At 35.2% G+C, this 60,948-nt stretch overlaps 3 protein-coding genes and 1 long non-coding RNA gene across 7 annotated transcripts; all 4 read right to left on the reverse strand.

Annotated features, from left to right (window-relative positions):
- Positions 1-20,827: 20,827 nt before the first annotated feature.
- LOC115990453 lies at positions 20,828-22,282 on the reverse strand. Its single transcript, XM_031114288.1, has 2 exons — positions 21,983-22,282; positions 20,828-21,817 (listed from the first exon to the last, which is right to left on the reverse strand). Exons 1-2 carry the CDS (start codon positions 22,280-22,282, stop codon positions 20,828-20,830), a joined length of 1,290 nt encoding a protein of 429 aa, XP_030970148.1.
- A 9,321-nt stretch (positions 22,283-31,603) lies between these two features.
- LOC115992897 lies at positions 31,604-34,105 on the reverse strand. Of its 2 annotated transcripts, XR_004092716.1 has the most exons (4): positions 33,950-34,105; positions 33,014-33,855; positions 32,294-32,936; positions 31,604-32,213 (listed from the first exon to the last, which is right to left on the reverse strand). It is a non-coding gene; the product is annotated as an uncharacterized LOC115992897 (long non-coding RNA). The 2 variants fall into 2 exon arrangements; XR_004092715.1 differs by lacking the exon at positions 33,950-34,105 and having other exon boundaries at positions 33,014-33,902.
- Positions 34,106-37,622: 3,517 nt separating this feature from the next.
- On the reverse strand, positions 37,623-40,384 carry LOC115991675 (E3 ubiquitin-protein ligase RMA1H1-like). Of its 3 annotated transcripts, none has more exons than XM_031115510.1 (2): positions 40,298-40,384; positions 37,623-38,503 (listed from the first exon to the last, which is right to left on the reverse strand). In XM_031115510.1, the coding sequence occupies exon 2, from the start codon at positions 38,474-38,476 to the stop codon at positions 37,748-37,750; it is 729 nt and encodes a 242-aa protein (XP_030971370.1). In that variant the 5' UTR covers positions 38,477-38,503; positions 40,298-40,384; the 3' UTR covers positions 37,623-37,747. The 3 variants fall into 3 exon arrangements, with proteins under 3 accessions (XP_030971370.1, XP_030971371.1, XP_030971369.1); XM_031115511.1 differs by lacking the exon at positions 40,298-40,384 and adding an exon at positions 40,137-40,290; XM_031115509.1 differs by lacking the exon at positions 40,298-40,384 and adding an exon at positions 39,872-40,114.
- An 18,284-nt stretch (positions 40,385-58,668) lies between these two features.
- LOC115990454 lies at positions 58,669-59,172 on the reverse strand. The gene has a single exon (XM_031114289.1). It carries the CDS (start codon positions 59,170-59,172, stop codon positions 58,669-58,671), a length of 504 nt encoding a protein of 167 aa, XP_030970149.1.
- Between the last annotated feature and the right edge of the window lie 1,776 nt (positions 59,173-60,948).

Genomic DNA, 60,948 nt, shown 5'->3' on the forward strand with positions numbered 1-60,948 from the left:
GTTGTTTCTGGATACCATATCTAATTTATGTCGTATTCTTATGTTTTCGAAGTACTTGTATATATTTGAATTTGTGATTTTATGCTTTCTAAATACTTGTATATATAATATTTGAAATATATTATATTGGTGGATACTATTTAAACTTCATTAATAGTAAAACTTGTTGATTGATGATAAAATTTCTAGGCGGTTCACAGATCAAATGATTTACATATTTGCTTTGTGTTATATATGGGTTCTAGTTCTATGTTTGAACTTATATTACTATGCACGTGCAACAAAAGGGTTCCATAAAAGTAGCATTACAGCCTTGGTGAGTTGGTCTCCTCTGAGTTGAGGTATCACTCAAACTGAATCCAAGCTTTTCAACCTCGAGCCCAGCCTTAGCTCAAACCAACTTGACTTACAACTCATACTTAGAAGCTCTTGGGCTTTTGTTATGCTGGGGTTAGCTTGTAATCTACTGATGGGTTACGTTAATGGGCTTGGGCTTAACTAAACTTGTTCATGGTGCTCATATCAAAGTTGGTAACTAACGTAAAGGTACTATCAAATATATTAGACCCCCAAAATTTTGAAATTGATTTCTATCATTAATTCGTGCAAAAATTTATATTTATTTAATTACAAGAATTCAATTTTTTTTTTTTTTATTTTACATACTCATTTTTTAAAATATCAAATTATCAATTTTATACTACATTTTATTAAAATATCAATTTTTCTTAATAGTTTCTCTTTTTTTTTTCATTCTCAAAATACGTAAAAAAATAGTAAGCAATTAAATGCAAAATAAATCGTGTCAATATAAATTTACATAGTTATTGTAGCAAATTTATAAATTTACACAATTATACGCGAATTTATGTGAGTCAATTTTAGGCAATAAAACAACATTTTTAATACTCCTAAACAAAAAGTGAAAAAAAAAAAAAAGTAATAAACAATAGTTTTCTATTTTAAATACTTACTTTTCAAAACACCACACATCATATTATCAATTTTATACTATATTTCATTAAAATATAATTTTTCTTGATTTTTTTTAATTGTTTGTATTTCTTCACACATAACAACCATCATCCACTCTCTTTCTTCATCCTCAAAATACGTCAAAAATGAATAAACAACTAAATGCAGAATGAATAGTGTTAGTATAAATTTATATGGTAAAGTCACTTCTAGGCAAAACTATGTAAATTCTACACTTTTTTCTATTATACATGGACTAATGTGAATGCTCTTACCATTACACCAAATTTTGACATCTGCAATGAATTTGAAAAAACCTAAAATTTAGTAACAAATACCAAATGGTTCAAAGATTGAAAAATATTATTGATATACTCATCTCCTTCCTCTAATCAATTACTTAGCAAATAAGTAAGTCACGGATCTTGCTTGGTTTTCCTCCCAAAATCAATTTTAACCACTCTAGCTACTTCCCTCATCTATCGGCAGGCGTGAGGAGAGTTTACATTCTTCTTTTCTTTTTCTTTTTTCATGTATTGTAAAATGATGTACTTGAAAAACTTGCTGGCTGTTTGATAGTCAATAAAAACAACATTTTTAATACTCCTAAACAAAAGGTGAAAAAAAGAAGAAAGTAATAAATGCTCCTTAAATTAAATTATGACTTTAGACACCCGCTATTTCAACATGTAGCTCTTAGCTCAAATTAGGCTTTAGATTTTTCACAAGCCCAAATAAAACAGACTAAAAAATGATTTGTTAGAAGAAAAGTCTGCCCAAACGGCTGGTAGTGGCATATCCTTTTCCTCATCATTCACCATAGAACCTAAATAAATTGTGCTTATATTATCATAACAAGAGAACCCAAAGTCAAGCAAGTCCTTGCTGTTTGGCTGTTGCTGGTGAAGAAAATTCATAGAGAATGACCGTTGGACATGGGTGGCCAAACCAAACCTTTTACGGTAGCAAGTTCAACCACGAGTCATCATTCAATTCAACAAGGCGTTGGGATCGAGCACAAATTCAATGGGCAATGGAGTCAATCATGCTTAGTGCTACTTTGCAAGAAAAAGCGCGAGTCGAGAAGGCAACAAACTATATATATCTATATATATATATATATATATGTTATTATTGTATTGGAGAGAGTGACGTTGAAGACCTTGGTGAAGACTGTTAATTCTCAAGTCATCGTAATTTGATTGCCTTTTCAGTGAATGGGTTTATTACAAAATCCAATTTTGGGGTTGTTTTGACTATAATAATTGTGTTTGTTTGTCTTTTAATCATTTGAAGTGATAAAGGTGCAATAATCTCCCTCTAATTATGGTTCATCCAACTAGGAAAAATTAATGGCAAAGAAAGCATAGACCAACAACTGTTTATAATCTACGCAAGGGTCCCATCTTCACTAGTTGTTCAAAACTCAAACATTGATTCCAAATGGTTAACAGAGATTATGTACAATTTTCACATACCTAACGTGCAATTTGGTCTAATTAAATTTTGATACGCAATTCTTCTTAATACGATCGTCAAAGGAGGACAGATGTTTTCTTTTCTTTTCTAACCAAGATTACAAATTTTTTTTCCAAGATATTTGTCATTTTCTATGAATTATAGAGGGACGGGACCCCATGTCTCCTTGGTTCCCTTGAAAATCAAAGACAACTATTTGTGTCACCATCTGAAGTTACCACTGCTGTATTCTTGTATGTTGTGTATATATATGTGTAGATCTTCAATAATGGGACTCCCAAGTCTCCTTGGCTCCCTTGAAAATCAAAGGCGTAAATATGTTATCCATTTCAATAATTTTAATGATACATATTTTTTCACAATTTATTTTTGCAAATAAATTTTTTTAAGGACTAGTGATAAACTATCATGGTATTAGAGCATATGAAACAAATTAAATTATCATGTTGTAATTGACATAGTTAAGAATATGTATGTGTGTGTTTTTCAAGAATTTTGTAATTTAGTAGCATAATATACGTGCATTCCTTTAATAAAAGAATCAGAACTCAAATCTCCACCTCTATTGTTATAACTATTTAAATTACACTGGGAGTTTTCGAAAAAATTACACCTGGAAGAATTTTTTTAAATTTTTTTTTAAAAAGTTGTCACCCTTTTTATTTTGTAAGAATTGTTCACAACTTGCATTGTTGACTTAGTTGTAATTGCTGGGGGCATATCCTATGACTTATCTCTTCCCTCTTTTCTTGGATACTGTCATCTTGGGTGTAGTTTACGTTGGAGGATGATCGTCTGCCCCAGTGCTCTCTCTCTCTCTCTTTGAAGTTTGAATAAAGATGCAACTTTCTCATAAAATAACAATGACAATAATTTTGCCGCACAAAAAAAAAAATGACAATAATTATGGTGTCCCTAAGAGAGACAGGGACATCGCATGTGAAGACAGTACCAATGACTTTAATCTTTATCTATTCAACTAGTGGAAAATCAGTACTTGTGTTTACCGACAATTCGGTTGGGGTGGCATTAAACAAAATCAAGTAAGAAAAATTCAAACTACAATATATATACATACATATCTTCATATCTTCATGCATTATTATTATTATTATTATTTTTTTTAAGTGAAGAAATCCAAAGTAAGTTATAATTTATATATAAATAGAAATTAAACTGAAATAGCAATGAAGAAGAAGAAAAAGAATTTTGTACTTCTCTTAGGGTATACATTAATTATGTTTCTAAAAAAAAGTATACATTAATGTACAAAGTTTAGCTACAAAATTGGTTGTAGTCTAAATTTACAACCTTACCCAATAAAATAAATATTACTACATATTTTGAAAATCCGTTGAATTGCATATTTTTTATACTCTTAACACACATAATAAATTTTGTATTAATCAGATATTATTTACTATATGATCTATAAGCTTATATTTTATGTATAATTTTAAATTACAAAAATTTGCAACTTAAACACTTTATTGATGACATAACTATTAGTTTTAATTTTATAGAAATTTTGCAAGTATGGAGGATATAAAAAAAAAAAATGTAATCTAATGGTGGATTTGTCAAAATTCACATCTAAATAAAGATATTGAGTATAATTATAGTCTGAGACTGCAACCAATTTTGTAATTAAATTTTGTCTTATATTAATTATTTATTTTAAGAAACTTTTATGAGAAATTAATAAAATTGCCAAAAAAATTTGTTACCTTTTTATTTTCTTATAAAAAAATTTTTACAAATGATTTACTAATGTATGTCCTTAAGAACATACTTTAATAAAACCCTTATAATTGTGATTGTGACCATTATAGCAAGTTCTAGAGAGGATACAAAAGTTTCAAAACATGATTTATATGTTTCTCCAATCTTATGATTTATATGCTTAGATATTTAGTTGAAAATTTCTTTGACATGTTCTTTAGTTGATTGTCTGTTTTAATTTTTTCTTTGATTTCAAAATCTGCTAATGATCATCAAAACCTTTTTTTCAAACACAAAACTGATCTCTATTTTTCTTTAGATACAGATCTGAATTTTTTATCAAACACAAAACTGATCTATATTTTCCTTAGATACAAACTTGAATTTTTAAAACACAAAACTGAATTATATTTTCCTTAGATACAAATCTGAATTTTTTCTGGTCATAAAATTGATCTGTATTTTTATTCTGAATTTTTTTCTAAAAAAAAGTTTTTTTTTTTTAATAAAAAATTGCAGATTTTGAAATTTCAAAGAAGGAATTAAGAGTTAAGTTAAAGTCTTTCTTTTTAATATGTGGTGCATGCATAGTAAGTTTGTCTCATGAATGTGAATCCTCTTTTAAAAGTCATTTTTTTACCCTTTACAAAAACAGATCTAATTTTTACAAATCAAATCTTTTTTTTATTTTATTTTACAAAAACAGATCTGATTTTTACAAATCAAATCTCTTTTTTATTTTATTTTTTAAACAGATTTGATTTTTCTTAATCAAATCTTTTTTTTTTTTTTTTTACAAAAATAGATCTGATTTTTACAAATCAAATCTTTTTTATTTTTTTTTATTTTACAATTATAGATCTGATTTTTTCAAATCAACTCTCTCTTCTTTTTTTTTCTTTTTTCTTTTTTTACAAAAACATATTTGATTTTTACAAATCAAAACTCATTTTTTTATCTTACAAAAACAGATCTGATTTTTCTTAATCAAATCTCATTTTTTTTACCCATTACAAAAGCAAATATGATTTTTTCAAATCAAGTCTCATTTTTTTTTTTTTTTTTTTTAAATTTTCAAAGATAGATTTGATTTTTCTTTTAAAAGAGGACATATCCATAAGACAAATTTGTTTAAATTAACTTTGTCAAGTGTGTTAGGACATATGTGATTCAATGTTAGGAACATATGTCACTATTTTATGTAATTGGCTAATCCTTTGACAAAACGTACTTTACTTGTGATTGGGTAGATCTAGGATGTGTTTAATACTTCAAGAAACAAGGTTTCAAGTTCAAGTGTTAAAACCATACAAGTCTGTCCAAGAATCAAGTCAGAAAGTGCAAGATTTTAAAACTCAACAGCTAGCATCTATTGAGGTTTAAAAGCTATTGAATCCCGTGACTTGACAGCTAGCTCGATAGATGACCATCTATCGAGGTTTATGAAATTCAGATTTTCTGTTATGTTTTTCATCCAATCCATGGGTATATGTTTGGGATTTCTTTTCTCACAACCTTAAACATATATAAGAATTATTTTAAGGACCGTACAATGTTACGCATAGTTGCACAAGAGCACAATTGCCCAAGTGTGAAGAAAAGTGTAACCGAAAACCTAGTCTACCTTAGTTCTTCATTCTCTTCAAGAAGTTGCTGTGTTTGTACACCGTAGGGTTTTGTGACCAAGCAACTTTATGATCTTCATCATTTGGATGAACTGAAGAACTTTGCAGCCAACATCCTTCTCAAGTTGGTGATCAAGTCACATACTAGGATCCGCACAATTAGTTGGTCACATACTGGGAGCCGTGCATTGAAAATGAGAGATTGTCACTACAGAACAAGTCCAATTGGGTATTAGGGTAAGGGTTCAACTGTAGGTTGGTAAAAGGTATTGGGATTCCTTTACTTGTAATCGTTTGTTTTGATAATAATGGATTTTCAAGATTGGTGACCTTAAAATCACCCAGTGGTGTTTTTGCCGTGTAGGTTTTCCCCATTCGTAAACAAATCACCGTGACAATTTAATTTCCGCTGCATACTTAGTTTAATTAGTGATTTGTTTGTGCTGCCACGTATATTGCATGTTAATTTGATTAATTAATAAATTTGGCTAATTAATCAATTAATTTACCACAAGGGGTTAATACGTGTTTGGCCTATCAAAGTGTATTATAACATATCATTCAACATCATACAAAAATGGTATATAATGGTCATTAGAGTCTAAAAGACCAGACTCTGTCTGGGCGGAATGGGTGCCTAACACCTTTCCATTCCGTAACCTAGCCCCCCAAACTTAGGATTTTGGTTAGTAGATTAGTGTTTTGTCTTTAATTTTGGTAGATTATAACTAAGACCAAAGCCTTGTAAGGTTAGCCTACCAAATTGAACTTTTTTTATTCAATCAATGACATTGACGTATTTTGAATATGTAATTGTATTTATTTTTTCTTATTTTTTTGTATAAAAAATAAGTGGTGACTCCACACCACTTACCCAAAAAGAGAGGTGTCTTAAAGCACCCGAATCTCTTTTTTGAGAGTACCTAAGTTCCTCAGTCTCTCACAGTGGCAACTCCGCTGGGGATGTCGAGAGCTAAGCCATGTTAGACTTTAAGTGACCAATTATATACCCCTGTGTTTTGTATGATGTTGTTGTGTGTTTGGTTGTCTATGTCTTAAGATGTTTGTGTGATATTTTTTGTGTTGCCATGTTGATTGTTAAAAGATTTCCCTAACTGTCATAATGTGTGTCATCAAAACAACAAATATGTATGAACCCATATCAGCATATGGTGGAAGTAACCATGGATCACCGGTCTTCATTAGATTTGGGTACGCAGTGACGAACTTACCAACTCATAGTTCGAAGTTACTGGATCATTTCTTGTTGACTATAAAGGATAGATCATGCCGTTTGGACCAACGTAATGTTCATTACATTACAAGTTGGGAGGTGTAACGTCTTAGTTATGGGAAACAATGAAACAACAAACCCAACCTACAATGTAATGACTTAGAACCTATCTTTAGGCCGGTCCATGTTAAAATTGCATTACATGTTGTGTGTGTTTGTTTGGTTGGTAGATTGATATAGATAGGAACCGAGCTTTGTTTAACCCAACCAAGCCTTCTCTTAGGGGAGAATTTGGTCAAGATCAGAGGGAATACTCCAAAGAGAACCCAAGACCAACATTCAAGCTAGTAGTTCCAGTTCCAAGTCCATCACGGTACTGAAGCCCATGGGCATAGAAGACACTCCACTGCTGTAACATCATATTCTCGTGTTTGACCTACAAGATAGTCCAAGCCACAAGAAGTCCAAAGACTCCATCACCAAAGTGGAAGGGGGAGAACATCCGAACAATAAAGAACCCATGAACACTCAAGAGCTACTAAACACCATGGTAACTAGTCAAATCCAATTAAGGGAGGACATGAACCTTATCGTGCAACAATTTCAGAACCTGAAGGGTGGTCAAGAGAAGAACAAGACTAATCATAATTCCCTAACCATAAAGGTTGAGAAGAAGATCAACAAAAGGATAAACTAGGTGGAAGAGATGATCAAAGGAGCTCGCAAGATGGAAGACCTCATGGACTACCAATCACTCACACTTTTCACCAATGTAAGATTGCCTTCTAAGTTCAAGATGCAGACCTTGGATAAGTTCGACGGGACTGGCTGCCCAAAGTCCCATTTAAAGATGTACATGAGGGCTATGCAGCCCCTAGGAGCAATTGAAGAGTTACTTGCTCAAATGTTTCAAAATACCTTGACTAAAGTTGCTCTCAAATGGTTCCTCAACCTAGATGATGCTAGAGCAAGGAGCTGGGAGGACATTTGCTGCAAGTTTGACAATCAATACAAGTATAACATAGAGGTGGATGTGACGAGGAGAGATTTGGAGACCACTAAGCAAGAGCCAAAAGAATCTTTCTCTACCTTCATTACCAAGTAGAGGTCCAAAGTTGCACAAATGATGAATAGGCCAAGTGAAGAAGAACAATTAACAATGTTTGTAAAATACTTATTGTTTGTGTACCATAAGTATTTGTTTGCTTAATATCACAAGGGCCACCTCCAAGGCCTAGAAGGAAATTTCATGAGTTATATATGCTTGTGAGTCAAGTGTTTGAAAAACTAAAATCAAAGGGGTTGCTAAAACCATTAGATCCAAGACCAATCCTAAACCCATTGCTTGCAAGATTTGATGTGAGTAAGAAATGAGCCTACCATTAAAGCCCTGGCCATGACACTAATAAGTGTTTTGATCTTCGTCATGCAATTCAAGATCTCATAGACAATAAGGTGATTGCACCACCTACAAGGCCAAGCATCACTAATAATCCCTTGCCCAACCACAATTTTGGGAGATGACCGAGGATTAATTGCTTAATGACTGAAAAGGAAGGTGAAGAGGACCTATCTAAGTTGATTTATGACTTACCCAAGTGCCCTCTAATGACATGGGAAAAGGTGATGGGTATGACATCCACTGCAGGGTATGATATATGGCATGAAGATGTTTCAAAAACTCCAAATTACCTAACATCCACAAATAGGAGGAGACACTTCAAACCCTAATCAAACTACCCAACATCCACAAATTTGGGGGAGGGGGGGGGGGGCGAGGAAGGGGAGACATTTTAAATCCCAAGCGAGTTACCAAGCACCCATATATAGGGGAGACACTTCAAACCCCAAACGAGTTACCAAGCACCCACATACGGGGGGAGACACTTTGAACCCCAGTCAAACGACCCAACACCCACATACGAGGGGAGACACTTCAAACCCCAAGATATCGATCTACATGACCCATGAAAAATTGCCCATATCACAATGTGGGGAGGCACTTCAAACCCCCACACTTGGAGATAGATAACCCAATAGAAGCCTTGAACAAATCTACCCAACAAACACCCACTGAAGAGGCTGAAGTCCTTAAGCAATTGCTGAAGACTTAAGCCAATATATCTTTATGGGGTTTACACATGGCCTCATAAAAGCATCGCCAGAATCTGGTAGACCTTCTCAATCAAATTCAAGTCCCTACAACTGCTACTCCTCAAGATTTGAATGCCATGATTGGGTCTATAAGTAGGGAACTCACTATTACCTACTCTAACAAAGATTTGATGAAAAAAGGGAAGCACCACAATGACCCACTGCATATTACTGTAGAAGCCAAAGGCAAAAGGATTCCAATGGTTCTAATTGATGATGGAAGTGCCTTAAATGTGTGTCCTTTAAAGACTACAAGTTGCTTAGGCCTAACTATTGAAGATTTTGTGTTGACTGATCAGCATGTGAGGGCATATGACAATAGTAGAAGAGAGGTCTTGGGAACCATGACATTAGATCTCATTATAGGGCCAATGATCAAGAATGTGAAATTTCAAGTCCTGAACATAGCCTCATGTTGGGCAACCATGGATCCATGATACAAAGGCCGTACCTTCATCCCTGTACCAAAAGCTTCGATTTCTGCATAAAGCATATATGGCTATGCTTTGACTATACCAAAGCCCATTTTTGGTATTGATTCTAAGAATGAGCCATTGACCCTGGATGACTTTGAAATTGAGAAGCCTAGTTTTGAAAGAAGAGAAGAAGAAGTGGAGAAAATCCCCATGGACTTTGCTCCCTACAAAAACAATAATGTGGTGGCAATGATGAGAAGAATGAATTATCTTCTGGGGATGAACTTAGGGAAGACTGTGAAGAATACAACTACTCAAGTCCCGATAATTCCTACTGCCACAACACATTTTGAGCTAGGTTATAAGGCCACTGATGATTACCTACTAGAGATGGAGGTGAGAAGAATGGCTCGTGCAAGGGCTAAGGCAAAGGGACTTCCTTGTCCCCCGAAATCCCTAAAGCCCTATACTCCCACATTGAACGGAAACTTTGTCAAAGTTGGAGATAGTCAACGCTATTGAGGTTTCCCTGAACCAAGATTCAATCTTGAGTCAAGAACAATGGTGCCTAGATTTGAGCTATTCTTTGATTGCAACAACAAGGTTCCATAATTGAAGAAGGAAGACACAAATGGGGTTCCAACTGATTGGGCTAATTACATGGACCCTGATGCAATGACCACACTTCTAGGAGATGCCATTTGCAATATAGATTAAGAAGAAGAGTACTGAGAGGCTTGCCAACATGCATTGAAGAGCCCGTATGAAGCAAGAACAAGTGATGAAGATGAGGAAGGGGGAGAAGCCCCTAGTACAGCAAGAGTGATAGTAGTAGTGATAGCAGTAGTAGTAACAATGGAGATAGCGACGATGATAGCAACAGTGATAGTGAAAGCAATAATAAAGAAGACTATGACAGCCAATATAGTGGCAATGATTGGAGTGAACGCCCTAGTGATAGAGAAGATGAAGATGTAGGACCTTTCTACGAAGACACTTTGATGATGATGGAGATATAGAGGATGATGCTGAAGCAAAACCTATAAATATGGAGAATGGTGCTAAAAGTGAAGAAAATGAGCTAGAAAATGTGCTGGAAGCTGTAGGAGATGAGGTGGAAGCATGGTAGAGAAATTCCTGAGCGAGGGTCAAGGAAGAAAGGCTAATGCCTTATCATGAATGTCTTCAAAAGTGGGCCTCAAAATTTGGTAAGATTCAATACCAGTATTTGTGAAGGATGCAAAATCAGATTGCAGGTGCTTTAGTAATAATAGCATTTATGATGGATGAACATATGGAGGATGAAGTTCAACCAATAGTGGTGGAGCAAAAAGAAGAGCCAACTTATTGCATGTCAATAGAAGAAAATGAGGAAAAGAATGGAGAAGGTGAATGGTATTTGGACATTCTACAATACATCAAGGATGGGACATACCCTAAGTCCGCAAACAAGAATGACTAATTGACCATCAGAAGGTTATCCACTAATTATATTATTTGTGGGGAGAAGCTTTACAAAAGAACATATGACGGAATTCATCTCCTTTGCGTGACCGCTAAGGAAGCACAGCAAATAATTGAAGAGGTTCATGAGTCAAGTTATGGGTCACACATGAATGCACACATACTATCATGAAAAATAATGAGACAAGTTTATTACTGGACAACTATGGAAGCAAACTGCGCAGCTCATGTTCGGAAGTGCCATCAATGCCAAGTCCATGGAGATTTGAAGCACATGCCACCTATTCCATTACATACCATGACTTCACCCTGGCCATTTTTTATATGGGGAATAGATATTATTGGTAAGATTCACCCAACAGCATCCAATGGCCATGAATTTATACTTGTTGCTATTGATTACTTCACTAAATGGTTGAAAGCTGCCTCATACAAGGTTTTGAACTCGAAGAAGGTTGCTCAATTTATTTAGACTAATATCATTTGTAGATATGGGGTACTGCAGGAAATTATCTCAGACAATGGGCTCCATTTCAAGAGAGAAACAGAGAAGCTACGTCGACAGTTCAATATTCAACACTATAAATCCTCACCCTACCGTCCTCAGACTAATGGAGCAATTGAGGTTGCAAACAAAAATATAGGGCAAAGTTATCAAAGGAGACTTAGGAAAGCTTTTTAAGAACTAGAGATTTGAAGTTGGGAGATTTAGTGCTGAAAGAGATTTGAGCCCTGGTTCAAGAGACAAAAGGGAAGTTCAAGCAAAATTGGGCAAGCCCATATATTATCAAGTAGATATACTTTGGGGGAGTAGTAAGGTTGATGGACCTAGATGCAAACTATCTTACTCAGCCAACTAATATAGATCAATTGAAGAAATGCCATGTCTAAGGTGGTAGTCTGAAAACACCACGTCTGAAATGGTTGAAATCTATGTTATTTCCCTTCCTAGGTTCAAAAAAAAAAAAAAAAAAGAGCTCGCTAGGCTGAAAACCTGAAAGGGTGGTCTAGGCAAAAATTAGGGAAAAAAAAAAAAAAAAAAAAAAAAAAAAGTAGGTTGAAAACCCGAAAGGGCGATCTAAGCAAAAGGAGAGTAAAAAAAAAAGGAAAGTAAGAGCTTACTAGGTTGAAAACCCGAAAGGGCAGCCTAGGAAAAATTTATGGCAAATAAAAATGAACTACATGATGACCTAATCCTTCTACCAAGGAGGTACGTAAGCAACCATATATTGATCTGGTCACAACTTCCCCAAACCCACCATTTACCCATTAAGAAAGAAAATTGTTTTCAACATCTAACCATTCCATTAAACCATGCCATTACACAGAAATCAAAACCCAAACCCTAAACCAAACCATAAAAAAAGAAAAATTTTAAAAATTTTTTTTGAAAAAAAACCAAACCCTAAACAGAACCCTTAACCTGAAAGTCCTAAATAATTCCTAAACCTAAGAGTTTCTCATCAACTTAGTTCTTCTATTCTCATCATGATTATTATGTATTTACTCACCCATGATTGATGAAGAAGGTGAAGGAAAAGGTGTGTCAAAAAGATTACCAAAATAAGTCTCAAAATTTTCTAATCCGCCTCTCCTGTTTCTAACCCAAATGCTCATGCAACAATGAATGCACAAGAAAATAAAATAAAATAAAAACAAACAGAATAATAAAAACAAAACAAGGGAAAAATGGAATGAAGTTACCAATGGAAGAATTTCCACCAGTTTTGCTTTGCTCCAAAAAGATTGCCTCTGAATATGCAACAACTCCTCGGCAACGGCGCCAAAATTGCTTGCTCACTCCCAAGTGCAAGAAATCATAGCAATATAATTCTCGAAGTACCGAGGTCAAACCACAAGGAGAAGGGTAAATTCAAAGACAATGTAATTAAAAAAAAAAGAATAAAAAGAATAAAAATTTTGGTGAAGATGAAGAAAAATTTTTGTCTAGTATTTGTAAACAAGAATAACAGTGATAACTGATTTAAGTCAATAATGTAAATACTAGGGCATCGGGGTGTTTCCCTATATTGATATGAAATTCTTTGTAATCTAAGAAATTATATATTTCATAATTGATTGTTCTTATACAATTAAAAACTTATGATTCGGTTGAACTGAGACAATTTAAGAACGCATGATAACCTAGATTAATAATGTGGTTAGAAAAGTTTTCAGAAAAACTCATTCACTTTAAAACCTGATTTCTATTTGAAACTATTAGAAATTCATCTAAAAAATAAGAAAAACATGATTGAACTTATTGAAAGCATGGAAGAACTAATACATCAAAAGAAATCTAATTGAACAATCAAATATGTTGTTGATAAAATCCTGGAAAGAATCACATTGAATATTCATACCATATAGAAGAAACATAACCCCTATCCCTAGCAAAGAGTTTAGGCTACCATTAGAAAAAGTAAAATACAAGTTTTTCTCTGCCAAATTCGTTCTACACAGCCTTCCTTCAAAACCCTAATGTCAAAGTGTCCAAAGAAAATAAAACTTTTACTATTTTAATTTTCTTCTAGATTTACAGTAGTAATTTGTGAGTTAATTTCGGCCTTCAAAACTTGTGAATTTCAAAAAACTCAAAACTAGAAAGTTGTAGATATTTACATTACTGTTCCAACACATCTAGCCTTGTGTCAATTGGATTTTTGAGGAGAGAGATACGCCCAAAATACTGATCAGTGCTCAAATCTGATTTTTAGTTTTCAGATTCTACCTCTTTGATTTCTTTCCTTATTTAAAGCTTCCAAACATGGTAGACGACCCAAGCACTCCAACTGTACCTCCTTAGACATTTAAGCATGGTCCTTTAGCTCCTCTTTAATTCAATTTTGGCCTCCATTCTCTCACAAACTCTTGTAAACTCATCTTTTTCACATGATTTCCTGAAAATAAAAAAATTACATGCAATAAATGACATCTTATTCAAGAAATTATGTAAAGATAAATAATAGGGACTAATGCAAAGCATGGATTATTATAAAAATTAAGCATAATAATAAGGAGATAATTCCCACATAAATATATAACAAGTATACATTTTAATGCATTATTAGTCAACCTAGAAACCGGAAATTCTCCCACTGTCTTAGAAAGGCAACTGTAGGCACTCTCGGCTGCAATCAAACGACTTACTCAGCAAAATGAAATCCTTGTGCAACAAAACCAAGTGTAGGAAGTACGAATTGAACAACTGCAAGAACATCAACCCTTATTGTATGATCAACGTAGGAATGTCCATGATGAATATCCAGTCCCTCGAAACATCACAAAAGGGAAGAGTAAAAAGAAGAGAAGTGGGGCTGACAACTACAACATGGCAAGGCGACGAATGACTGGCCAAAGAGAAGGAAAAAGGCCTTGATAGTCTACCAGCCGACCCAATCACTTCACCCCACTAAACACTCCCGTCAATTAGGTACTTACACATATCAAAAATGACTCAATGTTGGAATGGCCAAGAAGGATGAAAAGGGATCCGAGCAAGCGAGCGAAGCACAAATATTGTCATTACCACCATGATCATGGGCATGACACGAAGGAGTGTTACAACTTGAAACAACAAATAGAGATCCTCATGGGTTGGGGGAAGCTCCAACGTTTTGTTCAACGCTCTACGAACAAAAGCTACTACATCTGAGGAATGCCAAACACTTGAGGAACACCCATTGGCCGTTTATTCTCAATAACATTTTATTCGAACGATCAACCTTTAGCAATTTCTTTTAACATTTATTTCGCTATAGAAATGGACATGTAATTCATATTCTCATTCAATAAAAGCATTTCCTTTATTTGTTACTCCAAAGAATGAAAGAACATGAATGAAAAAATTTCCTTGTATTGACACAAGTAATCAATATCGCCTGCCCCTCTGACAAAGTCACCAAGGTGATGAACGATCAACTCAAGCAGTGATCCTCCAAGCCACCAAGGTGACGAACAATTCAAGGGATACTCCATAGACATTACCACCATGATCATGGGCATGACACGAAGGAGTGTTACAATTTCAAACAACAAATAGAGATCCTCATGGTTCAGGGAAGCTCCAACGTTTTGTTCAACGCTCTATGAACAAAAGCTACTCCATCTAAGGAGTGCCAAACACTTAAGGAACACCCATTGGCTGTTTATTTTCAATAACATTTTATTCGAACGATCAACCTTTAGAGAATTCTTTTAACATTTGTTTCGCTATAGAAATAGACATGTAATTGTGTTCTCATTCAATAAAAGCATTTCCTTTATTTGCTACTCCAAGGAATGAAAGAACATGAATGACAAAATTTCCTTGTATTGACACAAGTAATCAATATTGCCTACACCATTGACAAAGTCACCAATGTGACGAACGATCTGATCAAACAGTGATCCTCCAAGCCACTAAGGTGATGAACGATACAAAGGACCCTCCATAAACAATCAGCTTAAGCAGCAATCCTCCAAGTCACCAAGGTGTCAAACGACACAAGGGATCTTCCATAGACAATTAGCTCAAGCAGCAATCCTCCAAGTCACCAAGGTGATGAATGATACAAGGGATCATCCATAGATGATCAACTGCTTCCAAGTCACCAAGGTGACGAACGATCCCAGGGATCCTCCATAGACGATCGACTCAAGTAGCAATGGCAAACATGGAATGGGGGGCAACAAAAGAGGAATAGGGGCAACATACGAGGAATATTTGTATAACGCATCAACTCAAGACTATTCGTCCAACTAAATCCAGGTGATAAAATCATAGGTATATTAGCTTTTCAACACCCCAAGCAAACAGACTAAGAGTCACTAGGCGCCATCTATCGCCATAAGGCAAATCAACCTAAAATAGCTCTATTCTTGCTTATCCAGCATGGTGAATGATAAGTCGTCCATCCTTAGAGTAATGGATGAGCTCTCAACCTCACAAAAGTCTTTCTGCCTACAAATGGAAGGTCCAAAGCAAAGTTGCCCAAGGGTGGACACATGACGCAAAGTCACCCAATGGTGGATGCACGTCCAAAGTCGCCTACGATTGGACGATTTAAGGCAAAGTCGCCCAAGGGTGGACGCATGACCAAAGTCACCTACGGGTGGACGGTCTAATGCAAAGTCGCCCAAAGGTGGACGCACAACCAAAGTCACCTACAGGTGGACAATCCAACACAAAGTCCCCAAAGTTAGACACATCACCAAAGTTACCTACAGGTGGATGGTCTAATGTAAAGTCATCCCTAAGAGGGAAAGACAACAAGCAAAGTCACCTAAGGGTGGACGAACGATTCCTATGGAAGGATGGTCCAATGTAAAGTCATCCCCAAAAGGGAAGGACAAAAAAACTTAGTCTTCCTACCTACAAATTGGATGGAAGACCCAAGTGGTCCAACATAGTCCCAATTCAAACAAGTAGAAATCGAACTACCCCTAAGTGTTAAAAATGAATGAGCAACAAAGGACAAGTTAAGTGCATTATCTCGATTCGGATGACTACAAAGGGACAAGTCAAGCCCTAAGTCCCAAAAACTTGATGAGTGATGAAACCTGATGAGTGATAAGATAACCACTTATAAAGGAGACGCTTCAAGAAAAGACTCATCCAAAGTGAACTAAATCAAAGGAAACTCTACCAAAGATTACTCAAACCATTTAAAGAAATTCTCAGTTGCTCATTAAACTAAAAGGTTGAAGTGCTCCTAGGTCCACCACAACAAAGGAGAGAAATTGTTCAAGCAATGTAGATGGCAAGAAGGTCCCAAGTCCATCAAGACAAGGGAAAGCATCTTCCAGACACATCTACACTAAAAAGCCCACTTTAGACAACGAAATGCACCCCGCTTCCTCTCAAGGTGAACCCCACTTCTCAAGGTGGCCTCACTTCTCAAAGTGAACATCATCTCTCAAGGTGAACATTAACTCTCAAGGTGAACCCCACTTCTCAAGGTGGCCCTCTCTTCTCAAAGTGAACATCACCTCTAAAGGTGAACACCACTTCTCAAGGTGGCCCTCACTTTTCAAAGAGAGCATCACCTCTCAAGGTGAACCCCACTTCCCAGAGTGGCCCGCACTTCTCAAAGAGAGCATCACCTCTCAAGGTGAAGCCCACCTCTCAAGGTGGCCCTCACTTCTCAAAGTGAACATCGCCTCTCAACGTCAACCCTACCTCTCAAAGTGAACCACCTCTCGAGGTGGCCATCACTTCTCAAAGTGGACATCACTTCTCAAGGTGAACATCACCTCTCAAAGACAAGAAAGTACTCCTTAGACAATTTGTATTAATTTTCGCTCTTAGCTCCTTATTTTTGGATGGCTTATGATCTTGCTGAAACTTAGATAAGACAAGTTTAGAATTCACCAGATGAAGTCTTGTAGTAAACAATTTGAACTTTTCTGACCACCTTTAGTGTGATTTATACTCACTTGAATGAGGCAGGGCCAAATGCCCATAGTTTGGAAACTTTATTCATGATGACCTTATATTTTTTTGAAAAGGATTTCTTTCTTTTTGTTTTTGAAAAGGGCTGAATGATTTTTACTTGTTCCAGAGAGAGGGGATAAGGCATAGCTGATTACCCCAAGTTTAGAGATAAATGCATGACTTTGGAAAATCTTAACTTGATTAATTTTCTTTTCCCTTTATTTTTTGAAACCAGTGATGCGGGTTATTTAAAAAAAAAAAAAAAAAAAAACAAATGGACAATGCATGCCTAAATGCCCCAATTTGACAAACCATGCAAATTTTGGGAAACTTTATTGCACAACCATTTTTTTTTAAGTGAAAAACAGAGTCAAAACGGACTCGTGAAGTGCCTAAAAAAAAAAATTGCGTGATCAAGCCTTGGTTAAGCTAGGTGCCAATCGGCACTTTAGGGTGTTAACAGGCACACCCAATTCTGTCCCGATTCCTCGCGTTTTTCCCACGCATTTTCTATGTTTTTAAGTTTTTCAAAAAATATTTTCTCATTTGGGACTATAAAACACTTTCCTAGTCAACTACAAACTCTTGAAACCTATTTAAACCTGGTTAAGGACTGAGGTAGCTTATTTTAGCATCTAACCTGCAAACAAATCTCTGAATCAAAGTTATCAAGAAACAACTATCACATGCAAGAATTTTACATGGCTAACAATCAAAATTTTCCTCGTTCAACCATTTATGACATCAATAGATGGGTTCGTAGCTTTAATTTTAGCACCAAGACCAATTTTACTGCCTACAAGCTAGAGGGAATCAAGGCCTTAAGGAATGTCAAGATCAAGTGGGATTTCCTCCATGCTGCCGTGAAGTTCTGGGATACTGAAGACCATGTATTCTGGTTTAAAACTGCCAAACTTTGTCCCACAATTGAAGAATTTTCAGCCATTTGGGTTATAATCCCGGCAAAAAATCCATAGCAGTTTCTTGTGATTACAAACATAGGGAGATTTTATCTGGTGCTCTGGGACTTTCTACTTCAATTACTAGTAGCATGATTGAAGGCCACATGGTGAATCTTCATGCAGTTGTTTCAAGATAGATTAACAAACGTACTCATGGAATGACTGACAACATGCAGAAGAATTTTTGTTTAGCTCTTTGCTTCATGGGAGAATTTTTGCTTTGCTCTCGAAGGCCTAGTTTTGTGGATGCTTGAGCTATAGGCATTGTGAGTCAAGTTAAGGATGGTGATAATCCTGTTTCTCTCATCTTGGCAGAAACTTCTTTAGGATTGGATTTCATATTTCTTGATGGAGAGTCACAACGCTTTCTTGGGAGTCCCTTGACTTTGCAGATATGGTTGATGGAAAGACTGGACATGATTGCCAAGCCTACACAGCTAATTATGGTCCTAGCAATTTCCTCAGTATGACTGTCCTCAAAACCGAGTATCAAACTGAAAGCGACTAGGTGAAATTTCTAAACAAGAAATTCAATGTCTCAATTCAATGGAATTGTTATTGGTGGAAGTGTCCATCTCCATTATTGCGGTCCCCTGGATCTAATCACATCTTCATAGTTGGGTTAAGGAGGGCAAGTTTTTATAAGGTTGATAGACTTTTGAGACAATTCCAATATGAGCAGGGATCGCCTGGTGGAAAAGGCAGAAAACCTTTTACTCCTGTGGACACAAATCCTACTTCTACAAGGAACATGTTGTTAGGTTTGGAGATGGCTGAATAAGTGGATCAATCTTTTGTTAAGGTTCACTTTCACAGGATGACTACAGAATATTCTGACTGGTTAGTGAACAAAATTGCAGATAAGGAGGCTGACATGGTTACCATTAGAAAACAATTTCTCAGGGACAACCAAGAAAAACATGAGACTAACAACTATGAGTTTAGATGGAGAGACAAAGATGACAAAGTACCCAGCACAAATGGAACCAACGAACAACCAAATGAGAAAAGACTGAAGAAAAAATGATCTTCTTATATTTTTGGCTTTGAACATGTTTATTTTAAAAGTTGATGTGAAACTCTTAGATTTAGGAATTATTTAGGATTTTCAGGTTAAGGGTTCTATTTAGGGTTTAGGTTTTTAGGGTTTGGTTTTTTTATGGTTTGGTTTTGGGTTTAGGTTTTAATTTCTATGTAATGCTATGGTTTAAAGGAATGGTTAGTTGTTGAAAACAATTTTTTTTTTTTTAATGGGTAAATGGTGGGTTTGGGGAAGTTGGGACCAAACCAATATATGGTTGCCTATGTACCTCCTTGGTAGAAGGATCAGGTCATCGCGTAATTCATTTTTATTTGCCTAGGCTACCCTTTCGGGTTTTAAACCTAGCAGGCTCTCTCTCTCTCTCTCTCTCTCTCTCTCTCTCTCTCTCATTTTGCATAGATCACCCTTTCGGGTTTTCAACCTACCCCTTTTTTTCTTTTCTTTTTTTTGCCAAATTTAGGAAGGGAAAGAACATAATTTACAACCACTTTAGACGTGGTGTTTTCATACCACTACCTCAGACGTGGTATTTCTTCAATTGATCCATATTGGTTGGCTCAGTAAAAGGGTTTGCATCTAAGTCCATCAAACTTATTGCTCTACCAAATTATATTTACTTGATAATATATGGGCCTGCCCAATTTTACTTGAACTTCCCATTTGTCTCTTGAATCAAGGCTCGGATTTCTTTTAGCACTAAATCCCCCAACTTTAAATCTGTAGTTCTTACTTTCTTGTCAAAAGCTTTCCTAAGTCTCTTCTCATCCATCATGCATAATTGGTCATATCTACCTTGCAACCAATTTACTTTAGGGATTTCACTCTCCAATACTGTTCTTAATGAACGAACACCCATTTGAATAGGAAGGACTACTTCCGTCCTATACACCAAGGAATAAGGAGTGGCTTATGTGGAATACTGAATTAATGTCCTATACCCCCAAAGTGCATAAGGTAATTGCAGATGCCAATCCTTGTAGTTCTTCATGCTCTTTTTCAAAATTTGCCTTATATTTTTGTTTGCAGCCTCAACTGCTCCAATAGTCTAAGGACGGTAGGGTAAGGATTTATGGTGCTGAATATTGAACTGTCAAAGTAGCTTCTCTGTTTCTCCCTTGAAATGCAGCGCAATGTCTGAGATAATTTCATGCGTTACCCCATATCTACAATTGATATTAGTTTGAATAAATTGAGCAACTTTCTTCGAGTTCAAAACCTTGTATAAGGCAGCTTTTACTCATTTAGTGAAATAATCAATAGCAACAAGTATAAATTCATGACCATTGGATGCTGCTGGGTGAATCTTCCCAATAATATCTATTCCCCATGTAGAGAACAGTCAGGGTGAAGTCATGGTATGTAATGGCATAGGTGGTATGTGCTTCAGATCTCCATGGACTTGGCATTGATGGTACTTCCGAACATAAGCTGCATAGTCTGCTTCCATAGTAGTACAGTAATAACCTTGTCTCATTATTTTTCGTGACAACGTGTGTGCATTCATGTGTGACCCATAACTTGACTCATGAACCTCTTTAATTATTTGCTGTGCTTCTTTGGTGACCACACAAAGCAAATGAATTATGTCATATGATCTTCTGCAAAGCCTCTCACCATAAATAATATAATTAGTGGACAACCTTCTAATGGTCAATTGGTCACTCTTGTCTGCAGAATTTAGGTATGTCCCATCCTTGAGGTACTGTAGAATGTTTGAATACCATTCACCTTTTCCATTCATTGCCTCATCTTCTTCTATTGACATGCAATAAGCTGGCTCCTCTTTTTGTTGCACCACTATTGGTCGAGCTTCATCTTCCTTAGGTCCATCCATCATGGATGCCATTATTGCTAAAGTATCTGCAATTTGATTCTGCATTCTTGGCACATATTGGTGCTGTATCTTACTGAATTTCAAGGCCCACTTCTGGAGACATTCATGACAAGGTATCAATTTTTCCTCCTTGATCTTCCGTCCATTCTGAATCTGAGAAATTTTCAAGGCTGAATCACCATATACTTTCAACTCTTTCACTTCAAGACCTAAGGCCGCTTGTAATCCTATAATGCAAGCCTCATATTTAGTGGCATTATTAGTGGCAGGAAAGATGAGCCTACCAGAGAACAGGATGTGTGTCCCTGTTGGAGAAATTAAGAGAACTCCAATGCCACTCCTATTTTGATTAGTGGCTCCATCAAAATACATCTTCCATGATTCTAGCTCTATCCCCATGATATCCTCATCTGGAAAGTCTCTTTGGATTTCTTCAGCTTCTTCAAGTGAACAGTGGGCTAAGTGATCAGCAATTGCTCTTCCTTTTATAGACTTCTAATTCACATATTTAATATCAAATTCCAACAAAAGCAGAACCCATTTTGCTGTCTTCACATCTTGCACAAACTTTTCCATCAAGTATTTCAAAGGGTCCATTCTTCTAATCAACAAGACCTTGAAAGCAAGCATATAATGTCTAAGTTTACGGGTTGTTCATACAAGTGCTACACAAGTCTTCTCAAGTGGTGAATACTTCTCTTCATAAGCCAACATCTTCTTGCTAATGTAATAAATCGCATTCTCCTTCCTAGACTCCTCTAAGTATTGAGCAAGCAAAGCCCCCATTGCTATATCTGTAGTTGTGAAATACAACAATAATGGCTTTTTAGGTACTGGTGGGACCAGTATCGGTGGCTTCATCAGATAATTATTAATCTTCTCAAAAGCGTCTTGACATTGTTCATTCCATATTGTGGGAACTTCTTTCTTAAGCAGTCGGAACAGTGGCTCACATGTCATGGTGAGCTGGGCTATGAACCTGCTAATGTATTGTATCCTCCCTAAAAACCCTCAAATTTCCTTTTTAGTCCTTGAAGGCTTCATCTCTACAATTGCTTGATTTTGTCAGGATCGACTTCAATTCCCCTCTAACTTACCATAAACCCCAATAGCTTTTCTGATGTTACGCCAAAAGTGCACTTCTTTGGATTCAGTCGCAACTTATAGAATTAGATTCTTTCAAAGAACTGCCATAAAGCTGGTATGTATCCTTCACGGTCTTTAGACTTCACTATCATGTCACCCACATAAACTTCTACTTCTTTGTGGATCAATCATGCAACAAAGTAGTGGCTGCCCGTTGTTAAGTAGCACCAACATTCTTAAGGCCAAATGGCATGAACTTGTAGCAATACGTCCCCAATGGAGTAATGAAGGAGGTCTTCTCCCTATTATTCAGAGCTATCTTTATCTAATTGTATCCCCAAAAACCATCCATAAATGACAACAAGGCATGTCCTACTGTGTTATCAACCAAGATATCAATGTAAGGCAAGGGAAAATCATCTTTTAGGCTAGCCTTATTGAGATCTCAGAAGTCTACACACTTTCTCACTTTCCCATCCTTCTTTGGCATCGGAACCACATTAGCTAACCATTCTGGGCAGTTGACCACCCTCAGAAATCTCGCATTGTACTGTTTCTCAACTTCTTCCTTAATCTTAAGAGTCCACTCTGGATTCATTCTTCTCAACTTCTGCTTGACTGGCTTCATGGTTGGATCTATTGGAATGCAATGTTGCACTATGTCTGTATCAATCCTAGGCATGCCTTCATATGACAATGCAAATACCTCTTTGAATTCTATCAATAGGGCAACTAACGCATCTTTTTCAGAGGAGGTTAGGGTATTGCCCACGTGTATCATCTTAGGTTCATCATCAATTCCAAGTTAACAGGTTGGGTTTCTTCTTTTATGGGTTCTACATGCCCTTGTTTTATTTCCTTATTATTAAGAGTTTCTTTACCAATTTCTGAAATAAAAACATTCAAAGCCAACAAATAAGTAGAATCGGAAATCATATTTTAAGGAAAAGAGTTCTTAACAGACTTAACAAAAATAGACTCTATAGGAATACGATCACAAACAGACTCAACAAGAACAATAATACTAGCAGAAACAGACTCAATAGGGATAGAAACAATGTTTTTGGTAGGAGTGATTGGCTCAACGATCTTGATCTTCTTCACAGAGTCTTTCATGGGGTGGGCGGCTCCCTCCCATTCCCAATTTTTCAACTCGGTTGTGGCTTCAACAATGGCGGGTGGCTCCCAGTGAGTTTCTTCTTCCATCAGCATCAGTACCATGGGGTCTTCATTCATACAATCTGCGCCTTCACCATCAATCTCTATATATGTGGGCTTATCAGTCACATAAGCATCCAGATGCTCTATATTGTCCATCCATTCACCAAACAGATCTTGTTTTCCTTTATTACTCGGGTGGATGTATTGAGGGAGGTATCCTGACTCATTCCCGCCCATCCTCTCATCTTCATCTTTAAGATTCTCCAATGTTAAGTTTCTAAAACTGTGGATCATCAACTTTCTGTCTAGGGTGGCCAATCTAGCATCTATGTCATCTTCTTCCTCAATGTATGGGGTCAGTGAGCCAAGTTCTAAGACCCTAACTCAATAATTTCTCTACCATGCTTGTCATATCAAGGGCCTAACCTTGAATTAACATCAGTAATGCAGATCCAATTCGAGGGCCGCCCCATAGGGGTAATCATCATAATTTATATCATCACCCTCTTCATATTCAACTTCCACCTCATCTCCTACAACTTCTAGCACATTTTATAGCTCATTTTCTTCACTTTCAACACCATTCTCCATATCTATAGGTTCAGCTTTAGCATCATCCTCTGTATCTCCATCATAGTAGTCCACATCATCATCAAAGTGATCTTTATAGAAAGTTCCTACATCTTTATCTTCTCTATCACTAGGGGATTCACCCTAATCATTACTACTATATTGGCTGTCATAGTTTTCACTATTGTTACTTTTACTATCACTGTTGCTATCATCCTCACTATCTCCACTGTTACTACTACTGCTATCACTGCTACTATCACTCTTGCTGTCGCTACTTTCATCATCATCACTAGGGGCTTCTCCCCCTTCCTCATCTTCATCACTTGGTCTTGCTTCATACGAGCTCTTTATTTCATGTTGGCAAGCCTCCCAATACTCTTCTTCTTCTATATTGCAAATGGCATCTCCTAGAAGTGTGATTATTGCATCAAGGACCATGTAATCAGCCCAATCAGTGAGGACCCAATTTGTGTCTTCTTTCTTCAGTTCTGGAACCTTGTTGTTACAATCAAATAAATTCTCAAATCCAAGCACCATTGTTCTTGACTCAGGATTAAATCTCGGTTCAAGGAATCCCAAATAGCGTTGACTATCTCCAGCTTTGACAAATTTTCCGTTCAATGCGGGAGTACAGGGCTTTAAGGGTTCCAGGGGACAAGGAAGTCCTTTTGCCTTAGCCTTTGCATAGGCTATTCTTCTCACCTCCATCTCTAGCAAGTCATCATCTGTGGGCTTATAACCTAGCCCAAAAGGTGGTGTGGTAGTGAGAATTATTGGGACTTGAGCAATTGTCTTCTTCATAGTCTTCCCTAAGTTCATCCCCGAAAGGTAATTCATTCTTCTCATCATTGCCACCACATTATTGTTGCTATAGGGAGCAAAGTCCATGGGGATCTTCTCTACTTCTTCTTCTCTTCTTTCAAAACAAGCTTCTCAATTTCAAAGCCATCCAAGGTCAATGGCTCCTTCTCAGAATCAATACCAAAAATGGGCTTTGATATAGTCAAAGTATTGCCATATATGGTAACTATGGCTCCTTCATGTGGAAACCGAACCTTTTGGTATGGGAATAAGGGTACAACCTCTATATCATGGATCCATAGTCGCCTAAGGAGCATATTGAAGCACGATGCTATGTTCAGGACTTGAAATTCCACCTTCTTGATCATTAGCCCTATAGTGAGCTCCAATGTCACGGTTCCCAAGACCTCCCTTCTACTATTGTCATATGCCCTCACATGTTGATTAGTCAGTACAAAATATTTAATACTTAGGCCCAAGCAACTTGCAATCTTCAAAGGACACACATTTAAGGCACTTCCATCATCAATTAGAACCATTGGAATCGTTTTGCCTTTGGCATCTACAATAATATGCAATGGGTCATTATGGGGCTTCCCCTTTTTTGTCAAATCTTTGTTAGAGTAGGAAATAGTGAGTTCCCTACTTATAGACCCAATCATGGCATTCAAGTCTTGAGGAGTTATGGTTGTAGGGACTTCGATTTGATTGAGGAGGTCTACCAAATTCTAGCAATGCTTGTATGAGGCCATAAGTAAACCCCATAAAGATATATTGGCTTGAGTCTTCTGTAACTGCTTGAGGACTTCATCCTCTTCAGTGGGTGTTTGTTGGGTAGATTTGTTCAAGGCTTCTATTGGGTTGTCTGTCTCCAGGTATGGGTGTTCAAAGTGTCTCCACCCTTGTGATATAGGCAATTTTTTATGGGTCATTTAGATCAGTATATTAGGCTTTGAAGTGTCTCCCTCCATATGTGGGTGTTGGGTTGTTTAACTGGGATTCAAAGTGTCTCCCCCAGTATATGGGTGCTTGGTAACTCACTTAGGGTTTGAAGCATTTCTCCCTATTTGTGGATGTTGGGTATTTTGATTGGGGTTTGAAGTGTCTCCCCCCATTTATGAATGTTGGGTAATTTGGGGTTTCTGTAACATCGTCACTCCATATATCATACCCTGCAATGGATGTCATACCCATCAACTCTTCCCATGTCATCATAAGGCACTCTGGTAAGTTATAAATCAACTCAGACAGGTCCTCTTCACCTTCCTCTTCTATCATTAAGCAATTAATTCTTGGTTCTCTCCCAAAATTGTGGTTGGGCAAGGGATTATTAGTGATGCTTGGCCTTATAGGCGATGAAATCACCTTATTGTCTATTAGATCTTGAATTGCATGATGAATGACAAAACACTTGTCAGTGTCATGGCCAGGGCTTTGATGGTAGGCACATCTCTTACTCACATCAAATCTTGCAGGCAATGGGTTTGGGATTGGGCTTGGGTCTAAGGGTTTTAGCAACCCCTTTGCTTTTAGTTTTTCAAACACTTGACACACAGGCATATATAACTCATGAAATTCCCTCCTAGGCCTTGGAGGTGGCCCTTGTGATATTGGCATGAAGGCAATAGGAGCAATAAGTTGGTAAGAATCATTTTTATATATATTAGAAACTTCTACAATTTTAAAACTAGATCCTAAAATATTTTTAAACCTCAGTGGGTCCTCATTCTTTATGGCGCCATTGTTTATTTCATCCTCAATTTGGGTTCCAGCAACAATCAAAACTTTAAAATTAGGAAAATATTGAGCAAACAAATACTTATGGTACATAGGCAATAAGTTTTTTACAACCATGGTTAATTGTTCTTCTTCACTTGGCCTATTCATCATCTGTGCAGCTTTGGACCTCCACTTGGTAATGAAGGTAAAGAAAGATTCTTTTGGCTCTTCCTTAGTGGTCTCCAAATCTCTCCTCGTCACATCCACCTCTATGTTATACTTGTATTGATTGTGAAACTCGTGACAGATGTCCTCCCAGCTCCTTGCTCTAGCATCATCTAGGTTGAGGAACCACCTGTGAGCTACTCCAATCAAGGTATTTTGAAACATTTGAGCATGTAACTTTTTAATTGCTCCTAAGGGCTACATAGCCCTCATGTACATCTTCAAATGGGAGTTTGGGTAGCCAGTCCCATCGAACTTATCCAAGGTCGGCATCTTGAACTTGGGAGGCAATCTCACATCGGGGAAAAGTGAGAGTGATTGGTAGTCCATGAGGTCTTCCATCTTACGAGCTCTTTTGACCATCTCTTCCATTTTCTTCTTCTCACCCTCCATGGTTGGGGAATTATGATCAGCCTTATTCTCCTCTTGGCCACCCTTTAGGTTCTGAAATTGTTGCACGATAAAGTTCATGTCCTCCCTCAATTGGATTTGACTAGCAACCATGGTGTTTAGTAGCTATTGAGTGTTCATGGGTTCTTCAGTGTTCAGATGTTCTCCCCATTCCGCCATGGTGATGGAGTCTTTAGACTTCTTATGGCTTGGACTATCTTGTAAGTCAAACACGGGATTGTGATGTTGCAGTAGTGGAGTGTCTTCTATGCCCACGGGCTTCAGTACTGTGATGGACTTAGAACTGGAACTACTAGCTTGAATGTCGGTCTTGGGTTCTCTTTGGAGTCTTCTCTCTGATCTTGACCAAATTCTCCCTTAAGAAAAGGTTTGGTTGGGTCAAACAAAGCTAGGTCCCCATCTATATCAATCTACCAACCAAACAAACGCACACAACATGTAACGCAATTTTAACATAGACCGACCTAAGAGTAGGTTCTAAGTCATTACATTGTAGGGTGGGTTCGTAGTTTCATTATTTCCCATAGCTAGGATGTTACACCTCCCAACTTGTAATATAATGAACATTACGTTGGTCCAAATAGCATGGTCTATCCTTTATAGGCAACAAGAAATGATCAAGTGACTTTGGGTTATGAGTTGGTGAGTTCGCCACTGGGTACCCGAATCTAATGAAGACCGATGATCCATGTTTACTAACACCATATGTTGAGATGGGTGCATACATATTTGTTGTTTTGATGACACACTATGACAGTTAGGGAAAGCTTTTAACAATCAACATGGCAAAACAAACAACACAAAAAATATCATACAAACATCTCAAGACATAGACAACCAAACACACAACAACATCATACAAAACACAAGGGTATATAGTTGGTCACTTAAAGTCTAACACGAAACTTAGCCCTCAACATCCTTAGTGGAGTCGCCACTGTGAGAGACCAGGGAACTTGGGTACTCTCAAAAAAGAGATTTGGGTGCTTTAAGGCATCTCTCTTTTTGGGTAAGTGGTGTGGAGTTGCCACTTATTTTTTATACAAAAAAAAATAAGAAAAAATAAATACAATTACATATTCAGAATACGTCAAATGTCATTGATTGAATAAAAAAAGTACAATTTGGTAGATTAACCTTACAAGGCTTTGGTCCTAGTTACAATCTATGCAAAAAAATACAAAGTTTTGGTCCTAGTTACATTCTACCAAAATTAAAGACAAAACACTAATCTACTAACCAAAATCCTAAGTTCGGGTGCTAGGTTATGGAATGGGAAGGTGTTAGGCACCCATTCCGCCTAGATAGAGTCTGGTCTTCTAGACTCTAATGACCATTATATACCCTTTTTGTATGATGTTGAATGATATGTTATAACACACATGACAAACACTTGACAAAGTTAATTTAAACAAATTTGTCTTATGGATATGTCCTCTTTAAAAGAAAAACCAAATCTGTCTTTGAAAATTAAAAAAATGAGACTTGATTTGTAAAAATCAGATCTGTTTTTGTAAAGTGTAAAAAAGATGAGATTTGATTTGTAAAAATCAAATATGTTTTTGAAAGGTTAAAAAAATGAGATTTTGTTAAAAAGGATTAGATCTGTTTTGAAAAGTAAATAAAAAATGAGATTTGATTTGTAAAAATCAATTTTTTTTTTCAAAAGTTATAAAAAAAAAAAAGAAAAAAAAAAGGAGAGAATTGATTTGAAAAATCATATCAATTTTTGAAAGTAAATAAAAAAAGACTTTCGAAAGAGGGTTCACATTCATGAGAAAAACTTACTATACATGCACCACCTATTAAAAAGAAAGACTTTGACTTAACTCTTACTTCCTTCTTTGAAATTTCAAAATCTGCAATTTTATAAAAAAAGAAAACATTTTCAGAAAAATTTCCAGATCTGTATTTAGGGAAAATACAGATCAGTTTTGTGACCAAAAAAATATAGATTTGTATTTAATGAAAATACATACCAGTTTTGAGATAAAAAAAAAAAAATTCAGATCTATATCTAAGGAAAATATAGATCAGTTTTGTGTTTAAAAAAATTCAAATCTATATTTAAGGAAAATACAGATCCATTTTGTGTTTAAAAAAAAAGTTTGATGATCATTAGCAGATTTTGAAATCAAAGAAAAAAAATTAAAACAGACAATCAACCAAAGAACATGTCAAAGAAAATTTCAACTAAATATCTAAGCATGGAAAACATGAATTAAGAACAAGGCATTATAAAAATCAAACATATTAACTGCATTCATACAACAAACAATCACAACATATTAACTAATGGAAAAGAAAAAAATAGATAGAAGAATATAACTAAATACCTCTTCCATGAGCATGCTCTTCAATAGAAGAATATTTTAGAACTCAAAGAAGTTTTCACCTCTTTGAGGTCTAAAATACTTTACTTACAAAAAAGAAGTTCTTAAAGCAAAAGCCTCCAGAATGTCTTTAATGTAAGGGGAGCAGAGAAGTCAGAAAAGAAAAGCCCCTAATTGTAATCTTTTTCCTCTATTTATAGAGGTTGGGATGCTTAAAAAATAAGCTAAATGAGATCAGATACGAATTGGAAAGCATCCTTATCTCTAAAAAATAAAAAAAGATAAGTTTTATCTCAATCAAGACGTTCCCAAGCCGGGCCGAGCATTTCGGCCAATCAGCACTTGGGAAGTGCCAATCGACACTTGCCATGTGCTGATCAGCACTCCAAGAGTGCCGACAAGCCCTCATGGGTGCCAGGGCCGTGTTCGAGTTTTAGTTCAATTTGGACTCCTTTTTTGGGAATTTTTTAGTTGGAAATTGCACCTAGACACTTTTTTGATTCGTATTCTAAAAAATTAATCCCTTTTTCTTGATATTCAAGTCTTTAAAATGATAATTATCTTATAGAAAAATATTCCAAAAAGACTTGATTATCCATAACTTCTTTGTTATCTGATTATCCACTTTGTTCCCATGCAAGCAAGCTTATTTTTTACACTAACCAACAACCAATCACAGAATTATTTAATTAATTTTAATTGTTCAACCAATCAGAATTAATTTAAATTAGTCATGCGTTGTTGGTTCCACCCAGACAAAATGCATGCAAACCATGAAAACTTGATCTTGTGATATCTTTCAATCAGACGGTCTGATTTAGGAATCAGACATACCGTCGCAATCATTAGAATCTCAAGATCATTTTTATGATATGCAATGAATGAATTAATGCATGTAATGCAACTCTAAATTTTGGGTATATGAATGGTCACTCTAGCCATCTTCCAAGATTAAGTTATGGGTGTAAAATCGAGTGTCTACACTACCCTAAGTCTCAATTCAAACGAGTAAGAAGGGACGGGTCAAGTTACCTTCAAGTCTCAATTCAGACGGGTGAGAAGAGACAAGTCAAGCTACCTTCAAGACTCAATTTGGATAAGTGATAAGGTGAAAGACAAGCTACCTTGACTTAACTTGAACGAGCAAAAAACTCAACTACTCCTAAGTCCCATAAAACTCGACGAGTAAAACCTAATGAGTAGCATAAAGGCACCCTAAAAGTGGATGAGTAGAAAACTAAACTACTCTTAAGTCCCATAAAACTCAACGAGTAAAACCTGATGAGTAGCATGAAGCGAACAAGTAGAAAACTCAACTACTCCTAAGTCCCACAAAAACTCAACGAGTAGCATGAAGCGGACAAGTAGAGAACTCAACTACTCTTGAGTCCCACAAAACTTGACGAGTAAAACAAGACGAGTAGCATGAAGCAGACGAGTAGAAAACTCAACTACTCTTGGGTCCCACAAAACTCAACGAGTAAAACCCCACGAGTAGCATAAAGGCACCTTAAAAGTGGACGAGTAGAAAACTTTATTATTCTTGAGTCCCACAAAACTCGATGAGTAACATAAAGGTACCCTAAAAGCGGACTAGTACAAAACTTAACTACTCCAAAGTTCCCTAAAACTCGACGAGTAGCATAAAGGTACCCTAAAAGTGGACAAGTAGAAAACTAAACTACTCCTAAGTCCCATAAGACTCGACGAGTAGCATGAGGGCGCCCTAAAGTAGACAAGTAGGGGTTAAGCTACTCCTACATTTAAACACGAACAAGCCAAGCTATTCTACCTCGATTAGGACGACTACAAAAGGGCAAGTAAAGCCTCAAGTCTCAAAAACCTAATGAGTGGTGAAACCCAACAAGTGTAAAAGGAGATGAATTAAAGAGTTCACAAAAATCCATACATTCGATAAAAGATTATATGTGTCTAGAAAAAAAATAAATAAAAAATAAATAAAAGAAAAAAATAAAAAGAAAAAGGACCCATCATCTAAAATAAAAATATTAAGAATGAATGTACGTGAATGAAAATACAGGGAAAATAAACTAAGTCTAATGCCCAATTTGGTCATCTCCCTTAGTTCCCTTGTTAGTAACGCTATCCACATCTTGTTCACCACCATCACTCATTGCGGTTGCAGTAGAGCCTTCCTCAGTATTAATTTCGATCTTGGAAAAGTCTAAGTCTTTAAAGGCTGCTGAAGCCTAAACACGGAAGTGTTCAAACCCCCGCACATACTAGATGCCCAAATCGTTAAGGTACTCCTGTGAAGTGGAATACTTAGCAACAACCCTCATTTTAGCATTACTCAGCTCCCCTTAAAGCTTTCCTAGCTCCTTGGAGAGGTGTACTTTCTCCTCCCTTATAGAAATGAAGAGGTTTGCCTGAGAAGCGCATCACTCCTCAAGCTCCTTCTCCTTGGCCTCCAGTGTAGCAAGCTTCCCTATTAGTGGGGAAACAAATTCCTACAACTCTTTGATGACCTTGTTGTTCTTCTTCAAATGCTTCCAGGGGTTAACCACTTGATTCTCATAGTCTCCACACCTTAACTCAAGGGTTTTCATCCTTACCATTGCCTAAAAGATAAACAAGGAGTTGATTAGGAAAAAGACGAATAGTAGAGAAACAAGTGAAAAAGATAAAAGGAAAATAATACCTTGATGAGGTCGTGTAACCCAGACTCCCCAATAGAAGCAAGAGCATACTCGTCACAATCTTCTATGTCCTCCTCCTTGATGATAGACAAGGCTTGCTTCACTGCATAAAAAGCATCATGAGAGAGCAAAGGAGGCTTGGGAGGAGTGAGAGGTCCCTTTCCCTTGCCAGGTACTCTCGGACGATGAGTAAGAGCCAGAAGACTAAGAGCTGAAGAAGGACGATTAGGAGTTTTCTTCGGAAGAGTGATGGTCCCAAAAGTTTATGGAGAAGTGTCCACAGAGAACTTCCTCTTCTCCCCAGGCCTGGGAATTTGAAGCTCCCCCTCTCTAATCACAATTGCAGCAAGGGCAACTACCTTCTGGACTTTCTTATTCTTTTTAGCGGCACCTGCCTCCATCTCTGCAAAGTACTCGGCAGCCAAGGCAGTTAACAAGAAACAGATGAGTGAAGTAAGAAATACTTACATTTGTGAAAGATTCTTTCATAGTTACGAGCAGCTACAAAGGGGATGGGTCTAGAACAATATTTGTGAATATTATCTACTGTGACCAAGACTCTTCAGTTGCGCTCAACAGCAAAGAAGCTTATAGCCCTTTCCACTCTAGCTAACTAATTTGCAGACATCATCTATAAAATTTGAGCTGAGAAGCAACAGTAAACAAGTTAGATAACATTCTAAAAAGAAAAGCGGATAAGAGAAGCTAGCCAGACGACTCACCAGACTTTGGCAATACTCCCTAAGTATAGTCCATTGGTTTTACAATACTAACTTCCTCAAGGCTACATACCCAGTTAGTACCACTAACGAAGAAAAAAATTTCCTTCCAATCCATATTGGAGGATGGAATCTCAATAACTAACTTACACTATTCCTTCCAACACTTGAAGTAATACATACCCTTCACTTTAGGGACTCAAACAGGTTTATAACAGTATAGAAACTCATTCAAGGAAAGGGTCTCTTGACCCTCACTCATGATCCCCTATATTATCTGAGCCCCCATAAAATCACGCCAAGAATCAGGTGCTAGTGAGGTATAGCTATGCCTAACCTCCTTAATAACCTCCTAGTGAGGTGATTAAGTGAAAGTCTTAACCCACTTACAAAAGAAGCCTCATAAAATCCAACACCTTCGCCATCATGGGAGTAACACTTCTCTCTAACCTTGGCTAACCTAGTAGGAACATTATGGGGGATTTGAGATTCAAACTGTATCTTAAGTAACCTCTTAGCAGAAAGGGAAGAACAATGCTTGTTCACCTCCCAATCATCAAGCAAGATAAAGTGACAATCAGGGCCCTCAGACAAAGAAGAATTATCATCTCCACTCACTGAAGTAAAGCCTGACGACCCAAATTTTGAACTGGACTCGGAAGACTCAGCATCAAACAAGTCCTCCCTTGACTCATCTTTAGACAGGCCAATATGTGACGACTCTAAAGATAGAACGTCGTCAAGCAAATCTGTGCTAACACTTGGAGGCAACCCTTTGTCGTCCAGTTTTCTATGTTTGGACGATGAGGGACTACTAGAGGACCCGGACTCACTTAATCTTACACCTACAATGACGAAATAATGTTAAGTCCACTCTATGCATCTGATTTTATGGGCCCTGTATATCAAAGGTAATAAAGAAAGGTTGAAGTGACTTACCAACAAAGTCTGAATGCAATTCGAACGAAAAGCACTAGTCAAAGCTGATGACTTGGGCTTAAGGTAGAAAAATCCAGACGAGTACAAAGCGGACGACTCGGAAGAGAAACGTCCAAACGAGAAGAAAAGCGGATGACTAGAGAGCTCTGAAGATGGCTTAAGAGAAAATTTGGAAAATGAATGAGGACTGAAGGGGAAATTCGCCTATTTATAGGAAAAAATTTTGGGAATACCAAACAACATGACTATTGGCCAATCATGGACCACCACGTGTCATCATTAAAAAATAAATAAATAAAGAGTGCATAACAAAAACAAATAATTCTATGGCTCGTCCAAAAAAAGGGACAACCACAGAATGGGGGGTAGCTAATGAGGAACATTTTAACTAACTCCATAGCTAGTCTTCCCAAATGAGTTGGTCTTCCCAAATGAACTTGTCTTCCCAAAAGAGATACTCTTCCTAAACGGGTTACTCTTCCTGAATGGATTACTCTTCCCAAAATTACCTACCTATCAAAAATGGAAGACTAGATGTAACTAATGCAAGTTATCACAACTACTCCAACAAGTTGCACATCAATCACAAAAGCTTACGAGTAAGCATTCGCGAGCCTGACCTTCATATGCAACCATCACCCACAAGGACGGACGAGAAAAGATGCGCACATTGAGCCTACATTACAATGCTTGCATCACCTAAGACTCTCCTATATTCACACAACCACCAGCAAAGGGATAACTCCCATCTCCTACAAATCAATTAAGGGATAACTCCCATCTCCTACAAGTTAGCTAAGAGATAACCCCATGTCCCTACAATTCAGCTAAGGTGGTCATCCACAGACCCTTATATAAACACCGAGACACTCCAATCTCAAGGTATGCAAAAAACTACTATTTGGAAACTCCTTCTTGAAAGTTCATAGAGATCATTATGAGTTTATGACTAAACTTTCGTTGAGTCTTAGGCCAGCACCACACCGGTTCTTTCTAAAGGTATTCCCATTTTTGTAGGTTCACTACTCTTCACCTTTCACTAAAGACTGCGAGTTTGGCCGATAGACCTATTGACGATTTTGAGTCTCATCAGAAAAGGCAAACATAAAAAATTAAAAAATTAAAGAAGCACAAGTTTTAATTGAAAAGATTGAAAAAGAATATTATTATTGCCTTTGAAGTGATAAAAATGATAAAAGAAAAATCAATTTCTAATGTAATAATTTATTCTTCTTTTATTAGCATAAGCAATAAAATGTAAAGATAATTATATAATAAATTCTGGAGCTTAATATTGTTTTCATGTTAAACTTTGAATTTTCAAGTGTTTATAAGTTCACAATTTTGTTCTTAAAGTATTACAATTTGTTCACTAAAATATCATATTCTGATATTTATATGATTTGCACTTGAGTATTCAACTACTAAAATCTTTTATGAGAATTGTAAATGGAATTTTTAATTAAAAAAATTATTCATGTGTAAATAAACCCCTAATAGAAAACTATAGTATAGCAAACATATTAATGTTATTTTTTGGATGTATGCCCATGTGCATTTACTTATATATTTTGCCTCCTAAATTCAAATCTTAGCTCCATCGTTACGTATACCACCAAGTCACATTCCCCCATAATAGAATAGGTATTTTCTAGGTGTGGTCCGGCTGCCTTTAAAATAGTTAGGCCTACTTTTGTTCTTTGTGTTATTTTTCATTAAAAAAATAAATAATAAAATAATAAAAAAAGAATACCGTAGCTTTTGCTAAAGTAGCCGGTAGGGTAGTATTTGAGGCTTACAATTATATTAAATAGAACTTTACGTGATTCTCAAAAAAATATATATATATAGAAGTTTATGTGGTCCTAAGTATCTTAGGACCACCTTAGGACCACACTTAGGACCACATAAACTTCTATTTAATATAATTGTAAGCATCAGATCCTACCCTACCGGCTACCTTAGCAAAAGCTACGGTATTCTTTTTTTTTTTCTTTTTCTTTTTTTGGTAATCAAAAGCTACGGTATTCTTTTTCTTCGAATAAAAGTCAATTAAATAGCCGTGTTGGTGTTGGGTTGGATAAGCTTCCTAGAGTATACGTAAGGCGGGACTCGCGCGAGGTAATTGGTTAAATAACTAGTAAACAAAATCAAGGATCCATGCAAAAAGAAAAAGGCCACCGGATTTTGCCCACTAGACGCGTATAATTACGGAAAATCTTATTATACACTTTATATATATATTTATTGTTAAAATTATGTTCTAAAACATAATTTCTCAATTTTAATTGAAATCATGATTTCAATTCATATGAATAAATGATAGTGCGTGTATGTATGATGACAGTGGCCATTGTAGGAAATTTTTTTAAGATAGTGACTAAAGTCGAGTCGTGAAAGAAAGCAAAACTATTGTTGTGACTACAAAACCAAAAATAGTATAACTGTCATCACTATCAATGAGAACTTACCATCACAATTTTTTTTTGGGTACTATTTTTTAAAGAAAAATGAAATTAGAGTTTTTTTTTTTTTTTTTGAGAAAAGAGATTATTTTAATTGAATAGGTCGAACGAGATACAAATTTTTTTTTTTTTTATAATAGGTTTTTTATTGAATAATTTATTCACTTCTTGTTGTTTGGTCTTCCAATGTTATTGTTGGGTTTATTCAACTTAGCCTTTACTTAATTTAATGTAGCCTCAAATTTTTATTCCTTTGAATATGTAATGTCTTGATTTCATTTTGATCGAATTACTATAGCCTCGATTTTCTTTATTTAAATTCTAAATTTTAGTTACGGTTAACTTAGTTGTCCTCAGATTACGTTAACATCGTCATACCGTGGTGAAGTCCTTTAGGCATTAATGGAGATTTCCGAGATTGATGTCTCTGTTAGAGGCACGCAAGATGGCCGACACTCTGTTTTGTGGTGGAAGAAAAACCATCCAACTATATCGGTCTCTTTCTAATAAAATAAAATTTCGAGGACTAACATGAGCCTCAGAGAAGGGTCTGAATGATGAAAACTAGTTGGGATATTGTTTGTGAGAATACAAACTTTCTTGGAAAGAACTACTTGCAAGACAAGATTTCGCACCAAATTGATGGGCTCTGCCACTGCCTAAACTAATAGGACTTCAAAACTACAAAATATTCAACTAAGAAAAATAAGGGAACAAGCAATGTAATTACAATATGTAGATATTTTAATTCAAGTTCATACAAATAAGAAAGATTCAAATCACACAAACTCCTAAGTTAAATTACAAAAACTATAATTAGATAATTCATGTGAGACAAACGCACTTATAAACATGAAGTTATCTTCCCATTAACTGAGAATGTAAATCAAGTTTATCAGATTTTTGTTGTCATTTCTGGTTCCTTTGATCTTTATTTATAGTAGACAAAACAGTTACTGCACTCCTCCTTAACTCTGATATTCTCTTGTTATTACAGGTCTTGCAAGTTTTGCTTATTTGGGCCATGGTTTACATTGATCAAGATCCAGCCCCTCAAGTCACCCTTTAGTGGAAAACTGACTCACATGCTCACACATGTAAACAATGTTTATTTTTTTATTTTTAGCCTAACAGATATCTATGTAACTAAGGCTAGGTGCAAGTGTTAAATTAGATAAAGAGATGGTTGTAAAAGAAGACTGTAAAAGTTGATTGAAGCAAATCTCAAATGTTTACTTATATTAATATTCTATCCATTATCATAAGCCTTTTTTAACTCCATACTCTTTACAAACTGTACAAAACACCGGGGGAGAGTAATCTAAAACTGCATTCAGAAGACTATAAGGCAAAGAAGAAAACAACAAAACAGGAAAATTGAAATCCTGTTAAGCGACTTGTCTGCTTGCATCTCTTGCCTTCTCAACCTAGGGCTACTAGTCCCAGCCAAGTGATATGAGTTTGGATATCCATATAACCCCGCCGAGCTCCCAAACACCCTTGCATTAACCATCTCCCCAAACATTCCAACCATGGGATGGTGCAAACCTCTGAGAGTCCCACCAAGATTATGCCAATTAGATGTAGAATCCTCCTCGTGATTGACGTATGGATGAGGATTGTGCTGTTGATTTTGATAAGGATTGCGATATGGAAGCTGCTGACCGCTGCTATTGGCGGTCGATATGAAAGCTTGGTTACCACACGCAGCTGGTCTAGGCGGTATGTCCATACCCCTACGGGGTGCCTTTACTTCGGCTTCTACTTCAGGTTCGTTTAGGGATTGTCCACGGCCATAGAGGGGCACCATGGTGGTGTGAGATATGTCAGCCTTACAAACTGGGCACTGTGGGTGCTCATCAGAAGCAAGAGAAGCACTCTGGACATAGAGCCATTTGTAGATGCAGGGCCAGCAGTAGAGGTGGCCACAGTGTGTGACCACTGGTTCGTGTGCTAAGTCTAAGCAGATGTTGCAATCAAAGCAACCATTGGAATTTTCCGAGTCTCTTGATACACCTTGGATTGATTTCCATTCCTGAGCAAAGTAGTGCTCAAATGCCATGGATCTGTAATCAGCACTACTTTTATTCTGTGACAGACAAAGATGATTGAAATCAGTTAGTACTCAGAATTCCCAAATCTGATGGTATTTAGACATCAACATTGAGACCAATAAGAATAAGAAACTAAACTATTTGTAAAGAGAAAGCACGCAAACAATAACAACAACAAAAAAAATCCTAAATATAAATATCTTCAATAGACTAATCAGGGTCTACTAGATGAGCATCTCCTTATGGAGATGCTTGTCTAGAACTTAGATCCAAACAAAATGCACCAAACGGAAAAGGCCCCACCAAACTAAAGGAGCCAAAGCTGTCTCTATCAAACGAATGGTTGGAGCAAGAAGCTTCAAAGAAGCCAACACGCTAATAATGGAAACAAAACAACAATAATGAAAAGTTAAAAATTATACAAGCCACTGGTTTCATAAACTTTATTTATTTTTGGCCTTACTCTGATACATGACACTGGTGGTTTCTCATGAATTTCTTTACTTTTTGGCCTTAACTATGGTATGGCATTAAAAATGCCATTTCCAACTATTTCTCTCCGAGACCAACCCCTACTTTCCATTCTTCCATATCAGATTTACATGAGAAATATAAACAAACTATAGCAAATTATTGTACTAATTAAATATAACAAAGCAAAGCTTCCAAGAACTGAACCCATCAGATGTTAAAGGAGCAGCTCATAATCTTAGGGGAACACAAGATACCTTCCAAAACAGTTGATAAGTTCTTTGAGAAACTCAATTTTTTAGCTTACTAATTGATCTTATTTCTAAACTATTAATCACATAGCTGAATTCCAGGTCCAGTTCTTAATTTAAGGTTAAAAGATCATCTGAATAAAAACTCTGCTATGCAACAAAACAAACAACAAGAATCCTTTAGGTAATAAACACCAAAAGGGTGAGCCCAGAAAGAAATAAAATAACATAAAACAATCAAATGTTATTTCTAGAACCCATGTATTCCCAAGTTAGTGTGATGTATTTAGAACAGGAATATCAGCAAAACATGAAAACATCATTAAGCCACTGCCAATCTCAGCTCCAATTAAAAACATTCCAACAACAACGAGAAAAAAAAAAAGCAACAAAATCGAAAGCAAAACCACTAAACAAGCCAAAATTCAAAAGTGAGCTCACCAACCACAACCACCCCAAATAACATTGAAATGTAGACAAAAACTAAACTAGACATACATAACATAACACAACATAACCCAGCCCCAAAACAGAGTAAAATTGTAAATAAATTCAAACCCAGCATGCGTTTTTCAAAAGTCATTCGGTTCTTGACGTTAGGCGATCTCAAACTCACATGAATGTCCGATTTTCTCACATTTTTCACTCAAAAAAAAACTAAATAAATCTTATAAGCGTTACCTCTCCGTTTGGTTCTCGAGAAAACCAAAAAGAAGCGGAAGGAAATCATAAAGAAATATTCCCCCGTTTTCTTACAGAGACACCAACAAAGCTTAAATACATTTCAATTCGCTAGATCTATTCCCGTGGAATCAAGAACCTTCTAGAACCCGAAAATAGAAAACAAACTCGTAAACCGTTTTTCCTTTCTTTTCTTTTTCTTTTTAGGAGAGGTCAAATACAATACAAGTAGATTAAACAACAACAAAAAAAAAAAAACACGTACCAAAAAAAAAAGGGTAAGACAGAAATAAAGTGATAAGGATAAGAGTTTGGATCTGTGACGGAGAGAGAGAGCATCAAAAATGGTATTCTCTCATTCAGAAAGCACTTATTAGGAGCGTGAGAGAGAGAGAGAGAGAGAGAGAGAGAGGAAAGAATGAATACCGTGAGAGAGATAAAAGGCGCTTTGGTTTTGGATGAGAATGGCTAAGCGCGTATTTCGCTTGGTTTATATAGATAGATAGATGATAGATGGGACCGGGATGATGATGTAACTCTGTAACAACTAAACATAAGTGTGCCCCCTCTCTCTCTCTCCTGCTTTTTCTTTTTTTCCTTTCTCTGACGCGGCGCCCTCGCGTGCGTTACAACGTGCCCTCGACCGACTTTTCATTTAACTGAAATTTCACTAATCAAATAAAATTAAGACAAAAAATGCAACTTTAATTCCCACTAAAATACGGCTTAAAAAATAGAACTACTTTCCTATTAATTTTCAAATTGATTTATTTACTTATAAATTAGATTTTCATCTATACTATTATTTAAGAGGTTTTTCCTGTTTGGATTTCTCATTTTTTAGTTCAAAAATTCCCCTTATACTCCTATGTTTAAATAGAGATAAAACTAAAGGACACTTCAGTAAAAATGCAACTCTAATTCCCACTAAAACACTGCCTAAAAAATAGGACCGTTTTTCTATTAATTTTCAAATTGATTTATTCACTTATAAATTAGATTTTCAAAATAAAAATTATATACAGATAAAATAAAAAAAAAAACACAATTTTTTTTTCTACAAAATAGTACCACTAACAAAAAAAAAAAAAAAAAAAGACTCGCGCGTGTGATAAGGCTAGTTAATAATTGTGGTCTTTACTATTAGACTAAAATATCAAGCAGTTTTTGATATAGGCGAGAATTGATCACCAGATTTCTTATTTAAACATTAAACCTTTACTAGTTGAGTTAATTGACATTCACAAATCTTGTGGGTTCCAACTTCCAATCAGTTCAATTGGTAAAGTCTCTAATAGTTGTATAAGAGATCTAGAGTTCAATCCCTGCCTACACCAAAAACTGATTGGTGTCTAATAATAAAAGAGTTATCATGAGTGTCATAAGTTTAAACTCTCTAAAAAAAAATTCACAAATCTTCACTATTTTATTTTACTTTAATTTAATAAAAAGTATTCAATTTTTTTTTTTTTTTTTGGTATTTACAATTTGTTTCTCAATAATTTTATATCTTTTATTTTAGTTCATGTATTTTTAAATTTGTTGTCATTTTAGTTTCTATTGTTAATATCTCACTTAAAAAAAAGGTTTTCTAGTTTAAAAATAGAGTAAGTGATATGACAACAACGACCAAAGCATTAACAAATTAAAATATATAAAAACTAAAGTAAAAGATATAAAATTTTGAACACCAAATTGAAAATAGAGCCAAAATATATAAACTAAATTTTATTTTTTTCCAATTCAAATAAAAATTATTTTATTTTATTTCTAAATCAATTATGGAAAAGTTTAGGTACACTAGAGACCATTGGTAGACGATTCCCTACAATAAGGTAATGAAGCAAAATAGGATAGAAAATCCAAAAAGAAAAATACCTCAAATTAACTTACCTATGTTTTCACTATTTTAGGGTTTTGCTACAATTCCTCACTTCCTCTTTATATCTAGGAAGCATTGTTCATTTCCTATTTCATTTGTTTATTATTTATTATATCTTGGTAATTGTGATAAATAAAAGTTGGTGTTTTGAAAAATAAGAGAAATTATAATTAAAAAATAAATGAAGAAATAATATTTAAATAAAATATGTTTTGGAATAGAGAATCTAATATGGGTGAAAATGAATTGCAGTTAGCTAAAATAAGAAAAGTAGGTTTTTATCCTATAATAGGAAGAAAAGTGTTGGTAAGCTAATACCAATGCTTTGCAAACTTGAAAATTGCAATATATTAAATTCTCTGATTAAAGTTAAATATATAATTGCATTGAATTTAAGTACCCTTGAAAATGACAATATTTTTTGTACTTTTTTTTTTAGAAAAAACAATATTTTTTTGTACTTAATTGGTCAATACATGATAATGGTGTTTGTACTTTTATTTTATTTATTTTTTAATAGATAAAATAAAATTTCAAGCTATGAGATCCACTCCTTGATAATTACTCTTTATTATTGGGGACACAAATTGGTTTGATAAACATTTTTGTATTTAATTGGTCAATACACGATAGCAGTGTTTGTTCCTTTTTTAAAAAAAATAAATAAGATAAAATTTTAACTTATGACGTTCACTCCATTATGAATATTTTTTATCATTAGGTGAAAACACCAATTGATTTTGGTGTAGGTGAATTTTGAATCTTAAATGTCTTTACTAGTTGAACTAATTAGAATTCATAATAGTGTTTGTACTTAATTGGTCAATATAACCAAGTGTTTGGTTTAATTTGGAGAACCTATTCTAAGGCACCTTAAGTATTATACTTAAATGTTGTCCTTCAAATAAAATCTAATAAAAAAATTTTAATATTTTTTCATGATTGTTTGAGTGTATCCTAGAGAGTAAAAATGGTAGTAAATGTTTAGCAATGTGTTCATACAAAAATGATATTGTTCCTGTAGTTGCACGATTTTCCTGGCCCAAATTCGATTGATCAGGCCCTGGCCTAAAGCGCAACCCACAATAAATATTTGTAGAGGATGGGTCAAAGAACTTGGTCTCAGTGAGTCTATTCGGTCTGATATATGGACAGCATTGTTGCAGAAAATAAAAACACCAAAATGGATCTCTCACGTATAAGTTTATTTCTTTAGTTCCTCATACAGAATTTTTCGTCCCCTTCTCTGAGGGACTCCACTACATTATATAGTTCCCTTCTCTCATCTCAACCCTACACTTGTTGACCATCTAAGCACCTACTTGAGTGGCTGTCCCATCAGACGCCTTCATCTCTCCCCATGTGAGTTGCAGAGGCCAAGGCGGTACTGTTCAGGGGTCATTTCCTCATTAATGCGGCCAAGAGGGTGGTTGGGGCGCAATTAATGTGGCGGTAGCTCTCCATGAGATATTTTGGATTTTATTCATTTTATATGTTGGGAGGATGAACTGAAGTGGCTGGGGAGAGTTCCTCGTCTGGGCTTCGTGATGTCCGAGGAGGAGTTACTCCTCGGACAGGTTTCCTTGGCGTTTATTGGGATTGAGTAATGCTTCATACGTGGTTTCTCTTCGGACAGGACGCTCCTCGGACGGGCCTGAATTTGGAATAGCCCATTATTTCTGGGCCGGGCCCCACAGTTCCAATCATAATTTTTTATTTTTTCCATTTAAAAAAAAAAACATTATAAATTTTTTGTGCATTTAGCATTCCTTTTACTATTTTAAGCAATATATATTTTTATTTTTCTTTAATGGTATTATTTTGACATAAAATGACATGTATCATTGTGCATTTTTTTTACATAGTTATGCCTGAAACAAAAAATTTGGTTGTACAATTTTGGCAATCACAAAAAAAGGAGTATATCCCTATTTTCCCCTTGGTGTTTTTCCATTTAAAGTTGTTCAGGAACATACACTTCACCTCTCTTTTGATAGCTAGATGTAGCCTACTTTTAGTTCGGGAAAATCTAGATGAATGAACCACTGTCTTGCAAATGTCGATGAACCTAGCTCGCAAGAAAGAAGAACTAGGAGAATCTCTCCACCTAAGAAGTGTAGCATGAAGCATGGGTGAGTAGCCTACCTACAAAAATTAAAAGGCAATTATGGGAAATCCCTGACCCCCATGATGCTTACGATGTTGGCTCACGAGAACCTAAATCCACTCTTTTGCATTTGTTGAGCATTAGCATTGAGGAATGAAAATGCCAAATGTAAGGAGAATTTGGCATTTGTAGCCCCAAAATGCTCTGTATCAGAAAACTCTAAACTCAAGTATTGCAAAATTTTTTGCAATACTGCTACAGTGCAATTCTAAATGTAGAATTGCACTGTAGCAATATTGTAAAAAAAAATTAATATTTTATGATGCCTTTTTCCCTTGAAATTTCTCTCTCATCTTTCTCATTGTTTCTGTTCTCTTCTCTCTCTTCATTCTCTGTTTCTCCATCTACTCTCTCCTCTCTTCAAACCCAAACACCATCCTTCTCCCAACATCAACATCAACATCACACACCATCCTCCATTGCCGAAGCTTCACCAAGCCTCTCACCCATCTCCATCGCTGAAGCTTCACACGGCCTCTCTTACATCACTCTTGTTCAAAGCTTGCACCGGTACTAGGTTTTGGATTTTGGAGGTTGGATCAGTGTGGATTGGTGAGCTGGGCTTGGATCGGTGGGCTGGGATCGGTTGATGGTGAGTTTGGATCGGTTGATCGGTGGGTTTGAAACGGTGGATCTGTTGATTAGTGGGTGGATCGGTTGGGTTGATCATCGATAGCTCCGATGGTGGCTCCGGTGATGATTTTTTTTTGAATGGGTTTGCTCCGGTGGTGTTGCTTTAGTGGCGTTGATCAGTGGGTGGATCGTTTGCTCCAGTTGGGTTTGCTCCAATGATGATTTTTTTTTTTTATGGTTTGATGGTTTGTGACAAATCTAATCGGTGGGTGGATCGTTTGCTCCAATTTCTTTTGATGATTTTTTGTGATGGTTTGATGGTTTGACAGTTGGGTTTGTTCCGGTGATGATTGTTTTTGATGGTTTGATGGTTTGTGTGTTGAACCGGTGCTAGAGGCTGAGGGAGAAAGAGAGGGGAAAAAAATGACTGTTGGAAAGCCCAAGAAAATGTGAGTCTAAAAAAAATTGACAGTTGGAAAGAAATAATAAAGAAAAATTAAAAAATAATATTTTAATAAAAATAAAGTTTTGGGATGCTGGAAGTATTGTAAAATGGTATGGTATAATGATAAAGTGGCTTTTTAGAATGGCAAAATAGAATAGAATTGGAATTTTCCAATGCTAATGCTTGTAGAGCATTAATATTGGTGGTGTTAAAAAGCTATATTGATATTTTTAGCACCACCAACGCTAAAATGCATGCTGCAATGGTGGAAGTAAAGCTAAAAATTTTAGCTTTAGAGCTACAGTAAACTGGTATTAATAGCAATTTACTTTAGCTCAAAGGGAAGAAAAAAAAAATATTAGTGAGTTCCTTTTCTAATTAAACATTTTCTCTCTACCTAAACTCTTCTTTCAAACTTCTCTCTTCTTTGGCTGACCTCTCATCTTCACCTTCACCCCAATCTCTTCTCTCTTTTCTCTCCGGTGGTTTTGGCAATGGTTTTTTTTTTTTTTTTTTTTTTTTTTTTTGAGATCTATGGTTTTTTCTATTCATTTTTTATGGTTTTCTCTGGGTTTTTTTTCCCTGAACTATGGGGTTTTTCATGCTGGTTTTTTTCATGGTTTTTGCTTTTCTTTTTTTTTTTCTTCGATATGTGGGTTTTTTTTTTTTTTTTTTTGCTTATATTTCTGCTCATTATTTCCTTTCTTTTTTTTTTCTTTTTTTTTTCTTCTTCTTCGCTAGTTCTTGATGGGTTTTGGTCATAGTGGTGGGGTTGTGGTTGTGCGATGGTTTCCATGGTTTTGATGGTGGTTGTGGTTGTGTTGTGGCTGTTGAATGATATATTATTTTATTGTTTTATTTATTTTTTTTTTTTGAGAATGCTAAAATATATGATATTGGATGCTAAAATAAAACCACTGATATTGGATGTTTTGTAAAATGAGATGGTAAAATAGATGAAGTAGCTTTTTATGGTGCCAAATTGCTAAATTTTTGGCACCATCAATGCTAAGAGCATTCACATCCGAAAATTGCATCACATTCTATTTTACCATCTCAAAAAGCTACTTTATCAATTATACCATATCATTTTACAATACACCCAACATCCAAAAACTCTATTTTTTTTTTCCATTTTATTTAAATACTCTTTTTTATTCCTTTTTTTTTTTTTTACTATTTATCTTTTTCTCTTCCTTTTCCTCTCTATCTCCCTCAACCTCTAGCACTGGCCACAACTAAACAAACAATGCCCACCACGCCACCACTATCCTCTGCCCAACAAAATCCCACCAGAACCAAAATCCCAAAAAAATAAATACATAAATAAATAAAACCCACCAAGTACCCATTAAAAACCCAACAAACCCATAGGAATCCAACCAACCAATCCAAACACCAGTCACAGCCACGGTGAGAATCAAAGGACAAAATCACCAAACCCACCAAATGCCGATCACAGCCGTGCCACCACTTGACCCACGGCATCCAAACCCACCACCTGCTTCACGCCTCCAAACCCACCACATGACCCACGGCATCCAAACCCACCATTAAACCCATGAGCTTCACCACATCAAACCCATCTGCCACCACATGACCCACGGCATCCAAATCCATCATCAAACCCATGAGCTCCACCACGTCAAACCCATCTGTCACCACATCAAACCCTTGATTCAAGGGAAAACAGAGAGAGAAAAAAAAGGGAAGAGGGGACGAGAGAGGGGGAGGGATTGAATGAGATAATAGAACTAAGAAAGAAGAAAAAGAAAAAAAGAGAGAGAGGAGAAGAGAGTACCTGTGAGAGAGAGAGGAGTTAGATAAAGTAAACAATAAAATGTATAAAATATTAGTTTTTTTTAAGAATTGAGCTACAGCAATTCTACCTTTAGAATTGCATTGTAGCACTATTGTAAATTTTTTTACAATAGTTGGTGTTTGCAAGTATGGATGCTAGGTTGTTTGGTGCATTAATGCTAAAATTCTCTTACATATAGCATTTGCAATACCAAATGCGAATGCTCTAATGCTCTTATGAGTATCTTTACCACCTCCTTTGAAGAGTGAAAATTCCCCTCTCATAAGTCAACAATGTGATGTAGCTAAAAACTTAAGCCCCCTTTTTTTAGGTTGGTAATTTGGTATAGGTTTGTATAAATCTTACAATAATTGATATGAAAAAATTTTAATTCATAACAAATAGCCATTAAGTAATTTATTTATTAAATTGTTGATTTGATACCAATCACTTTTATTGTTCCATCAATTTGTAAGCTGTACAAATATATTACCTTTATTATTTCCTTTATAAGTTTTCTATTGAAATTTAAGAAATTCTTGTTAAAATGTTGATAGTTTTTATAATTCAATAATTAATATTCTACCTTTTATTGGTTTGTCTGAGTTTAAATTAAATATGGTAGTTTTTTTTTTTTTTTTTTTTTTATAAAAAAATCTTTTTTTATTTATTTTAAAGATCATACATAAAATTATGTTTCCTTATAAAGTTAGATTTTCTAATCAAGACAATAAAAAGATTGAGTGAGTAATCAATTTAAAACCTTATCACATAACATTTTGTGTAATTATTCATTAATGTTACATTATTTAATAACTCTTAATTCTTAAAAAAAAAAATACTTTTAATTGAATTGATAATTTGATTCAAGAATTTTGTAAGTAAATAGCATTGTATGTTCTCTTTTATGAGGAGGAGCAAGGTTCAAATCTCCCTCCCACATTATTGTAATTATCAAATAATAATAATAATAATAATAATAATAGTAGTAGTAGTAGTAGTAGTAGTAGTTTGAACATATTACGTCTTCCCTTCTCTTCGTTCTTACAAGTTACACAAATAATTTTAGAAAATTGGTACTCTTAAGGCATTTGTTAATGAATCATTTCAAGAAAGTTTTAATATCGCTTTTATAATAATATAACATCTGTCAATAAAATCAATTTTTTTCCATAAAAGATTTATAAAAGTATTTCTTAAACAAATGCTCTTAGAGTATCCATTAACAAAAGTCTTAGAAGTATTAAGAAAATCAATCTTAAAAAAGAGATACAAAGATGGTATTTTGAAAAATGAAAGGATTATATGCGATGCTTGGATTTTAGAATGTAAAAAGCAATGTTTTTCCCCTTACTAAGTTTAGATATGTTATTATTCACGTTTTTACCTTAAGAAACATATTTAACAATATTTCATATTCAACTCGTTATTCAGTAAAGATGATTTTACATATATGATACAATGGGACTCCACCATAGTCTTTCTGTTTTTTAAAAAATAGTACTAATCAATCTCCTTTTTGTTTTTATTTATTTATATAATTTGATAATTAATTGAGAGAAAAAATTTGAATCTTAGATATCTCATTTTAAAAACACCAAAAGATACCAATTAATTAATTAATTAAGTTACAAAACTCTTGACTAGTACTAAACAATCATATACTAAAAATTATGTTTCCTTTGTTTTGGTCCAATAAAATGTTTCATTTCAACCATTACAAAATTTTTAATTAATATCTTAAAACTTTCTCAAAAAAAAAAAAATAATAATAATAATATCTTAAAGAGACCCTAAGATGTTAAGAGGAGGCAACGAGGCATTGACCACTCAGATCCAAATTTCGTATGGAAAAGTTCTTTCTTTTTCTACTTTTATTTAATTGGCCAAGATCACTTTATTTCTTTCACCAAATATTAATATTAACAATAATATTAGGTAAGAGCCGGGATTCAAGTCTCCAGGAGGGAGTTTCACACGCATATACTGTTAGATTAGGCTAGAGTAAAAATTTTATCTCGTAAAAAAAAAAAAAAAAAAAAAAAAAAAAAAAAAAAAAAAAAAAAAAAACAATAATAGGCTACTATAGGTGTTGTCTGTTTAAAAAATCTAAACCTTATGTAATTGGGACACTAAAGGGTATAAGCAATTTTGGTAGTAAGCAATTTTTTTTTTTTTATTAATCCCAATTAGAGAAGTCCAAATTGCCAAGCATCCATTCTCTTGACCACAAGTCTTTATGTTTTTTTAATGAGTAATTTTAGGATTACAAATTATTTCACAATTTGTTTGTCATAATTCTAAGGTGACAGACTGTGAGTGGTAAACCATCACTTACACATGAACCTATCATTTTTTTCACCAATTATACTTTGTTACGCCAGTTGTAGCAAAATTTTGTAAAAAATTTTGTGGTACTACACTTTCCATCAATTAATAGTTCAAAATAAATTGTTTCTTCAAAATCCATTTCAAATTCTGCCTCTTCAAGTTTGGTTGTAGCTAGGGAAAGAGAAGAGAAAGGAAAAGAGGAAGAGAAGAGAAAGAGAGAAGAAAATATTTCTTTTTGATGTGTTTGGATATAGAAAAGAAAGGATGGAAGAAAATGTAAAAATTCTATCTCTCATTTGTTTGGTTTGCATAAAGAAGAGAAAGGAAAAATGCTTGCTTTTACCTTTGTGCCCTCATTAATGATTGGAAAATTCATATACTAGAATACTTGTAATTTCTTAAAAATGTTAAGGGCATATTAATTATTTACCATATAAAGTGATGGATGTCAAGAATTTATTTCTATCCCTTCTTGCCATTTCTGCCCAAATTGGGCTGATACAAAAACAGTGAGGCCCATGGAAGAAGAATCCTCCAACTCATAACTTTTCTTTTTCTCTTGGACAATCAAACAGCTGAAATAATTTACCTTCCTTGCTTTTTCCTTCTTTTCTCTTCCCTTCTCTTCCCTTCCCCCTTCCAAATACAGTGTAAATAAATAAATAAATGATATGTTGCATAGTGCTTCTAGAAGTAAATAAATAAATAAGGAAAAGTGGAAAAGGTATTAGCTATTGTACTATAAAAGAAGGAAAGTATGTTGTGGTTTTTTTTTTTTTTTTTTTTAATGAGGGAGACATATATGGTCCTCCATTTATCACCGTCGGATCAAACTTTCGATTAACTTGTGATTGCATCGTCAAAAGTTTGGACACAAAAAAGTAAAAGCTGTAATGAAGGTGCACAGTTTAAAGAAACATAGAATAAACCTCCCTTCTAGAAGTTGCAACCAAATGGTGCAGGGTGCTTTGTCAACACTCAAAACTGGCACAGTGATTAATGCCTCCCCCCATGGGTCCCCTCCTGCAAATCTTTTTACATGCACTCTCTGTTTCAAAATGATAAAGAAAGGCGAATGTTTGTCTGAAAAACAGTTCTGGGGAGTCATGGTACGTTCGGATTAAGAAGAGTATAGTCAAGTAGACAGTAGAATAGTGTAGATTTGAAGTCAAAATGGATATTTGTTATTTTCACCCAAAATAAGTAATAAAATATTTTTATTTTGAAACTATTTAGTCATGTCTATTTTAAACTCAATTGTCTAGAAATCGAGTTTCAATGAAAAACTCAATTTTTAAAAAATCGGGTTATAGGCAAAAAAAATTAAAAAAAAAAAAAAAAACATGGAACTCGAGTTTTATATAACATTTTGCAAGTAACTCCATTTTCATTAAATCGAGTTTTTCATTGAAACTCGATTTTTTTAAAAATCGAATTTCAGAACAGGGGCATTTTGCTATCAAATCCATTTGTCCACTCAAACTCACCCACTTAAATAAGACCCACACACCCAATTATTAATTGAGTTAAATGGATATTAACCTAATCAAATCCAATTAACATTAATGTTTATTAAGTTTTAACTGGGTATCCAATTATACCAAATTATGATCTAAGTATCATTTCTACAAATCACCAAACTCTAAAATACCTCAAAATCACTAAAAATTACCAAAATACCTCCTAAACTTATAAAATGACCGAAATACCCCTAAAACTTAAAATAAAAGACCAAAATACCCCTTAAGCCTAAAAAATGACTGAAATAACCTCAAAAAATTGACCAAAATACCCCTAAACCTAAAACTTGACTAAAATACCCTCTAATAAAAAAATGACAAAACTAATCCCGAAACCTAAAAATTACCAAAATACCCCCCTAAACCTAAAAATGACCGAAATAACCCCGAAAACTGAAAATTACCGAAATACCCCCTAAACCTAAAAAATGACCGAAATACTACATAAACCTAAAAAATGATCGAAATACCCCCAAAACCTAAAAATGACCAAAATAACCCTAAAACCTAAAAATTAACCAAAATACCCCCTAAATTTAAGAAATTGACCAAAATACCCTTGAAACCTAAAAATTACCAAAATACTCCCATAAACCTAAAAAATGACCAAATTACCCCATAAACCTAAAAATTGACTAAAATACCCCTAAACTTAAAAAATTACTGAAATACCATATAAACCTAAAAAATGATTGAAATACCTCTGAAACCTAAAAATGACCAAAATAACCCTAAAATCTAAAAATTGATCAAAATACCCCCTAAACCTAAAAAAACTGACTAAAATACCCTTGAAACCTAAAAATTACCAAAATACTCCCCTAAACTTAAAAATGACCGAAATACCCTATAAACCTAAAAAATGACCAAATTACCCCATAAACCTAAAAATTGACTAAAATACCCCCTAAACCTAAAAAATGATCGAAATCCCCTCAAAACCTAAAAATTAACCGTAATACCCCTGAAATCTAAAAAATGACCGAAATACCCCTGAAACCTAAAAATAACCAAAATAACTCATAAATCTAAAAATGACCAAAATACTCCGAAACCTATAAAATGACAAAAACACCCCTTAAACCTATAAGATGATAAAAATACACCCTAAACCTAAAAAATAACCAAAATCCCCCCAAAAACTAGAAGATGACCAAAATACCCCCTAAACCTAAAAAATGACTAAAATACCCCCAAAACCTAAAAAATGACCAAAATATCCCCAAAACCTAAAAATGACTAAAAGACCTCCAAAACCTAGAAAATTACCAAAATAGCTCCAAAATCTAAAAATTAATGAAACACCCCAAAAACCTAAAAATTAGTGACATTTCCTTGAAACCTACAAAATGACTAAAATACTCTTAGAACCTTTAATTTGATGAAACTACCCTCGAAACATCCAAAATACCCCAAACCTCTATTTTGGTAATTTTAGAGGCTTTAGTTGTATTTTGTTCATCTTATAGGATTAGCAGTATTTTGGTCATTTTAGATATTTTGAGGGGTATTTTGGTCATTTTAGAGGTTTAGAGCTATTTTGGTTGTTTTAGAGGTTTTTGGATTTCTTTTAGAGATTTCGGATTATTTGTGGTCATTTTAGAGGTTTTGGGTGTATTTGGATCATTTTAAAGGCTTAAGGGTATTTTTGTCATTTTATAGGTTTGAGGATATTTTGGTTATTTCTTAGATTTCAGAGGTATTTTGGTTATGACTACAAGTCTTTATGTTTGTTTAATAGTTCAAAATAAATTGTTTCTTCGAATTCCATTTCTAATTCTGCCATTTCTATATTAAGCATGATATGTCGCAGAGTGCTTCTAGAACTAAAAATAACAAAATAAAAGGGAAAGTATGTGTGCTTTTTCTTTTTTTAATGAGGAAGACAAATATTTATCACCGTCTGATCAGACTTTCGATTAACTTGTGATTGCATCGTCAAAGTTTGGACACAAAAAAGTAAAAGCTATAACGAAGGTGTACAGTATAAAGAAACATAGAATGAAACCTCCCTTCTAGAAGACCCATTGGATTTGGATTGGTGGTGGGCCTGGTGGCATCGTTTTAATTGTTAAGTTGCAACCACATGGTTCAGGACGCTATGTCAAAATTCAAAACTGACACGGTGATTAATGCCTCCCCCCATGGCCATGGGTCCCCTTCTGACTACGAATCTGTTTTACATGCACTTTCTGTTTCAAAATTATAAACAATGAAATAGAGAAATATATCCGAAAAACTGTTCTCGTGAGTCGTGACTCGCTTATGGCCGTTGGAGATTTCTATAATAAAATGGTGGTTTAAAAAGTGCAGTAGCATAGAGCCCGTTTGGTTATAGTTTTTCAAAATTGTTGTTTAAAAAGATGTAAAAATTATGGTTTAAAAAGTGTTGTTGAACAATATGTTTTTAGTGTGAATAAAACAAAAAAATGTGTTTGGTATCATAGTTTAAACAATGTTTTTCAGTGTTCAAAAAATATGAAATATGTGTTTGGTATGTATGTTTTGTTTGATAAAAAAAAGCTGACCCGTATTAAATAATCACTTGTAATCCCATTTTTATCCCTGCTTTATCTAAAATCTGTCCGTCTTTACCCCTTTGTATTCAGTCTTTCCTCAGAGCTCAGGGGTTCCCAAATAGCAAACCCACGCCGTCCTCAGCTCCATTGCTGCCAAAGAAGATCGACGGCTTCGCGGTCGTCGTATCTTATCTCCACCAAAAAGCCAACCCGACGCAAGCTTTTCACCACCATTGACGCCAAAGAAGATCCACGAAAAAGCCAACCCGAAGCCGTCCTCATCTCCACAAAAAAGCCAAACCCACGCCGTCTCATCTCCATTGACGCCAAAGAAGATCCACGGCTGGGCTTGACAGTCGTCGTATGTCATCTCCACCGTCAACATTCGAAGATCGAGCCAGAGATCGAGCTTTTGTCGCCGCCGACCCATCACTCGAAGATCCAGGTTCGAATCTCACTTCCAGCTTGCTTCTGAATGGGTTTTTGTGTAAACATTGAATATTCCCTTCTTCACTCAGATGTGTCCACTTGTTTGTGTTTTTTGTTTTTGGGTTTTCTCCCTTGTTTTTCCTCACCAATCGGGAAAACCCATTTTTCCAGTTCTTTATTTGGTGATTTTTGAATAGTTGATTTACAATCCAAATATACATGCCATACTGCATCGAATTTAATTTAAGGGTTTCCTCAAAATCTGTTGCTGTTGTAAATTTGTTTTGATTCACAACCCAGTCGATTTCCATTTCTCTTAACACTCTGCTTGGTTGCCGAGAAAGCGTCGGAAGATTAAACAGGAGGGTTAAAAAAATCTAACAAATCTGCCAACTCTGTATATTAATAATTTGTTGTGGTTTTCCGTAGGGCTTCACAGCAACGAAATTGAATCTTATCTTGCTTGCTGTTTGAAATTTGAGGGTCATTTGAGTGTGAATTTTAAGCTAATACCAAATTCTCCGTAGCTTATTATTAGTTTCATTCGTGAATTTGTACTGTTTGTGATAGTTGATTGGGTGTAGTTTAATTACTCATGAATTTGTGACAGACTTTACTGAATTATGTTGATTTGAATTTGGATATTATGGATATATTGTGTTCCTCAATTATAGTGAGCAGAACAAAGGTGTTGTGAGGTAAAAACTGTTTGAGGTGGGGTTGTCTAATCCTTGAAATTTTGTAATTATCACAATTTCATAACATAGTGTGACTTGTGTGTGGGGAACAACTTGGACGGGAATGGTCACCCATGGACTAACATGTGGGAATCAGTAGGCTCACTTATTGTGTATATTTACTTGGCATTTCCTTTGTACAATTTTTTGCTATATCTTGTAAAAGCTTCTAGCTATGTCTAGAGATGCATATATATATATAGCAGTATTTGTTTTTGAGTTGTGTGCATTCATCAAGTGATTGAGCTTGGAAATGTATATGTGATTGCGTATTAATATTGATATGAAATGCCGACAGCATTATGTGATATTGTCTTCAATCCTTATAAATACCAGTGAGCATCACTTTTTGATTTCCTTATTGAGATCATGGGTGTTGTCTCTACTATACTCCTTTGATAAAAATGATTGGGTCTGAATTGAACTCTCTCCTTCTGCCAATTGTATCATTATGCAAGCTGATATATGCATGCAAAATACAATGACTTCAGGGTAGTTTAGTGGTTAGATGTTTCAAGCTTGCTTGAGGAATAGTCTGTGAGTTTGGATCTTCTTTGTGCTCATTCATGGGTAGCCCTTAAGATGTCGAAAGTGGCTGTGTGCTCATTCTGTGAGTTTTGATTGTTTATGTCATATGCTTCAAAATGATATCTTCATGTTAGTTGTAGCTTCTTAGAGTTAGGACTCCTTTCAAATGTTTGCTGCATATAGACTAATGCTCAGCATCAACTGTTTGCTGCACGAATGGATACCATGTTGAAATGGTTGTTTAATAGTGTTGATTACATTTTGTAAGGTGTAAATGAGTACGCTTCTGGCTTGCTTCTTGCAGATGGCAGACACAATGCATGACGATCTTGACGATGGCCTTCGGTTCCGAAATTGTAATTGTTTCTGTGGCTTGAAAGCAAGTGTGAAGATTTCAGATAAACGAAATGAGAACCGGTACAGGCTTTTCCAATGTTGCCCAAAGGACACATGTCGGTTTTTTCAATGGTGTATTCCCTTGAAGACGCCAGTGTCATATGCGGATGATTTCCAGCAACTACAAGAAGAGCTATGTGTATTGCGAGAGGAATTGAGGGTCATACATGACAAGGTCCACCCCTCAGACCAACCGAAGAAAATGGTGAAGCTTAGGTTCATTGCTTGGTGTTTGTTTTTCACTGTGCTTGCAGTACTGCTAAGTTTGACGATGTTGTAAACCACATTGTTATGATGATGTGTTAATTCCTACTATGTAATCATATTATCTTATTATGTACTACTAACTCCTTTTGAACTTGATGTACTGTGTAATATTTTTAGACAATCTTGAGTCATCCATTTTGGTGGTGTATAGAATATGTATCGGGTTGACTCTTGATTCTTACAATAGTATGTTATTGGCTTAATGTAATGTATGTCTAGTACTGATAATTTATTGGAACATACGAGAATTGTAAGTTACAATTCTCTTCTATGGATGATAGTAATATTTATTTTGGAGCAAGGTGTTGCAAATACCGACTGGAACTTGCTTTATTGACTGAAAGTTGGCATGCAGAAGAAGTCGAGAATAGAAAAGCATGGAAGTTAGCAACTTTAGTTAAAAGTATTTTTGTGTCTTTAGCTAAAGTTGATTGAAGGTGCCTCATCGGCCATGTCATGATCCTCAATTTTTTGTTTTAAATACTTATTTATAGTCCATTTCACAACATCAGGGGTTACACTTAGTTTGCAATATTTTGAATAATTCAATCTACAGGATACTACAATGTAGTTTATAGTATATATAGATTACAAGGTTTTTGTTTCTTTTTTTTTTGGAGTAATATAATTCCAAGTATGTTTCTATCGTTTCTAGATGTTTGATTATAAATAAATAAAAATAAAGAAGAAAAAAGCATGATGTGTTGAACCATAAATCAAATATTAAATTTCAAAATTTGTTCATTAAATTTTATTTCGAATATGAGCAGAACACTCGCTCATTATAAATAAAACTAGTCGTAAATCGTCGCGATACGTGAGAATACATAAATATTTTTGTAATGGAGTGTAATATATAAAAAGAAAAACAATTACTTTAAATATTTTTTATCCTTTAAAAAGATTTCTACAAGTAGTTTTTATTTTTTTATATCAACAAAGTACAAATATATCGTACTATTACAATTTATATGTTTAATTAATTATTTTTTAAGGTGAACTATATTTTCCTAACTTTTGTTATAGTGTGTTATATTTGATATACAACAGAACTTTATAAGTTTCAAATTTATCATAATATTGAGATTATCATAATAATTAAAATTTATCACAAAATTACAGTATTATGTTGGCCTGAATTGAAATGAAACAAAAGGAATAAAAGATAGACTTCATAGTAATTTATTACGCAAAATTGGTAGGCATATTCAAATTCAAAGCCATGTAAAATGTGTATTGAAATAAACTAAAACTCCTATTTCCAAAAAAAACTACGTATTAGCTAAAATCAAAATTCAACCAAAGCTATAAAAGGGAGAAAGAAGACATTGTAATGGGAAATTTAAGAAGAAAAATACCAAAACAAATATTTCTTTTTTTTTAAAACCATCAACCTTAATCAAAATTATAAGAAAGAAAAATAATCCACAAGAGAGGGAGAGGGAGAGAGAGTACTTACAGTTTTTTAGAAAAAAAACATGGATTAAATAAATAAATGATATCGAATTTATACAAAATAGAATGGAGAGAGGAAGAGTCAAAATAGAAGAAAGAGAAAATGATGAAAGAAGTATAATAGTAAAGTAGAGAGTAGAGAGGAGATAAAAACAGTCAAGTAAAGAGTAGTGGAGAGGGAAAGAGGTAAAAATTTAATAGACCCTCACTTTTACTAATTTCCATCAAAGACCAAATTATCAAACACATGCTATTGATTCTACTCATGTCCACTACACACATTCATCAATGTGTGTATATACAAATCACTCGCTTGCCCATACATTCATTTTATCAATGTTCTAAATTTCCAAAAAGAATCAAAATAGTGTATACATGAATTTTAAGTAAGTGAGTCACCTATATTGCCATGACTTTGTGGTCAAAGTTAGTGGGAACTTGCTAAACTTGACCAATTGGTTTTGCCTCATAGATGATGGCTATTAGCATTCCAAGTCAAGAAGTTTAAATGGCAAAGGGAAATGATAATAATGTATTAGCTGCTATGCCCTAAAAATATCAATTCCTCCTACTTTCATTGCATCACATCAGCTATATCATACCATTTTTAATAAGGACAGAAATAGCAAAATACAAAATTTAAAAATTAGTCATAGAAGTATTGTTATGTTTTGTCTAAAACTCATGTACACAATATTCTAGATATTCAATAGGAGAAAATTTGAAAAAGAAAATGAAGTTGTTGAAAAAACGTAGCATAATCCAAAATCTAAAACGAAAAACCCAACTGTTATTCATGTAGACCATATTATACATAGGTATTCAAGAATCAAGAACCAATTAGTTTTCCCATTTGCACAACAATTAGCTTAAAGCTAGGTACAAATGGAATTTATATATTGAATTCAATCCTTTGAATTTCCTCACTCCTGAAATCCCAAACATTTTTTCAAAATCTAAACAATGCCCAAAGTTGTTTGTCAACCAAATAGGCCAACTAAGGTCCAAAACAAAAATATTCCAACCATAGCACAACAATCCACTTAAGTTGGTGTACTTTGAAGAATTAGACTTTCATTTAAAAAAATTAAGATAAAAAGATTTAAATTGTTACACCCCAAGTTCTATACCAAAAACAAAAGAAAAAAAATTGCAAAGCTTCAAACTCTACTTTGTTTTCTCTTCCAATGTCCCACAATTTCTGGGACACCAAACAGTCCAATTAAATAATAAAAAAATTATTAATATAAGGAAAGAGAAATGTAATATAGCTAATGCAACATAAGTTCTTAATTTTTTGCAACAAATACATTTGAATTGATAATAATGTACTCAATGTTTTTGTGACAACAATATTGATCATAATTAAGTAGGATTTTTGTTATATTTTTTTTTGTAAATTTTCTTCCAACATAAACAAATGTAACAAGTATGGAAACTAAAATCCTATAAAGGACATATGTAATTGGGACAAATTAGAATCTAGCTTTTCAAAAAGATGGAGAGTAGTGTAATTGTGTGAAAGCCATTCAAAAAGTGACTACTATATATGTTGACAATCCAGCTTCATGGGCAGCCATTAAGTTCACCAAAAACAACAGTAAGAGCCGCTGCAGTCCAAATTAAAGAGGCTCACTACTCCGTTATACAAACCTATAACAACAACAAAACACAGTAATCTTCATCTAAACTTATACAAAGTTCCATGCCATCCACATTTTAATAAAATAATGCCCATCTACCTCAATCATTGAACAATGTAATCTGCCCACATAGCAGCAGTTATCACATCACGATACTCCGACATTGCTCGTTGTGCCCGAGAATTAAAAGCTTCCTCAGTGCCCCCACTACCTACGCGTGCAACTCCTGCTATGTTTGCGTCTCCATTACGCACAAATGATCCTTCCCACACATGGAACAGTTCATCTGCCCGATTATACATGCGAATAAAGTTGTGCAATGCACAACAAGCAGTCACAATCAGCCGTTGCCTAGAGATAGAGAAGGAGTGCATTCCAGTCAAAACAGGGAACCTCGCCTTCAAGACGCCAAAGCATCGTTCAATCACCATGCGTAATGAGGAATGCCTATAATTGAACAACTCTTGTGGGGTACTAGGCTGCCGGTTCGCACCCCGAAACTCTTGGGCATGGTAGCGTGTGGACTTGTGTGGGGGGAGGAATGCACTGCCTATAGCATATCCCGAGTCAACGAGGTAGTACGATCCTGCAATACGAGTGATAACCATTGCCAATTAGTCACTTAACACAACTATTGTTGCTAGTTCCTTACTACGGAAGTGTATCTCTACATGTATGTATACGAACCATGCACTAAAGTTTTTTGATATCAGCTTAAATAATGAATGACCATGCAGTGATTGACTATAACTAACTATTCCATGAAAGCAAATTTTATGAGTGACATTGCAAACTTTGACACGACCTTTTATCCATGATATAGAGTGCTGAATGTGAATCACACAATTCATGTATTGATTGAATTAGTTTCGATATAATAAAATTACGTAGCTACTAATCAAGTGCAGTGTATACAAGGTATTCTTTTTTTTTCACAAAGGACAAAATATGAAGTAGTTACAAACTCATTGTCCTCAGTTTGGATTTCTAAGTAAACTAACGTAAATATCTAAATTTACCCAAACTTATGAAAAGACATGCATGAATAAAATATGTGTCATCAGATTTAGAAAAATATGACAAAACCACAACCCACAAAGATTCACACCCTTTTTCAGAATTATCATACACAGTGCATTCCTACTACTCCACAATCCCATTTTGAATAGTTTTTCACATCTATACTATGCTACAAAATACTTAGGAAATGCGAAGTCAGATGCAACAATTGACAACTCAAAAATCAAATGCGGAATGTTTTCTTAAATTTTTTTTTTTTTTTGTTTACCTCTAGGCGGCCAAGGGAACTCATACTCGGCATGTCCAAGTGCATCCTGCATGACTCGTGAATCATTTGCACTCCCTTCCCATCCCGAATGCACATATGTAAACCGCATGTCAAAGTTGCATGCACACATCACGTTTTGGGTGATATCACTCCGTCTATCTCGAAATGCGGTAGTCCTAGCGGATGGGGCAGAGGCACTTATATGCGTCCCATCGATAGCTCCCACACATTTCTGTTAACAAAATAGGTAGCTGTAATTAATAAATTAAACTTATGTGCAATATAGTGCAATAAATTAAACTAGAAATATTTCAAAACTCTTTCATAGGTCATCTTATTTTCTTTCTAATCTCTATTATAGATCTTTGACAATTGAATTTCATAACAAGGATAATTTAGCTAATAACTAAAAAAGGAAAAATCGAAGCATACCTCAAACCATGGATAATATTTCCCATTCTCTCGAAGTGATTGAGGGAGCTCAGCTTCATCAACGTCAGGCCGGATGATGATACATCCCAAAGCATGGATAGCACGCAAGGTACGCCGGAACCGCCTTTGAATGGTCTCGAGAGAATGTTGGAAGCGGTTGGCAGTTACCCGGTAGTCAGCGTTGTGTCCGACAATATATAGCACTGTCCCGACGGACTCCTCAACTGAAACCCAACCAGTGTCCTCCTCTAATAGGTGCAGCCGCTTCAACTCATTGCACAAGTGTATAAAAATGGCCTTCTCCATGCGGAATATGTCATAACACACTTGCGGATTTCCTTCTAGTACTTCAATCACATATGACCTCCCACTCAGGATACTAGTGCACCTAGGTCGCTTCATGTAGTACTTTTGCACGTACTCTATGCACAGCTGAACGTAGGCTGTGGCAATCTCGAGCTCCACCTCACTATCGTCCGCATCTGAATCGGACTCAGCCATGCCTGAATCACGATTTGAATCGGAGTCATCCATGCCTGAATCGCGATCTGAATCGGACTCAGTCATGCCTGAATCACAATCTGAATCGGACTCAGCCATGCCTGAATCGCGATCTGAATCGGGGTCGGCCATAACTGAAGCACACCTGTAGGCAGCCATTAAG

This window comes from Quercus lobata, chromosome 5, assembly GCF_001633185.2.
Source record: "Quercus lobata isolate SW786 chromosome 5, ValleyOak3.0 Primary Assembly, whole genome shotgun sequence".
Classification (NCBI taxonomy): domain Eukaryota; kingdom Viridiplantae; phylum Streptophyta; class Magnoliopsida; order Fagales; family Fagaceae; genus Quercus; species Quercus lobata.

Excerpts from the sequence above, each read along its gene's own strand:
- LOC115990453 (XM_031114288.1), bottom strand. The coding sequence starts at position 22,282 with ATGACATGTGAGCCACTGTTCCGACTGCTTAAGAAAGAAGTTCCCACA. Across the intron at positions 21,818-21,982 it reads AGAAGACTTGTGTAGCACTT|AAGTCTATAAAAGGAAGAGC; the intron begins GTATGAACAACC and ends TATGTGAATTAG.
- LOC115991675 (XM_031115510.1), bottom strand. The coding sequence starts at position 38,476 with ATGGCATTTGAGCACTACTTTGCTCAGGAATGGAAATCAATCCAAGGT.
- LOC115990454 (XM_031114289.1), bottom strand. The coding sequence starts at position 59,172 with ATGGTTATCACTCGTATTGCAGGATCGTACTACCTCGTTGACTCGGGA.